At 40.1% G+C, this 67,584-nt stretch overlaps 1 protein-coding gene and 1 long non-coding RNA gene across 13 annotated transcripts; one reads left to right on the forward strand and one right to left on the reverse strand.

Annotated features, from left to right (window-relative positions):
• Positions 1-37,689: 37,689 nt before the first annotated feature.
• On the reverse strand, positions 37,690-41,059 carry LOC110921287 (U2 small nuclear ribonucleoprotein A'-like). 12 transcript variants are annotated; one of them, XR_002582346.2, is made up of 7 exons: positions 40,865-41,055; positions 40,698-40,738; positions 40,292-40,354; positions 38,936-40,211; positions 38,255-38,779; positions 37,943-37,989; positions 37,690-37,854 (listed from the first exon to the last, which is right to left on the reverse strand). XR_002582346.2 is itself a non-coding variant. In XM_022165580.2 (3 exons), exons 1-3 carry the CDS (start codon positions 40,944-40,946, stop codon positions 40,238-40,240), a joined length of 240 nt encoding a protein of 79 aa, XP_022021272.1. In that variant the 5' UTR covers positions 40,947-41,059; the 3' UTR covers positions 40,222-40,237. The 12 variants fall into 12 exon arrangements, 1 of the variants encoding a protein (XP_022021272.1); XR_002582352.2 differs by having other exon boundaries at positions 38,255-38,301; positions 40,865-41,054; XR_002582349.2 differs by having other exon boundaries at positions 38,255-38,428; positions 40,865-41,054.
• On the forward strand, positions 40,342-44,628 carry LOC118487115. Its single transcript, XR_004880281.1, has 3 exons — positions 40,342-40,434; positions 40,825-40,932; positions 44,587-44,628. It is a non-coding gene; the product is annotated as an uncharacterized LOC118487115 (long non-coding RNA).
• The last annotated feature ends 22,956 nt before the right edge of the window (positions 44,629-67,584 follow it).

The following is a 67,584-nucleotide window of genomic DNA, read 5'->3' on the forward strand; positions in this document are numbered from 1 at the left end:
ATGTCCCACAACGACTGCGCCTCCCTGTGCAAGCTCCATGAGTACCTAATGACCTGCAACGCATGTAACAACGAGTCAACAACAAAGTTGAGCGAGTTCACAATTGGTTTTTTAGTTATAGTATTCGTTTTGTAAATCAAATGTTCGTTTTGTAAACCATGTATCGTATTAATTCGTATCGCGGTCTCCCAGACATGTGTGCGAAGATTAGTGGGGGCTTCCCATGTGTTACTAGACCGAGTGTATCGACTGCTATGAAAAGTAAGAGGTGCCCTAAGTCAATGTCTATCTACATTGACCCTTTGCCCATAGTCCATTAGTACACGCCCGTTCGAACGACATGGTGTGAGGTTTGTTAAACCTAATAGCGCTGTTAACTAATGACCCGCTAGCCATAGGCCTCGGCAATTAAGTCGATATAATGAGGGACTTCATGATAGAGGTTTGGTCTAGTGTGTATCCTTGGCATCCTACCCACGGAGGATGGTTGTAATTACCGTTTAGTTCGTTTACCCATTCCCAACCCTTGGGAATCATATGCCTTGGGAAGAGTGTGAACTCACCTTGGTTTGCTCGGTATGTTAAAGTATGTGCTCACAAATAATCAGTCAAGTCCTCAAGTACGCACGTGTATATAATCAGTTTATATTCACGAAGTTCACGTATAAGTACAATCACAGTGGATACTGAATCAATAATCACCGAATAACACGAAGCACGTATTCAAACTCACACAAGTCATGCTTATCATTTAACAACAGTTAATTAATCCAGTTAACTCTTAACAGAAATAACTAAGTTTACTGTGCAGATTACCCATTCGGCGAAACACCCCTGTTTCACCGTGAATCCCCTTCGACGAAACACCCTTGTTTTGTCGTAATTCCCCTCAGCGAAACACATATTTTTCGCCGTGTTTGCCCATTTCGTCATACCCGTTTCGTCGTGACAGGTGATTCGTCTGATCAGTTACGTCGCTAACAGTTACACAGGAACCCTAATCATCGATCATCATCAACAATCAACAATCAGTCAGTAATTATCGATACCAGTCGTGACTGAGTCATGTGTTAACCTAAACAATCTAACATACAAATATCACATCACAAATTCATCATTCAACAACATACTCATACCGTTCATGAACAATGGCATAGACAATTGAAGTCATAAACATCAACTCTAATCTATTTACTGGATCATCAACAAACAATCCAATCCGACACACGAAACTGTAACCGACAATAGATCCTATTATAGTCAATTCATCAACCAAACATGAACATAACCATTATTTAGCATCGATCCCTAATGATTTCAAGCAAACAATTAACTGTGATATACATCAAACAATCACGCAAGGGTTAAACACTAACCACGATGAACGGAATAATAGCTTGATCGATTCGGGGGCTTCGGGGACACAAGATCGCCGTCAACAGAGAAAGGGAGCTCTAGGGTTTTCTGATTGCTAAAGTGTGATGAATGGAACAGTTGTTTCGATAAAATACCCGTCGTTACATAGTGGGCCTTTACTGGGCCTCGGCAAATCAATGGGCCGGCGAAACGCCCGTTTCGTCAAGTTAAGGATGACGAAACACTCTGTTTCGTCGAATTGATTTATGGCGAAACACAATCCGTTTCATCGAGTAGGTTGATGGCGAAACACTCTGTTTCGTCGGGTTGTTCAAATCTTAAACAGTTTACAAGTTCATGTTCATGCAACCAAACACCTTACTCATATTTAAACACATAATATATCAAACAACTATCTCAACTTATAATCCCGTGTATAGTTACAGGTCAAACAATCAAACAACTAAATAGTTAATGTGCAATTAATGCGGAGATAGAATCTTGGAAACTCGAGTTGTCACATATCCTCAGCAATGTCAGAATCAATCCACATATTAACAATTCTAGCATATCAATCGGATTATAGATATCTGATGAACAGTTTACACATTCATGTACAAACAATCACACATTCATTGAGCATAATCAGTTAATCAGAAATGATTTTTTGGATACCTAGGGTTTTTGCATGAATCAAAAGAAAAAGAACTACAACGTATAATAATAAACACTTACCTATGATTCGATGTAGAGATTGTTCTTGAAAGATTGAAAGATGAAAGATTGGGGGACTTGGTGTAGCCAAATGATTAGAGGAATGATTGGAGATGATGATTAGAGAGATGATAGAAAACTGTCGTATGATTGATTTGAGAGAAGGGTTTAGGGTTATTAAGGTTTCTAATTTATCCATAATGCACCTGTAACTATGCAACTTTCACATAAAGCACGTAATGACATGTAACTTGCAATTAAAGCATATAGTTCACGTATTTTTCATGTAGCACATAAGTTCCGTATAAACCATCCGCTTATAGTTTATTATTTGCGTTAGTCACCAACGTTCAAGAGTTATCAAGTGTGAGTTCCGGTAATTCCCCGAACTACCAAAGTAGACCTATTTCACTAACCCTAGTTAAATGCAGCGCTATGAATGTATGTCTAAATTAATTGTGGTTAAGTTAAAGTATTAACCTGAAATTGTGGGTTGTTACATGGTGGCTCATGAAGGACTGGTTCCTTGCCATTAGTGTGTTGTGGTTTCGAACTTAGAGTTAGAGATTCATTCTTACCTGAAGTATATCATGTTTACATATTTAGTTCGCACATAAGTCAAGGTGTTGTAAAGTATTCACATAATGCACGTGTAAATGTCAAGTATGAGTATAGTGTGTGCATCTAAGTATGACGAACCTTGCAATCTGGAGTGGGGTGTCGTTGTGGTTTTTCAACAAAGAACGGTTATAATCAGGTTTTTTTTAAATATTTTATATTTTAAAACTAGTTCAATATAATGAATGGCTCTGATACCAATATGTCACAACCTCAATTTCCACATGCGGGGTTTTACCGCGAGGCATGCGACTGACTAGGATCCAGCCATTAATCATGTTGAACCAATTATTAAAGTTGTAAAATCATCACAATCAACACGATTAGGGATCAATGTTCAAAAGTAAAAACACAGTTTATGTTGAAGTGGAAAAATAAAGTAAAACCCATCAAACCTTAAAACCATAAGTTTAATAAATATACCAAACATAAGGCTTTACGAACCACACACTCCAGCCGATTGCAACGCTCGTCCAAAGTTGTACATGCTGACTTGCAAAGCATGCAATAGTGTGTCAACATAAAGTTGGCAAGTTCACAGTTTTCAGTGTTGTAACAAAAATAAGTTTGTTTAAATACTTTAGTTTTATAAGACATGTCATGGGTAGCTAACCCATCGTTAAGCTACTAATATATATGGTACCGAAGCTTGACTGTTGTAGTTGTTTGTGCCTCATGTCAATGTCTATCATTATCGACCAGTTGCCAAGGCAAAGTTCACGGCCACCCTTCCTGGCACTGTGAGGTTTGTCAAACATAATAGCGATATCAACTAATACCCGGCTAGCCAAACCTGACGACTAATCGATATAATGTGTGGGGACTTTTAGATAGAGTTTGTTTAGTCTGCTAAAGACATGAAGTATAAATTACAGTATTTGTTTAGTAGAATTCCAAACCAGGAATACTAGGTGGTCCCAATCCAGGGATAGTGTGGTTCCCAATACCTGGGAATGCATGCTTTTAGTAAATGTGTGAACTCAGCTTAGATTAGCTTGGTAGATTAAATTATGCGAGCTTTGTATGGTCAACCATGTCCTATTATGGTTACCAAGAATATTAGGGGTCGTTTATGTAATACATGCAAACCCTACACGTATCTAGCAATTAACATGTGTACAAGTTGTCACAACGTATTACCAAGTAGTTTTCAAGCACAAGTTCATAATATAGCCTACGACGTGCAGCTATACCATTTATACAATTATTAAGCATATGGGGATATTAAACGTAGTAACTTCGACAATTATAACCTTAAAGTCAGGCATAACAAAATTCACTGAAAACAGGCTGTTTTAGGAAGCGCGTTTACCATACTTATAAAGCTACAAAAATTATGATATTTTTATGTGATGCGCCCCTCAGAGGGTTGGACGGGTTGGACTTATGTTAATTTTAAAGGTTTAACTTTTCACCAAAAATTTATAATAAATTATTTACTAAGCGGCAATGAGATTCCTCACTTTCTGACTGCAGCTCACGGAAAAATTCATTTAAAAATCCTTGGTTATCCGATTGACGTTATCTAGTTGGAGGTTTTCATGACCTCCTCGAATAGTACAAATTTGAGATCATAACTCAATTCCTACATTGAGTTATGACATTCGTAATAGGCTACAAATTCTACTATAAAACGCAGTCCGAACCTTCAATACATAAAAATTCATAAAACATTCATTTTTTTGTTGAAAAATGCAATTCCTATGGGGTTTGAAAGGTTTTTCCTGGAAGTTCATCTTAGACTTAAGAAACACACGTTTTGGTTCAGTTTTGCCCACATTATAGCCAATACAAATCGGCTGTAAATTCTGATCAGGTTTTGTTTGGCTTCAGCTTTCAATTATAACATGTTTATGACACTATAAACCTTTTTTTTTTAATTATGTTTCATTCCACACGAAAAAGGGCAATTACAAAGCAATGGCAGGTAGTCGGGCAACAAGTTGCGCCGCCACCCCCTTTTGAATAGAAAAACCAATTCTACTAAATATGAAGTTTGAAACCTTTAGCGACGAAGAATTACTATTAACGACTTTTTGAACCCGATTCAAGAGTCGCACAGCGTCAGGAGTGAGATCACCAAAGGTATCAAACGCAAACGGGACAAACACATGTTGATTCTCCCGGCAGGCTTTCTCATGTTTTGCCACTTTGCTCGCCTTTGCCTTGAGCACCGCTTGCCCTACGACAAAGCCCTTGTCCTTGAGCCCGACAAGGGGGGAGACTCCAGTTAGATCTACACAAGCGTGTTTCCCCTTCCCATCCAAACACAAGGATGTCCGCCGGGCATAAAGTGGACCTCCCCTCTAAGGGGTCAGTCAGGAAATTTACTTGAGCCTCCTTTTTGGCAGAGATCCCGGCCCGCTTCAAGTTTCATCATCAATATCAAAAATAATTAAAACCCTAGCATGCATACATGATCATCAAGTTACTATACTATCAAATGGGGACGATCTAGGGTTGGGTTTGGTTTTATTATATATATATATTTTTTAAAACAAAACTTTAGCAAATGCACAAAAGGTAGATAGAGATGAAGATTAAGAACCCGAAAAGAATGAGTTTTCTTTGCTTCTCCTTGAGTGTTCTAGAGAAAGAGTAGTGAGAGAGGGAGAGAGGATGACATATGAGGAATGGTTTGGTTTTATTATATATATATTTTTTTAAACAAAAATTTAGCAAATGCACAAAAGCTCCTCCAAGTTTTCCGATTCTCAAACTTGGACAAGAAGTTATCAACATAACTTTATAAAATGACACACAGGTCCTTCATTTTGCAAAGTTAATCAAATTAACTCCATATGTTTGTTCGTGTGTTACTAACTTGTGCGATTATAAATTGTAATTAACCGAAAAGGGTTAATGGTGTTAACCTAGAAGTACGAGATGTCACATTATCCCCATGTTGAAAGAATTTTCGTCCCGAAAATTGAGTAAGCATGAATTGTGTCGCTAAGTTTAGTTCATATTTTTCTGATGCTGTCACATATACTATATGATACTACACCTATAGGCCTATACAGGTATTATACGCGACCTACACTGCACTGTACATACTAGAAAACTGCTACTATTCCCACGTCAATTTCCGTGGGAAATCCGTGGGTAACTGCGTTTACCCACGGATTTCCCACGAAAATGGGCCGTGGGAATTCTGCTCGTGGGTAATTTTTTCCTGACGCATTTCCTACCGATTTTCCTACTCCTTTCCCACACAAATGTTTCGTTAGATTTCTCCTACTTATTTCCCACGGAATAAATTTTCTTAACTTTCCGACGCATTTCCCACGGAATATTTATTTTTTAAAATTTTGTGCTTAAAACAATTATATTTATATTTATTATATAATATTTATTAAATTTTATTTTTCTTACACAATTCCTACGAATTTGTTTTTTCTTCCTACACAATTCCAACGGAATCTATTCGTTTTCCCTACACAGTTGCTATGGAAATATTTTTTTTTCCTACACAGTTCCTACGGAAATATTTTTTTTTCCTACACAGTTCCTACGGAAATTTTTTTTTTTCTACACAATTCCAACTGCATGTATTCATTTTTCCTACGCATTTCATACAAAACTAGTTTTGTTTTCTACACAATTCTAACGGAATGTATTCCGTTTTTCTACGTAATTCCGACAAAATTGTTTTTTTTCCTACACACTTCTAACATAATGTATTCTTTTTTCTTACGCACTTCCTACGAAACTATCTTTTTTTCCTACAGAATTCCAACGGAATTTGATAAAACATGTTGAGTCTTTTTCCTACACATTTCTTACGGATACATTTAAAAAATAACAGGAAAAACAAAAAAAAAAATACCTGCTTTTTTCCTGCTAAAAGATGCATACTGATAAATATGATTCGGAATATAAATTTAACAAAAACAAATAACATAAATTTCGGAGCACGTTTAAATTACAAAACCATCCATTGTTAAACATAAAGATTCGGAATAAGTAACAAAAATTCCGAGCCCGTTTCAATCACAAAATCACCGTTTTTAAACATAAAGATCCGGGATAATTAAAAAACTACTGCTACTGACTAACGGGAGGCTGGAATTTTTTCATAAACTCTTCAAATTGTTTTTGCCTCTTTTCTTCATTTTCTTTCATTTCTTTTTCCATCTGTTGCACTTTTGATATGATATCACACTTATAGGTTTATATGAGGCTAGTACAAGACCTATACTATACACGGGTAAGGATCATTTCAGAACTCTAAATTATTACAAAACTTACAGAACTTCTAAAAAACAATCATTCTACTAATATATTTTTATATTTAACAATATTTAAGGGTATTTTTTATTATTTATTATGATTTCATTTGTGTTAAGAGTAATTTTATATTTTTATAAACAAAATTAGAATTAGATATACGTAAATAGACATGTAAACTATTTCTTTTACATATATGTAAATTAGTTATTATGTATCAATAATTTGGTTTTTCATATATGTAATAAAAAATTACATATAATATATCCTTAAATCATGTTAAATATAAAAATATATAAATAAAATATTTGTTTATTAGCGGTCTTGAAAGTTTTGTAATATTTAGAGTTTTGAAATGAACCCAACCATACAATACATATACTACTCGATAGGTGTGCTATCATATAAAAATGATTAATATTTTTTAAAATGTTTGTAAAAGATACTTATTTAAAAAAAGTACTTATATTTTTATTAAACTTTGTTAAAACGACTAATATTGTATATAAAAAACCTTTTATATACACCTCATAAAGGCTTATACGAGGCACATTATATAATGGTCATGGGTGCTATACGACGGTATAGTCCTATACACGACGTATAGGGGCAACCAGATAAGAACCGACACCAGTTAAGTATTGAGTTTGATGTAACCCTATCCACTCATATAGGCCTATACAAGGTAGGAGTCCGGAAAGAGAGTGGTGAGGTGTGTACATAGTTTTACCCTTTTTACAATGTCTTTCCCACTATAGACCCACTCTTTCCTAGTCGCCCTATTTAATTGTTTATTGAATAGCTCTTTTGAACAACACATGTAGTGATCTTTATGGAAGGAAGACACCTTTCTTGCAATTATCTTTGTCCATTGCCACCTATTAATTGTTTTTGTACATTGCCACCCATTAATTGTTTAATGAAAAGCTCTTTTGAGCAACACATGTACTGATGCTTATGGAAGAAAACCTATTAATTGTTTTTGTACATCGCCACCCTTTAATTGTTTATTGAAAAGCTCTTTCGAGCAACACATGTATGGATGCTTATCAAAGAAAGACACCTTTGTTGAAATTATCTTTGTACATTGCCAGCCAATTAATTGTCAGCCAATTACTTTGGTAAACTACTGGCAGGTGGGATGTTGTTTTTATAACGAACTTTCTCCATACATATCATCACATAATTATCTACCATATGAATAAGTATAAATGTCCAAATAAAGCTGTATGGAAAAAAATTACAATCTTGGGTTAGAGGCTGACCAATGAAACATAGGTTTTTTTTTAAATTATCATTTCTTCTTTTATTATTGAATGTTAATATGTATACACCCTTCACCTCTTTCTTTCTATCTATATACATAGATAATAAAGAGATAGAGTGAAAATGGTGTAAGAATAAGATTTTAGGGATGTGGTGACCCACTACTACAAAAAGAGGCATTTGCTATGAAATTTTGCTACCGGGAAAATTGGTGGCAAATTTTGCTATGAGTTAGCTACGAATGCATTTTGCTACAACTTTGCTACGCATATTCCGTGGCAAATGAAATCCATAGCAAAATCCGTAGCAAAACTGAGGAAACAAATATAAAAAAATATAACGTAGTAAATTCGGTAGCAAAATCCGTAGCGAAACCATGAAGAAAAGTGTTTAGAAATTAACTAAAAAAATAACATAAAATATGTAGCAAAATCGGTAGCAACATTGTGAAAATAAATATAAAAATAAAAATTTAGTAAAATCGGTAGCAAAATCCATAGCTAAATCATGAAAATAAATATTCAAAAACTAACTAACTCAAATTAGAAAACAAAAACTGTGACACTCTGGGTTTCCCGAGCAACCATCTTGTATTGAATCGGCCTGTATATATAATATTAAATGAAAGTTGTGATTCCTCTTGACGTGCTATCTGTCGATAATGTGTACGTATAATATATGTAGTATATATGTGTGTGTATATGTAAGAAGTTAGCTGAGACCGCGAACCCGACTCGAGACCACCCGGTCTCGAGTGATCAGTGAAACAGATGGGCCGGTTGGGCCATACCACCGAGAAGCCCATTCGGAAACCCCTAACTCGCTCGAGACGGGTATAAAACCCTTGAGGGTGACCAACCTTTGCAACTTTTTACCATTTCAAACACTCTCCTTCCTCTCACTCATTCCCTCTCACTAAAACCCTAAACCCTAACAAAATCATCCTCCTCCCCTTTCTCTCTTGGACTCAACCGGAAACACCAAGGCTCTCGGATCAAGCTCGAAATTGTCACTCGGAAGCTGATTCTTTGATCCTTCATACCCTCAACATCAACCGGTTAGTATATTTAGGTGTTTGCTATGATTCTTGGATATTGATGATAAGTGTTTACCATGTTTTTAGCTAGAAATGTCACTAATGATGATGAACATGTTTTAGCTAGTTAGAAATCGAACCATGTGTTGTTGCTATTGATGATGTTTTGACCGAATGTTAGCATGAATTCTTAGAATGGATGAATGTTGATGTTTAACACTATGCAAGCATGTTGTGAAATTGATGGTGTATGCGAAATTAGGAGCCGAAGATGATTTCTGCCATGAGTTCATATAAGCTTGATTGTTATGAAAGTTTATGCATGATGAACAATTTGAATGTACCATGATGAACTAGATGAATGTGTGATGAATGTAATATGAATATTTCAAATTACCATGTTTGATCTGTTTTTGTTATGAATTAGACAAGGAAACATGTTTGTAAATTTTTATTGGTTAGTACACAATATCATGAAACTGCAATTCTATTGGATAGTACATTTGGAACAGGTTCTAGAAGGATTCTTGTGCACGTATCCGGGGTTACGAGTCGAGACCCTCGGTTGCGACTCGAGATCACCTCATGACAACGCGAGACGGACTTCAGGGACTCGAGGCCGGCAAGGTCTCGACTTGAGACTTCATGATCTCGACTCGAGACTGGACTCGAGGCCTCTGAGTTCGCGACTCCTGACCAGCACCACTCGAGACCAAAACGTGATCACTCGAGATCTCTTGGTTGCGACTCGAGACCGCGTGTTCTCGAGTCGAGACCACCTTGTCTCGATTGGGCTGCTTGTCTCCGTTATTGGGCCAAATGTGTGTTGTGGTGCATACTGTTTGTTTGGGCTCGGAAATGCCGATTAACTGTTTAACTGTTTAGGCGATTGGATCAGGCCCAAAAACTTAAATGATAATTGTATATCATGCATGCTATGTGTTAGTTATGTGTAGAATATACGTGATTACTTGTACCCCCAAACCTGACCTATACTGGTAACCATGTTAGGACGTGGTGACCAGCAAGCTTGACCAAGTAAGCTAATCTGCCGAGCAACCCATGGTGAGTTCACAACTTAAAGCATGCGTCCCCGGTGGTTTGGGAAACGGAACTAAAAACAACACTATCCCCTTGTGGGGGATACAACTTACTTTTCTTCCCTTGTTATTGGGAACCTTTAGTTAATTACTATTTATACGGAATGCAACAAGCAGCACTAAACGAAACTCTATCACTTAATTCCCTACTACCTAATACCGATTAGTCGCCAGGGCCAGGCGAACGGGTTATTAGTTGATAGCGCTATTTAGGTCTTACCAACCTCACACCGTGCGCGTGTATGGGATCGGGAGTGAACTAATGGACTCTGGCATCCGTCAATGATGATAGAACATTGACATCGGGGCATTCTGCGGAAATGTACGGTTACCTAGTATTCGGTATTGGAAAAAAAAAACAGTTTAGTCGCTTACTTTTGGGGTAGCTCCCCTTGGCATGTATAAACGGATAAATTAACCGGTGAAACAAGTTTTTGGTAATTAAAAACTGTACAACTCGTGAACTCGCTCAACATTATTGTTGACACCTTACTGCATGCTTTGCAAGTAACCAGTGACTCAAGAGCTCACAGCTTGGGGACGTGTAGTGGTCGTCAAAACCCGTGTGTTGGGTTTTAAATCATCTTGAACTATGAACTTGTTTTAAACCTATTTGAATTATGCTTCCGCTGTTTACTTAAACTATGATTCGAACTTGAACTTTTGAAACTTTAAACTATTATGGTTGCTAACTATTTTGGTGGGTGAACACTTTTACTATTAAATCAACACTCAGCATAATTGGTGGCTGGATCCTGGTGAGTCACGCTCTCAAGCGGATGATACTCTGCAGGTGGAATTTGGGGGTGTGACAGATTGGTATCAGAGCCATTGGTTATAGTGAACTTGGTTTTAAAAAGGGGAAAATCTTTTTGAGAAAAACCAGACTATAACCCGTGACTCGTGACGACACTACACTCCAAGTGCAAGACTCGACTTATCTGACCTCATAGCTCGGACCCGTGTTTACTTGCTTGTTTGTTTTATGCTTTTTACTCTGCTATACGTACTAGTTTGCCTAATTAGATAGATACGCCTCCCTTCTTCTATCTCATTCTCGCTATATTACGACATCACACTCATACTATGTTTTCTGGTTATGAAGACAATGAGTGGACGCGGACGAGGAAACGTCAACATGACTCAGGCTCAGTTCACTAACCTGATCAACACGGTGGCTGCAGCTTTCGCAGCTCACCCTGGAGGTAAAACTCGTTATTTTAGGGTGTTTAGATCCTACCACCGTATCGTCTTTTCACCCCTAAACCTATTTCGCTTCACTTCTCACAACAGGTCAGCATGCGCCTGTGCAACCACGTGTTTGTACTTTCAAGACCTTCATGGATTGCAAGCCCCTCCCTTTCAATGGCACTGAGGGTGCCATAGGTCTACTACATTGGATCGAGAAGGTCGAAGCTGTCTTTGCTGTCTGCGAATGTCCCCCTGCTAATTGGGTGAAGTTTGCTACTGGTACCCTTGAGGGAAGCGTGCTTTCATGGTGGAAGGCGCAAATTCAAATGCTTGGTTTGAAGACTGCTAATGCTACTGCATGGGAAGATTTCAAGGATATGATCAAGGAAGAGTATTGCGACAGGGATGACATCCACAAACTCAAGGACGAGTACTATGGTCTCAAGATGGTTGGGTCAGAGATTGAGACCTACACCAAGCTGTCCAACGACTATGCTGCACTTTGCCCAAACATGTCCCGACCTATGTATCGAAGGATCGAATTGTACATCAAAGGCTTGGTCCCAGAAATCCGGAGCCATGTGACCTCGGCCAACCTCAATACCATACAGCCCGTGGTTCGTCTTGCCCACAAACTCACCAACCAGGCTGTGGAGGAGGGCAAGTTGCCCAAGAGGATCAGTGCTACGGAAGGAACTTCTAGTGACGGCAAACGGAAGTGGGATGGAAATCAGGGCAAGGATGCTAGCTCTACTCAGGCTCCAGCCCAGCAAAGGAGAACTGAAAACAACAAAGGCCCTCAGCAACAGGGTGGCTATCGGGGAAGCTACCCTAAGTGCAACAAGTGTAACAGACACCACAATGGCGTGTGTAACAAAGGTCAGTGTCAGCGATGCAACAAAATGGGGCATGAAGCCAAGGATTGTAGAAGTCAGTTCCCGGCAAGGCAGAATCAACAACAACCCCACACAGCAACAGCAACAAGGAAACAACCGTGGATGTTACAAATGTGGGGCAGTGGGACACTTGCGAAAGGACTGCCCATAGCTAAACCAGAATCGCAACAACAACCAGGGAGCTGGGAACCACGATCAAAACAACAATGCTGGGAATGGTGCAAGGGGAAGAGCTTTCGTGATTGGAGCTGGGGAAGCAAGGAATGACCCCAACGTTGTGGCGGGTAAGTTCCTACTTGTTGATCGCTATGTTTCTGTGTTATTTGATTCTGGAGCCGATGCTAGTTATGTATCCCTACGTATTAGTAAGAAGCTTAAGCACCCACCTGCATTATTAAGTTCTAAGCACATCGTCGAGTTAGCCAATGGCAAAAACATCGAGGCCTCGCACGTGATCCACGACTACAAGCTAGAATTGTTTGGTCAGACGTTTAGTATCGATCTTTTCCCTATCAAACTTGGAAGCTTCGACGTCGTCATCGGTATGGATTAGTTATCCAAACATCGCGCTGAGATCCCCTGTCAAGAGAAAGCGGTTCATATTCCTCGCCGTTCTGGCAAACCCCTCATCGTTCAAGGTAACAAAGGCGGAAAAGTCACAGGCATTATCTCGTTTCTAAAAGCCCAGAAGTGTTTACAAAAAGGGCACACCGCTATCTTAGTACTCGTCACTGACACACCAGAAAAGGGAAAGAGGATTGAAGATTTTCCAGTAGTACGTGACTACCTCGAGGTATTTCCTGAGGAACTACCTGGACTCCCTCCCCACCGTCAGGTCGAATTCCAAATCGAGCTAGCTCCCGGAGCGGCGCCCATAGCTCGTGTGCCTTATCGACTAGCCCCTGCAGAACTGAAGGAACTCTCTACGCAATTATAGGAACTATTGGATAAAGGATTTATCCGTCCTAGTTCGTCACCCTGGGGAGCGCCGGTGCTCTTTGTTAAGAAGAAGGATGGCACCTTCCGAATGTGTATCGACTATCGTGAGTTGAACAAGGTTACCATCAAGAACCGCTACCCTCTCCCGCGAATCGACGATCTGTTCGATCAGTTGCAAGGGTCGAGCTACTACTCCAAGATTGACCTGCGATCAGGTTATCATCAGCTGAGAGTCCGTGATGAAGACATCTCCAAAACTGCCTTCAGGACTCGTTATGGTCATTACGAGTTCCTCGTCATGCCTTTCGGAATGACTAACGCGCCTGCGGTTTTTATGGATCTCATGAAACGGGTGTGCAAGCCTTACCTCGACAAATTCGTGATTGTGTTTATCGACGACATCCTGATCTACTCGAAAAGTCAAGAAGAGCATGAACAGCACCTACGCCTTATCCTCGAACTCCTTCGCAATGAGCAATTGTACGCCAAGTTCTCGAAATGCGACTTTTGGCTTTGAGAAGTCCATTTCCTTGGGCACGTGGTCAATAAGGACGGGATTCACGTCGACCCGACTAAGATCGACTCTATAAAGAACTGGCCTACGCCCAAAACTCCAACCGAAGTCCGCCAGTTCTTGGGATTAGCCGGATACTACCGCAGATTCATCCAGGGATTCTCGAAGATTGCTCAACCCCTCACAACTCTCACTCAGAAAGGTATTACCTACAAGTGGAATGAAGCTCAGGAGTCCGCTTTTCAAAAGCTAAAGGATAACCTCTGTAGTGCTCCTATTCTCTCGTTGCCTGAGGGTACTGACGACTTCATGGTTTACTGCGATGCGTCTATTCATGGGCTTGGTTGCGTGTTAATGCAACGCGAGAAAGTTATTTCCTACGCTTCTCGACAACTCAAGACGCACGAAAGAAACTACACTACGCACGACTTGGAACTGGGAGCAGTGATTTTTGCTCTTAAGATATGGAGACATTACCTGTACGGTACCAAGTGCACTATTTACACCGATCACAGGAGTCTCGAGCATATCTTCAAGCAAAAGGAGCTAAATATGCGACAACGTCGATGGGTCGAACTCTTGAATGATTACGAATGCGCCATCAAGTACCATCCGGGCAAGGCAAATGTCGTGGCAGACGCCCTCAGTCGAAAGGACACTACGCCCAAGCGCGTGCGAGCATTACAACTTACCATCCAGTCTAACCTCCCTACTCAGATTCGAAATGCTCAAGTTGAAGCATTGAAACCGGAAAACATCAGGGCTGAGTCCCTGCGAGGATCGAGACAACGGCTAGAACAAAAAGAAGATGGCGCATACTATGTGACAGGGTGCATTTAGGTCCCACTCTACGGAGATCTACGTGAGCTTGTGATGGACGAAGCCCATAAGTCCCGTTACTCAGTACATCCTGGCTCGGATAAGATGTACCATGATTTAAGGACTACATATTGGTGGCCTAGCATGAAAGCCCACATAGCAACATATGTCAGCAAGTGTTTGACTTGCGCAAGAGTCAAGATAGAGTACCAGAAGCCAGCAGGCCTACTCCAACAACAAGAAATCCCGAAATGGAAATGGGAGCAAATTTCCATGGATTTCGTTACTGGTTTACCTAGGTCCCAACGCGGGAATGACACTATTTGGGTGATAGTAGACCGATTGACCAAGTCTGCACACTTTTTGGCTATTAAGGAAACAGATAAGTTTTCTACCTTGGCAGACGTGTACTTAAAGGAGGTGGTTTCAAGGCACGGAGTGCCAACTTCCATTATCTCCGACCGAGACGCTCGATTTACTTCGGAATTGTGGCAAGCTATGCACAAATCCTTTGGCTCACGTTTGGACATGAGCACCGCTTATCACCCGCAAACGGATGGGCAGTCCGAACGCACCATCCAAACCTTAGAAGACATGCTCAGGGCATGTGTGATCGACTTTGGCAAGAATTGGGAGAAGCATCTACCGCTAGTAGAATTCTCGTATAATAACAGCTATCACACTAGCATTCAGGCAGCACCTATTGAGGCACTGTACGATCGTAAATGCCGATCACCTCTCTGCTGGGCGGAAGTTGGCGACAGCCAAATCACAGGCCCAGAACTGGTGGTAGACACAACGGAAAAGATTGCCCAGATCAGACAACGCATGGCGGCAGCTCGTGACCGTCAGAAAAGTTACGCTGATAAGCGTAGGAAACCACTAGAATTCCAGGTCGGTGACCGGGTTCTACTTAAAGTCTCACCCTGGAAGGGTGTGGTTCGTTTTGGTAAATGGGGCAAGCTTAATCTGCGATATGTCGGGCCACTTGAAGTTACCGAGAAAATCGGTAAGGTTGCTTATAGATTGAATCTGCCTGAAGAGCTGAGTGCGGTGCACAATGTTTTCCACGTATCTAATCTGAAGAAGTGTCTGTCAGATGAAACACTCGTAATTCCTTTCAAGGAACTCACTACTGATGAACAGCTACACTTTACTGAGGAACCGATTGAGATCACGGATCGAGAGATCAAAACCCTCAAACGTAGCCAGATACCTCTCGTACGAGTTCGTTGGAACTCGCGACATGGCCCAGAGTTTACCTGGGAGTGGGAAGACCAAATGAAGCACAAATATCCCCAGTTGTTCCCTAACGAAACTTCCAGCATTGAAGCTACAACCGAATTTCGGGACGAAATTCCAAACTAACGGGGGAATGATGTGACACCCCGTTGAAACGCTCTCGCTCACACTAGCTTGTCAGTGCCTGCCTCAACTTTCGGGACGAAAGTTCTTAAAACTTGGGGATAATGTGACACTCTGGGTTTCCCGAGCAACCATCTTGTATTGAATCGGCCTGTATATATAATATTAAATGAAAGTTGTGATTCCTCTTGACGTGCTATCTGTCGATAATGTGTACGTATAATATATGTAGTATATATGTGTGTGTATATGTAAGAAGTGAGCCGAGACCGCGAACCCGACTCGAGACCACCCGGTCTCGAGTGATCAGTGAAACAGATGGGCCAGTTGGGCCATACCACCAAGAAGCCCATTCGGAAACCCCTAACTCACTCGAGACGGGTATAAAACCCTTGAGGGTGACCAACCTTTGCAACTTTTTACCATTTCAAACACTCTCCTTCCTCTCACTCATTCCCTCTCACTAAAACCCTAAACCCTAACAAAATCATCCTCCTCCCCTTTCTCTCTTGGACTCAACCGGAAACACCAAGGCTCTCGGATCAAGCTCGAAATTGTCACTCAGAAGTTGATTCTTTGATCCTTCATACCCTCAATATCAACCGGTTAGTATATTTAGGTGTTTGCTATGATTCTTGGATATTGATGATAAGTGTTTACCATGTTTTTAGCTAGAAATGTCACTAATGATGATGAACATGTTTTAGCTAGTTAGAAATCAAACCATGTGTTGTTGCTATTGATGATGTTTTGACCGAATGTTAGCATGAATTCTTAGAATGGATGAATGTTTATGTTTAACACTATGCAAGCATGTTGTGAAATTGATGGTGTATGCGAAATTAGGAGCCGAAGATGATTTCTGCCATGAGTTCATATAAGCTTGATTGTTATGAAAGTTTATGCATGATGAACAATTTGAATGTACCATGATGAACTAGATGAATGCGTGATGAATGTAATATGAATATTTCAAATTACCATGTTTGATCTGTTTTTGTTATGAATTAGACAAGGAAACATGTTTGTAAATTCTTATTGGTTAGTACACAATATCATGAAACTACAATTCTATTGGATAGTACATTTGGAACAGGTTCTAGAAGGATTCTTATCACACCCCCAAAATCCACCTGCGGAGTATCACCGCTTGGGAGCGTGACTGACCAGGATCAAGCCACCAATCATATTGAACAATATAAATAATTAAAGAAATTCATAAACCCAATTCAATACAATTGATGTTCCAACAAAACATAGTTTAAGTAGCGGAAGCATGTAAGTAACCCAACATAGTTAATAGTTTTAAATGTCAAAACAGTTCAACATTGTAATCACGATCCTTGTCCACAACGACCGCGCCTCCAGTGCAAGCTCCATAAGTACCTAAGGTCCTGCAAGGCATGCAGCAACGAGTCAACAACTAGTTGAGCGAGTTCACAGTTAACAGTTCAGTAATAGTATAGTATGAGTAGTAGTATGTTCGTTCGTTATGTCACGTATCGTATTAGTTTCCATCGCGGCCTCCCAGGCAGGTATGCGAAGATATTAGGGGATGTTCATCCCGAGTATTCTAGACTAGGTTTATCTGTATCGCGGCCTACCAGGCAGGTGTGCGAAGATTAGTAAATTTCAGTTCGCGGCCTTCCAAAGGCAGGTGTGCGAAGTCAGTCATAATATCGCGGCCAACCCTTGGCGGGTGTGCGAAGATCAGTTCAATAAGTGTTACTAGTCTAGTCGTAGTTCTATCAGCGGAGTATGTACAATAGTTCATCAAATCCCATTCCCACCCGAGAACCCCATGCCTTGGCTGTGTGAACTCACCTTGGTTTGCTCGGTATGCTATGCTCTAGGGTTTATCAAATGTCTAAGTCCGTTACACACGACCTAGGATATGTTGCACATGATACGATGTAAGTGTTTGCATCAAATTAGGGCTTGCAAGTCATTGATATTCAAGCAACTGTTTTTGTGTGCTTATTGTGTACAGGATGATATCACATAGACCGATTCATACATGCAAGATCATACAGTTGCATTCAGTATCATACGATTATATACAGAATCATACATCACGTAAACAGTTATTCGTATTCACATAATTCATGCGTCGCGTCTTTGATCACACAGTTTAATCTAACGCGAATATTAACCTAATTGCCACTGTTAACGTACTTAACATATAACCACATATTATCATACAGGATTCTGATCTGGGCATCCTAATTCATTCTGTCTCTTCAAGTATTATTTGAATTCAGGACATGTATCATCACTATACTTCAGATCATATACTCAATCAACTCTCCGACAGTTCAATATTGAAAGTCGAATCTTGCATACATTCATCAAACTCAGACATCATGTAAAAGCATATAACTTCTGACCAAAGGCACCAAGCATAACTCAGACAAGCAATCCCTAGTGAAACCCAGACTATGTGTGTTTGCATTATAAAGTTTGGACATGGCGCATGCATTAAGAAGTCGGACTTGCGTGAGTTAAGAAGACGGAATGCGCATATGTTGAAAGGTCGGACACCCCTTTGTGTTAAACAAAGTTCGGACCTTTGGTGATAACAAAGTTCGGACCAACCTTGTATGCTTTAAAACTCGGACACAATGCACACTTATGTTAAAGGTCGGACAACATTACAAGTATAAAATTCGGACATATATATGTACAAAGTCGGACCAAGTCTACTTAAATCAAAACTTGGACCAACCCTTCTTCATTCAAAACTCGGACCATTATACTTCATCCAAAACTCGGACCCTTTGTTACATTATAAAGAATTCGGACCAATGTAACACTTAAGAAACTCGGACCATTATACTTCATCCAAACTCGGACCCTTTGTTACATTATAAAGAATTCGGACCAATGTAACACTTAAGAAACTCGGACCATTATACTTCATCCAAACTCGGACCCTTTGTTACATTATAAAGAATTCGGACCAATGTAACACTTAAGAAACTCGGACCCTCACTAGAGTTTAAAGGTCAGATCCAATGGTGAGGGTATAAAACTCGGACCCCCTTCCTTCAAGGGTTAAACATCGGACACATTACATCCTGAAACTCGGACTATGTTATCAATTAAAACTCGGATACACACTAGTCTAAAAGGTCGGACATAATACTTCAATCATACGTTCTTTGAGATCACAACAGTTACACTTTATACATATTAACAGTTACGTTCTATAGTTCATGTAATCTGGAAACCCTAATTCATGTATACAGAGTGCAGATTTCGTAAGCAACCAATCAACGATTATAACAATCATTCGGTGAACAATCTTATCGCCATACAACTAATCATTCATCATATCACAATAATCAACATCAATTGAAAACACAGAACCATCATATGATAAACTAGGGTTTTCAAGAATTACAAGAATCATGCATTGTTAACAATCCAACAATCAATAAACAATGATTACACAATTACCTTGAATGGTTCTAGAGAAAGAGGAATCAAGAGTGATGATTATCTTGTGCCAATGATGATGGTGATGATGATTGTGACAACACGCAACTCGAACCTATTTTGTGTAACGATACGTGCTTATGTGAACTAGATTATGTGATTTAATGAATGATGTGTTACGTGTGTTGTGTATATAATATGTATGTATGTTAATGGCCCGATCGCATAACACCCACTTGATCGCACAAGTCCATTCGGGCTTTACACTTGCACGCGGATGGATTGGCGGCCCAAGTGATGGGTTCGGCCCATCCTCTCTTAACCGGTTAACACATGGGAGAATTGTAACCATTCCCCACTTGAATCAAATCACAACACACCAAAACCCTAGCTCATCTCTCTCTCTTTCACGAACTCGAAGGCAGCCGCACACATCATCGAAGTTCTTAGTGTTTCGGATCATTCTCTAATCCAGTTAGTATTTTATGTGGTTGTTGTTATTTGTTGTTATGCTTGATCGATGAGGGTGTGTGTATATGTTTGATTCAATCCGTTCATGTTGAGAAATCATTATCATAGGGTTGCATGATGTTGTGTTGTAGCTATTAATGTTAAGATGAATCGGCTCATATGTGTGTGGTAATAATAATCAGATTGAACTATCATCGAGTGTAGTGTGGTGTGAATTAATTATGTGAATTAAGATTTGAATGAATCGTAATCGGATCTGTATGAATGATAATCGACTAGAACGTCATATTCCCGGTTTGTTACACAAGAATTCGGATGATATGTCTAGGTTATAGGGTTGATCCGAGTGAATGATTTTAATGCTTGATCATGATTAAACCGGTTAGGGTTCATATGAAGTAGAAACCCTAGTTTGATCGATGATATGCTTGTTGGATGATGAGAAACATGTTAATTGGTTTGATTTGGAAACCGATGTAACTGTGAATTGATTGTGTTAAGTGATTGATGAAAACTTGGAAACAAATAATATGTATAACCGATTGCCATAAGTCCCGGATAATCTAATGGATCGCACAAGGTCAGGTCAATTGGGACCTGATCTGATCGCACATGCTTATACGCACGAGTTGTCCGGCCGCACAAGGTCCAACTATACGCGATCTGATCTGATCGCACAAGCCGGCCACACAAGTGCCCATCGCACAAGGACCCAACACGCACAAGATGTTAGGTTATACTGTTGGGCCGGGCAGCCCAAATCTTCTAGTCGCACAACCTGTAACGGATCGCACAAGACCCTTTTAGTCGCACAAGCTGAACTGTCCGCTAATATGTTGGGCCGAACAAGCCCAAGTCACATCGCACAACCCACCCAGCCGCACAAGATTGTTATTCGTTCATTTGTTATTTGGGCCGAAGTATAGGGATCGCACAACATGCTGTGGATCGCACAAGGTTGTGCTGATCGCACAACATGTTGGGCCGATTGCCAATGGGCTTATCTAATCGCACATGTTTGACTGTTAAGTGTTGCCATGATCTATGCGTGTTTGTAATGTGTTAACTCTGTGTAATCACACGTGCTTGACTTGAACCAAAACTGACTTGTATGGTAACCCTGTTAGGACGTGATTGACTACCTTTAATTCAAGTAACTTTGGTATAATCTGCCGAGCAAACCAAGGTGAGTTCATTGCATTTTCTCAAGCATGCGTCCCGGTGGTTTGGGACAACTGGTAAACATTTGGAAGGGAAACATTGGGTAAACAACTTAATCGGTTTTGGTTATTGCCTGGAGGGCAATGGGGGTAATTAGTTGATAGCGCTATTAGGTGGGAAACCTCACACCGGGCCGTAAGGACGGGCGTGAACTAATTATCTGGGTATGGCTATGGTTGTTAGAGGCACACTCCTCGGATACATATGGGTACACTCCCTAGGGTATCTAACGAAGGCAACATAGCAATCGGTCGTTAAGGGGTACCCACTCCCCGGATACACATGGGCACACTCCCTAGGGTATCTAACATGAGCAACATCGTATCACAACATTGAATCGCATTAACATATATCTGGTAACACAACACGTTAACGAAACCTTGAACTCACCAGCGTAGTCTGGCACACTTGTTTGCATGCTTGTAGGTCGTTAACCTTGGAACATGGACTTGCTATCTGGGAGTGCTGGAGTGGTCATGGATCGAAGCTATTGGATTATTTATAATTGATACATTGGTTTTGAGTTTATTTTGAAACGATTGCTAAACGACTTATCATATGCTTCCGCTACATAACTTTTGTGAATTAATATTGTGTTTGACATTTAATCTTGGCCATTAATGACATGTCTTATTTAAGTATTTACTATTGGTTCAATGTGATTGGTGGCTCAGACTCTGATGTGTAACACGCCTCGCGGGGTTTCCGCAGGTGGTATTTTGGGGGTGTTACAGTTTGGTATCAGAGCCATTGGTTATAGTGAACTACTAGGTTTTAAAACGTTTTGTAAAACCAGACTATAACCAAACACCTTCGAAAATCGATCATGACACTCAGCTCCAGATTGCAAGGTTCGTCTCTCTCACTTTATACACTATTTGCTTAGCAGTCACACACTCACAATATATATGAACCGAAACATTTAACACCATAGTGACTTGATAGTGTGACACTACTCTTCGACTCATGTGAACCATAGACCTGTGATACCATCTGTTGTGTTGTTTGAACGGGGGAAACTTTGAGCGCAAGCTAAGAGGCACTGAGATAAGCATGCAAATTGCCTTATTATTATGGGTGCACACTTAATAATAACGCGGGGTGCATGCAAGTCCCAGTGAGGCTTATCGAGCGTGAGAAGGGTTCTGCCTTACTATGTGCGAACTTGGTAGTACGTAAATATCAGTATGATACTTAACTTCCATCTCGTTTCGGATTTCTGAATCGATTCATTTCCAACTATAGAATCATGAGTGGATGAGGACACGGACGTGGCAACATCAACATGACTCAGGCTGAGTTGACTGACTTAATCAATACCCGTGTGGCTGAGGCCTTAGCAGCCTATCAAGCTGGTACGAAATGTACCAAGTACTCTTTACTCTTATGCCACGTACATGTCTTTTCACTTCTATAACGTGTTTCCTTCCATCATTTAGGTCAGCAAGCGCAACCCCAACCTAACCAACCTGCGTGTACGTTCAAAATGTTTATGGACTGTAAGCCACAGACCTTCACCGGGACTGAAGGGGCTGTGGGACTTCTGAGATGGTTCGAGAAAGCAGAGTCCGTGTTTGCTATCTGTAACTGTCCCGCTGGGGACAGGGTGAAATATGCTGCGGGTACCTTGGCGGATGGTGCCCTAACGTGGTGGAACGCCCAGGTGCAGTTGCTGGGCATTGAGGCAGCGAATGCCACAACTTGGGATGACTTTAAAGAACTAATCAGAGAGGAGTATTGTCCACGGGATGAGGTCCAAAAGTTGGAAAACGAGTACTACGACCTGAAGATGGTTGGATCTGAGGTCGAAGCGTATGTGAAGCGATCGTATGAATTGGCCGACATGTGCCCGAACTTGTCCCGGCCTATGTCTCGGAGGATCGAGTTGTTCATCAAGGGGCTGCCTCCTCGTGTGAAGAGTCTGGTTACTGCAGCACATCTCAATGATTTGACACAGATTGTCCGTTTGACCCACAAGATTGTGGATCAAGAATTAGAGAGTAACTCGTTACCACCGCGCATTTCGGCCACTGCTGCTGTGGCACCCACTACTACTAAATCTACTAATGATAACAAACGGAAGTGGAGCGACTACGACAAAGCACCAGTGTTGGTCAGACTCAGAAAAGGCCAGACAACAACAACAACCGCAGCGTCAGCCAGTCGTCTTCTGTCAATCAAGGCCAGGGAAGTGGCCATAGCCAGGGTTCGTATGCAGGGAAGAAGCCACGATGTAACAAGTGTGGCTATCATCATTTCGGGGCGTGTAGTCGGATGTGTAACAGGTGTGGTAAGGCGGGCCATGAGGCCAGGGATTGTAGGGCCCCACAGCCCAAACACCAGCAGCAACAAAACCAGCAGAATCAGAGACAACAGGGACAACCACCCCAGCAGAACCAGGGTTTCAGGAAGGGGTGCTATCAGTGTGGTGACGAGGGTCACTTTAAGCGGGATTGCCCTCAGTTAAACCAGAACGCTAACGACAACAACCGCCCGAATAACAACAATGCTGGAAACAACAACAACAACGACAACTATGGGGGAAATGGTGCTCGAGGCAGAGTGTTCCAGCTTGGAGCAGGGGATGCCAGGAATGACGGCAACGTTGTAACTGGTACGTTTCCTGTTAACAATCGTATTGCTTCTGTATTATTTGATTCGGGTGCCGATTGGAGTTATGTGTCCCTAGAGTTTAGTCAACGATTAGGGATAACCCCAACACCTTTAGAAGTTAAACAAATAGTAGAACTAGCAGATGGTAAGACGATAGAAGCCTCAAATGTCCTTTTCGGGTGCAAACTAGATCTCGTGGGTCAGGTGTTTGATATTGACCTCCTTCCCGTTACGCTTGGTAGTTTCGATATAGTGGTAGGCATGGATTGCTTGTCTAAGCACCAAGCAGAAATTTTGTGTAAAGAGAAGATCGTGCGTATTCCTCTCCCTGATGGGGAGGCACTGTTAGTTCAAGGGCATCGTAGTGGGACGATGGTTGGGATTATCACGGCCATGCGCGCACAGTAGTATCTACAAAAGGGGTATCCTGCACTGTTAGCGTTAGTTACCAACGCTCAGTCTGAAGAGAGTAAGATCGAGGATCTACCAGTGGTGCGAGAATTCGCTGATGTATTCCCAGAGGAGCTACCAGGGTTACCTCCTCACCGTCAAGTAGAATTTCAGATTGATCTTGCGCCGGGAGCAGCTCCAATTGCTCGAGCCCCTTACCGGCTAGCACCTGGAGAATTACGGGAACTGTCTAATCAGCTACAGGAATTGTTGGATAGGGGTTTCATTCGACCCAGTTCTTCGCCTTGGGGAGCCCCAGTTCTGTTCGTAAAGAAGAAAGACGGGTCGTTCCGTATGTGTATCGATTATCGAGAGCTCAACAAGGTAACCATCAAGAATCGATATCCATTACCACGCATCGACGACTTGTTTGACCAGTTGCAAGGGTCAAGTTTCTATTCCAAGATCGACTTAAGATCGGGTTATCACCAGGTAAGGGTTAGAGAAGAAGATGTTCCTAAGATGGCTTTTCGAACGCGCTACGGACACTATGAGTTTTTGGTCATGCCGTTTGGATTGACGAATGCACCAGCGGTTTTCATGGATCTCATGAACCGCGTATGTAAGCCATATCTTGACGAGATTGTTATAGTGTTTATTGACGACATCTTAGTCTATTCCAAGAGCAAAGAAGATCACGAGCGTCACCTACGTCTCATCTTGGAACTTTTGAGAAGGGAACAGTTGTATGCGAAATTTTCTAAGTGCGATTTTTGGATTCGAGAAGTGCACTTCCTTGGGCACGTTGTTAACGAGAAAGGGATACATGTGGATCCTGCGAAGGTGGATGCAGCTAAGAATTGGGCCGCACCAAAGACTCCGTCTGAGGTGCGACAATTTCTTGGTCTCGCAGGGTATTATCGAAGGTTCATTAAAGATTTCTCGAAAATCGCGCAACCTCTCACCTCGCTGACACAGAAGAACACGACGTACTCTTGGGGAACGAAGCAGGAAGAGGCTTTCCAAGTTCTGAAACAGAGACTTTGCAGTGCACCAATCTTGTCTTTACCAGAGGGCACCGAAGATTTTGTGGTATATTGTGACGCGTCAATTCAGGGTCTCGGTTGCGTGTTAATGCAACGCGAGAAGGTAATAGCTTATGCTTCTCATCAACTGAAGGTGCACGAGAAGAACTACACGACACACGACTTGGAGTTAGGAGCGGTGGTATTTGCGTTGAAGATCTGGAGGCACTATCTGTACGGTACCAAATGCACTATCTACACCGACCATAGGAGTCTCCAACACATCTTCGACCAGAAAGAATTGAATATGCGACAACGACGATGGGTGGAATTATTGAACGATTATGAGTGTGCCATCAAGTACCATCCGGGCAAGGCGAACGTTGTAGCTGACGCCCTCAGCAGAAAGGATAATGCACCTAGGCGTGTGCGAGCATTGCAACTCACGATCCAGTCCAATCTTCCTTCTCAGATACGGGACGCTCAGTTAGAAGTGTTGAAACCAGAGAACGTTCGAGCTGAAGCTTTACGTGGCTCGAGACAACGACTAGAACAAAAGGGAGACGGTGCTTACTACGTAACTGGACGCATTTGGGTCCCATTCTTTGGCAACTTACGAGAACTTGTAATGGAAGAGGCACATAAATCACGCTACTCTGTACATCCTGGATCAGATAAGATGTACCACGACTTGAAAACTACCTACTGGTGGCCCAGCATGAAAGCTCATATAGTAACCTACGTCAGCAAATGTTTGACTTGTGCTAAAGTCAAAGCAGAACATCAAAAGCCCTCAGGTCTACTGCAGCAACCAGAGATACCCACCTGGAAGTGGGAACAGATCGCCATGGATTTCGTGACAGGACTACCAAGAACTCAGGCTAGGAATGATACCATTTGGGTGATTATTGATCGCCTCACGAAATCAGCACACTTCCTAGCAATCAAGGAATCAGACAAATTTTCTCAGCTGGCAGCAGTGTATCTTAAGGAGGTGGTTTCTAGGCATGGGGTGCCAACTTCTATCATTTCAGACCGAGATCCGCGTTTCACTTCAGAGTTATGGCAGTCAATGCATAAATCGTTCGGTTCCCAACTCGACATGAGCACCGCTTATCACCCGCAGACGGATGGTCAAAGCGAACGCACCATCCAAACACTTGAAGATATGCTTCGGGCATGCGTACTCGATTTTGGAAAAGGGTGGGAGAAACACTTGCCGTTGATAGAATTCTCCTACAACAACAGCTACCATACAAGCATTAAGGCAGCTCCGTTCGAAGCACTGTACGGACGGAAATGTCGTTCACCACTCTACTGGCATGAGGTGGGTGATAGTCAGATCACAGGCCCTGAGTTTGTTCTTGAGGCATCAGAAAGCATTGTGCAGATCCGAAACCGTATGGCCGCAGCTCGCGACCGTCAGAAAAGCTACGCTGACAAGCGTAGTAAACCGCTGGAATTTGAAGTTAATGACTGCGTTATGTTAAAGGTTTCACCCTGGAAGGGTGTGGTGCGTTTTGGGAAACGCGACAAACTAAACCCTCGTTATGTGGGACCATTCAAAATTCTGGAACGAATTGGAAAGGTGGCCTACAGGTTGGAATTACCTGCTGAGTTGGGTAATGTCCATGATGTGTTTCACGTATCGCAGCTAAAGAAGTGTTTGGTTGATAAAACACTAGTAGTACCATTTCAAGAGCTGAAGATAGACGACAAATTGCAGTTTGTCGAAGAACCAATTGAAATTATGGATCGGGAAGTTAAAGTTCGTAAGCACAGCCGCATACCGATTGTGAGAGTTCGTTGGAACTCAAGACGTGGTCCAGAGTTCACGTGGGAACGCGAGGACCAGATGAAACTTAAGTATCCACATTTGTTCCCCACAGATCAGGCAGAACCTAGCAAACTTAATGTTGATGCAACTAGTGAATTTCGGGACGAAATTCCCATTCAAGGGGGGGATGATGTGACACCCCAGGAAAACTAGTGAACAATATAGCTGACGTTAGTGAGTGCATACCAAATTTCGGGACGAAATTTCTTTTTCGTTGGGGATACTGTGACAACACGCAACTCGAACCTATTTTGTGTAACGATACGTGCTTATGTGAACTAGATTATGTGATTTAATGAATGATGTGTTACGTGTGTTGTGTATATAATATGTATGTATGTTAATGGCCCGATCGCATAACACCCACTTGATCGCACAAGTCCATTCGGGCTTTACACTTGCACGCGGATGGATTGGCGGCCCAAGTGATGGGTTCGGCCCATCCTCTCTTAACCGGTTAACACATGGGAGAATTGTAACCATTCCCCACTTGAATCAAATCACAACACACCAAAACCCTAGCACATCTCTCTCTCTCTCACGAACTCGAAGGCAGCCGCACACATCATCGAAGTTCTTAGTGTTTCGGATCATTCTCTAATCCGGTTAGTATTTTATGTGGTTGTTGTTATTTGTTGTTATGCTTGATCGATGAGGGTGTGTGTATATGTTTGATTCAATCCGTTCATGTTGAGAAATCATTATCATAGGGTTGCATGATGTTGTGTTGTAGCTATTAATGTTAAGATGAATCGGCTCATATGTGTGTGGTAATAATAATCGGATTGAACTATCATCGAGTGTAGTGTGGTGTGAATTAATTATGTGAATTAAGATTTGAATGAATCGTAATCGGATCTGTATGAATGATAATCGACTAGAACGTCATATTCCCGGTTTGTTACACAAGAATTCAGATGATATGTCTAGGTTATAGGGTTGATCCGAGTGAATGATTTTAATGCTTGATCATGATTAAACCGGTTAGGGTTCATATGAAGTTCGTAATAGAAACCCTAGTTTGATCGATGATATGCTTGTTGGATGATGAGAAACATGTTAATTGGTTTGATTTGGAAACCGATGTAACTGTGAATTGATTGTGTTAAGTGATTGATGAAAACTTGGAAACAAATAATATGTATAACCGATTGCCATAAGTCCCGGATAATCTAATGGATCGCACAAGGTCAGGTCAATTGGGACCTGATCTGATCGCACATGCTTATACGCACGAGTTGTCCGGTCGCACAAGGTCCAACTATACGCGATCTGATCTGATCGCACAAGCCGGCCACACAAGTGCCCATCGCACAAGGACCCAACACGCACAAGATGTTAGGTTATACTGTTGGGCCGGGCAGCCCAAATCTTCTAGTCGCACAACCTGTAACGGATCGCACAAGACCCTTTTAGTCGCACAAGCTGAACTGTCCGCTAATATGTTGGGCCGAACAAGCCCAAGTCACATCGCACAACCCACCCAGCCGCACAAGATTGTTATTCGTTCATTTGTTATTTGGGCCGAAGTATAGGGATCGCACAACATGCTGTGGATCGCACAAGGTTGTGCTGATCGCACAACATGTTGGGCCGATTGCCAATGGGCTTATCTAATCGCACATGTTTGACTGTTAAGTGTTGCCATGATCTATGCGTGTTTGTAATGTGTTAACTCTGTGTAATCACACGTGCTTGACTTGAACCAAACCTGACTTGTACGGTAACCCTGTTAGGACGTGATTGACTACCTTTAATTCAAGTAACTTTGGTATAATCTGCCGAGCAAACCAAGGTGAGTTCATTGCATTTTCTCAAGCATGTGTCCCGGTGGTTTGGGACAACTGGTAAACATTTGGAAGGGAAACATTGGGTAAACAACTTAATCGGTTTTGGTTATTGCCTGGAGGGCAATGGGGGTAATTAGTTGATAGCGCTATTAGGTGGGAAACCTCACACCGGGCCGTAAGGACGGGCGTGAACTAATTATCTGGGTATGGCTATGGTTGTTAGAGGCACACTCCTCGGATACATATGGGCACACTCCCTAGAGTATCTAACGAAGGCAACATAGCAATCGGTCGTTAAGGGGTACCCACTCCCCGGATACACATGGGCACACTCCCTAGGGTATCTAACATGAGCAACATCGTATCACAACATTGAATCGCATTAACATATATCTGGTAACACAACACGTTAACGAAACCTTGAACTCACCAGCGTAGTCTGACACACTTGTTTGCATGCTTGTAGGTCGTTAACCTTGGAACATGGACTTGCTATCTGGGAGTGCTGGAGTGGTCATGGATCGAAGCTATTGGATTATTTATAATTGATACATTGGTTTTGAGTTTATTTTGAAACGATTGCTAAACGACTTATCATATGCTTCCGCTACATAACTTTTGTGAATTAATATTGTGTTTGACATTTAATCTTGGCCATTAATGACATGTCTTATTTAAGTATTTACTATTGGTTCAATGTGATTGGTGGCTCAGACTCTGATGTGTAACACGCCTCGCGGGGTTTCCGCAGGTGGTATTTTGGGGGTGTTACAATGATTGCTAGAGAAAGTGAATGTACGTGCTTTGGTTTTTGTGAAAATGATTACTGAAATGGGATTAGGGTTAAGTATGATTTAGGTTTCACTAATAACTCTTCACACCCTCAATTATTCTATTTTACAAAAGTGCACCATCTCAATCAATTTCACAGTTTCACCACCAAGTTCACATATTTGACAAGTCTATCACAATTAACAAACAACCATGCACAATCACACAATATGATTCATTGTATCAAAACGTATAAAATTCCATAGCAATCAATTATGCAAATAATTAACTACACAAACAATGAACGTGCAATAAATGCGAAATAGAAATCTTGGAAATTCGAGTTGTCACATTATCCCCAACTTAAAAGAAATTTCGTCCCGAAATTTGGTACGCACTCACTGAGGAAGCTAGGTAAGTTGTATTGTTTACTGGTTTTCCTGGGGTGTCACATCATCCCCCCGTTGATTTGGAATTTCGTCCCGAAATTTGGTACGCACTCACTGAGGAAGCTAGGTAAGTTGTATTGTTTACTGGTTTTCCTGGGGTGTCACAATTCTTGTGCACGTATCCGGGGTTGCGAGTCGAGACCCTCGGTTGCGACTCGAGATCACCTCATGACAACGCGAGACGGACTTCAGGGACTCGAGGCCGGCAAGGTCTCGACTTGAGACTTCATGATCTCGACTCGAGACTGGACTCGAGGCCTTTGAGGTCGCGACTCCTGACCAGCACCACTCGAGACCAAAACGTGGTCACTCGAGATCTCTTGGTTGCGACTCGAGACCGCGTGTTCTCGAGTCGAGACCACCTTGTCTCGATTGGGCTACTTGTCTCCGTTATTGGGCCAAATGTGTGTTGTGGTGCATACTATTTGTTTGGGCTCGGAAATGCCGATTAACTGTTTAACTGTTTAGGCGATTGGATCAGGCCCAAAAACTTAAAGGATAATTGTATATCATGCATGCTATGTGTTAGTTATGTGTAGAATATACGTGATTACTTGTACCCCCAAACCTGACCTATATTGGTAACCATGTTAGGACGTGGTGACCAGCAAGCTTGACCAAGTAAGCTAATCTGCCGAGCAACCCAAGGTGAGTTCACAACTTAAAGCATGCGTCCCCGGTGGTTTGGGAAACGGAACTAAAAACAACTAAAAACAACCCAAGGTGAGTTTTCTTCCCTTGTTATTGGGAACCTTTAGTTAATTACTGTTTATACGGAATGCAACAAGCAGCACTAAACGAAACTCTATCACTTAAGTCCCTACTACTTAATACCGATTAGTCGCCGGGGCCGCTATTTAGGTCTTACCAACCTCAAACCGTGCCCGTGTATGGGATCGGGAGTGAACTAATGGACTCTGGCATCCGTTAATGATGATAGAACATTGACATCGGAGCATTCTGCGGAAACGTACGGTTACCTAGTATTCGGTATTGGAAAAAAAAACAGTTTAGTCGCTTACTTTTGGGGTAGCTCCCCTTGGCATGTATAAACGGATAAATTAACTGGTGAAACAAGTTTTTGGTAATTAAAAATTGGACAACTCGTGAACTCGCTCAACATTATTGTTGACACCTTACTGCATGCTTTGCAGGTAAACAGTGACTCAGGAGCTCGCAGCTTGGGGACGTGTAGTGGTGGTCGAAACCCGTGTGTTGGGTTTTAAATCATCTTGAACTATGAACTTGTTTTAAACCTATTTGAATTATGCTTCCGCTGTTTACTTAAACTATGATTCGAACTTGAACTTTTGAAACTTTAAACTATTATGGTTGCTAACTATTTTGGTGGGTGAACACTTTTACTATTAAATCAACGCTCAGCATAATTGGTGGCTGGATCCTGGTCAGTCACGCTCTCAAGCGGATGATACTCCACAGGTGGAATTTGGGGGTGTGACACAAACCGTAGCAAAATTAGTAAGTAAATAAAGTTTGTAGCGAAATTGGTAGCAAAATCTAGAAAAAAATATTTAAAACTAAGGTAGCAAAATCTATAGCAACATCCATAGTAAAATCAATTGCAAAAAAAACAAGAAAAAAGTTATTCAAAAAATAATTTACTAATATCGACAACAACATCCGTAGCAAAATACGTTGTAAAAACAATATTTTTTAAATTAATCAATAATATTGGTAGCAAAATCCATAGCAAAACTAACAAAATAAATAGTAAAAAATACATTATAACGTATAAGAAAATCCATAAGCAAAAATTGACAAAAGAAGTATTAAAAATAATTAATGATATAAACATTAGAAAAATCAAGAGCCAAAATATTAAATACATAAAAATAGTTTAACAAAGTCAATTTTTGTCTTTAAAAAACGCTTTTGATGATTCAATGTCAAACTTGTAGGATATGATTAATCATGTACGTCGGTTGTCAATTCAGGTGACGAAAATTACTAAATTGATCAAAATTACTAATGGCGACACAGAGAGATAAAAGAAGGGAATTTGCAGATGGAGACAACAATTCTATAGCAAATTCCGTAGTAAACATTTTCATAGCAAAATTCATAGCTGAAATAGCGACGTCCCTCTTTATAGCTAAAACCGTAGCAGAATATAATTCCGTAGATAAATTCGTAACAAATAAATTAGTGACGAGACTTGTAGCTACGGACCGAATTCGCAGTAAATCCGTAGCAAAATGGGTGTTTGCTACAAATTTGCTACAGATTCGACCATAGAAAATGCCTAGTTTTCAGTGGTGACCCTTTTTTATTTCTCTTAATTAACTAGACTTGGAATCAACGTGTTACGACAAGATTATTAAACATAAAAAAGGACGTAAAATTGTTCAACCACACACGTACGTTATAGCGTGTTAAATCTCAAAATATATACCTAAATGTAAAACATTTTTGTAAAAACTAAATCAAAATAAGAAAAAAAAAACACATAAAAATCTTTAACTCAAATAATAAAAAAGCACGTAAAAAGCTCTACTTTGAATAAATTAAAATAAAAGCTATCAATACATTAAAAAAATAAAATAAAAGCACCTTCTTATTATTAATGCTTCAGTTTGTATCAAAGTTTTTTATTGGAAAGATCATACGGTCTAAGCGTAGTTTTGTGGTGTTTAGGTCTTTTCATACCGGACACTATATTAGGAACCATGTGAAAGGCAACGTTGTCGTTGGGGAGGCATGTGACACCTGTGTCACTTCAACCAACATACGAATACCAAACCAATGAAATACTGTATTTCATACTTGGAATTTGCATAAATATGTGTATCGTTTGCACGTATCAATTCTTGTTCGATTTCGAGCTTTAAATCGCTTTTGGAAGATTATACGCGATCTGATGCATAAATATAATCAGTTTAATGCAACAAACACTCCGAAACAGTGACATAGGCTTAACATACCTTAAATAACCTTTACATAACTTAGAAATAAGTTTTGGATGGTTTGGTGTGTCGAAATCAAGTTTATTCGCTTACAGGGACTAATTTCGACAAACTGCGAAAGTATGCCGAATCATACTGTAACGAATATTCCAGAACTTGATCATAAATTAAATATGCCCTAAATATCCTTTACATGGCTTAGAAATAGGCTTTGAGGTGTTTGGAGCGCAAAAAAAACGTTCTTGATCAATAGGGACTAAAAGCGTCAAAAAGTGCATAAGTTTGCATTTCCGCGCATATCTTACGTTCTGAATACATCCGGACATCCAAAAATTTATGTAAACATTAAAATATAATGTTTTAGTGATTGGCATGATAAAATTCCATTATTCGGTTAATTACGACCAAATACGAACGGACGCGAAAAACGATCCAAATCACGCGATCGTACAACCAAACGAACCGACATCCGACATATTTTTGAGCATGTTTCATGTCCCCTATACTTAGGCATCATTGTAGACCCTTGAAAATGGCTTAACGGGCCTTAAATGGGTCAAAATGAGGCTTATATGCATGCAGGGACCAAAACTGCAATTAATGAAACTGTTTTGCTGATCTGGGATCTTAGGCGGCCCGCCCTTGACTCTTACGCGGCCCGCGTAAAAGTGTCAGACATGCAAAAACCATTTCCCAGCTGGTTACAGCCTGTTACAGCTGTTTGTGAGTGTTGCAAATGGTTTTCTAAGCAATCCATGGGCCATTTTAAGTGCCCATGGTATTCCAAAACCATGGGTGCACATGTACGGTTGAGATTGAATCACCTTTTATGAGGAACAATCTTAATGGTTGTGCTAAAACTATAAATACCCTTACCCCTCATTCGAGTTCTGCACATTTGATCTGATTTGGCTCTCTAAGTTTAAGTATTCACTTCATACCTGAGAGTAATCGGATCAAAAATTTCGTTCTTGGACCCGTTGTAAGTATTCTTTCATTCTTTTACGTTTTTAGCGTAAAAGTCAAACTTTGTTTGACTTTCTACATTGACCAGTCAATGGTCAACACGAAGTTCCTTTGAACTTCATAACGTGAGCGTAATCACGATAGTTATAGTCCCTTGTGACTATGCCTACTGATTACCACGTTATTTAGGCGTAGTGACGAGTCGTAGTTTCGGCCAAAATGCGTATTGTTGCGTATTTTGTAACCAAACTACTTTTAGGTATCAAAACCATTTGTTTTGATACCAAACCTGTTTTCTAACTTCGTTAAACATGTTTTAACATGTTTAGCTCGTCACTTTAGGTTTAGTGCTTATGTAGAGTCGTCCACAACAAAAAAAATGCCATTTAGTGGCACTTAACTTTTGTGTCACTAAATCGAGTTTTTAATGGCACTTTAGGTATGTAATACTTAGTTAACACACACTTTTAGTGGCATTTAACTATTAAGCCACTATATTTAGTTTTTAATGGCACTTTATACATGAGAGTAAAATTTCCCGCCTTAAAAGTTAAAACCTTTTAAAAAAAATTAGTTTCCCTCCAACATCCCTAAATATTTTCACCCCTAAATTTCTTTTCCCACCATATCTTCATTTTAGGCCATGGGGTATGGGGCTTGGGTTGGGGCATGGGTTGGGGGAAAACGCCCAAGGCACCACCCCGGGTGGGCTAGGGTTTGGGGCGTGGCCCTTGGGGCTTGGGTTTCAAGCCGGGCGTGGGGCGGGGGAGCAAGGTGACATGGCGGTTGCTGAGTGGCCCATTCAAAGTAGCTGTTGGCTAGCCGTTGGGGGCTAGTTTTTTTTTAAAAAAAGTCTTTTTTCCTTTATATATACTTACCACATTTAACATTTTTCTCACACAATATCAAACACATAAAACACAATATTACCATGAGTTCTTCAAGTTATAGTTAATCGTCATCATCATCTGACGATGGTGCGGAAATATTTCTACAAACGATCGCAGCAGTGGTGAAAGCTATCGTGGAAGACGAAGACGATGAGGAAGAGACTCAACAACCTAAACGGAGGAGAAGGTTCATCGCTCGTGAACGGCACACCACTAACGATTTGTTGGTAAGCGATTACTTCTCAGCGGAACCTAAGGATGATGAAAAAGTGTTTAGGCGTCGTTTTCGTATGAGTAGAAACTTATTTTTAAGAATATCTAGAGATCTTGAGGAGAAATATGATTATTTCCAACAAAAAACCCGATGTAACCGGGCAATTAGGATTTAGTACGTGGCAAAAGGTTACGGCCGCACTTAGGCAGTTAGCGTACGACAATAGTTCAGACATTATGGATGACTATTTAAAAATGTCTGCATGTGTAGCTAGAGAAACTCTTCACAACTTTTGTTTGTGTATTCTAGAACTTTATAGGAAAAGATATTTGAGAAAGCCCTCCTTCAGTGACATGTAACAAATATTGGAACATCACGCTGATTATCATGGGCTACCCGGGATGCTAGGTAGTTTAGTTTGTATGAAATGGCCTTGGGAACTTTGTCTTACCCAATGGCAAGGCGCTCACACTAGTGGATTTCACGGGGTGCCAGCCATCATGCTTGAAGCGGTTGCGTCCCAAGATCTTTGGATATGGCATGCGTTCTTCGGTATGCCAGGTTCACATAATTGTTGGTGCAGTCATCTATCGTCTTCGTCTTATGTCAAGTCTCGGATTTGTTGAAGATCCAATCAAGCATGACTTCACAGATGACATCAGGAATCAAGAATTTGAAGGTTGGCCGTTTGAATGAAGGTTGGCCGTTTGAAGTCAGAGGGTTCCGTTTGAAATGATGTTGCTCGTTTGAGATTGGGTTCCGTTTGAGAGTCACTCGTTTGAATGATTTAGTGACCGTTTGAGCATGTTCAAACGGTCAGGGTTAGTCTATAAATAGATCTTAAACGATGACATTTGTAACGAACGTGTAATTTGATACCGAGGTGCTGCCGGTATTTCCTCTCATTGTAAACATTGTTTATTGAATGAAAAAGAGGATTAAAGTGATTTTCTAGCTGCTTTCAAGTTCGTTTCTTAGTTTCCGCCTCTGAAACGGATTAGAGCTCTTCCGAATGACTCATTCAGGTCGTGAAACCGATCCTACAATTGGTATCAGAGCTCAGGACGAGGAGTTCTTGCCATATTCAGCTTGAAAATCTGATTTTCTACACCTTCTTTCTTAAAATTGATATTTTTCACGGTTAAAATCGGCTCAAATTTTTACACAGTGTTCAGATTTGACATTTGACAAACCCTTGAAAGTTTCAGCTTAAATCTCAACGTATAAATGGTGAAAATTGACTGAAAACTGGTGTCCGTTTGAACGAGAATAGTGCCTGTCCGTTTGAAACTGCCCAGTCGTTTGAGCTGATCGTTTGAAAATTACATGACCGTTTGAAGTTTGGTTCCCTTCGTTTGAAAACTGCTGTCCAATCGTTTGAAATTAGAACCTATCGTTTGAAACCAGATCTGTCCGTTTGAAAGACATTCTGTCGTTTGAAAAGTAATTCTGTCGTTTGAAATCACATCAGACCGTTTGAAAACTTCTTGACCGCTTGAGATAAGATCCTATCGTTTAAGTTTTGTCTGACCGTTTGAAGTTGTGTTCATTTGAGAAATTATTCTGTTTATCATGGATTCTGAGTTTTATAACGCTTTTGCAACACCGATGTCAGTGACTCAAAGTGCTATGATTGAAAATGAAACCGGAACATCTCAGAAACCACCCAAACTCATGGATATTGTTGACTATAACGTGTGGTCTGAACGTTTTGGAAATTGGGTCGAGGCTTATCATCTAGATGCGTGGGAACACACTAAAGAGCCGTATGTTAAGCCCACAAAGAACGATGTTGTGAATGGTACTCCGTTAACACTTAGAGAGATGAGTACTGCAGATAAAAAGAAATATCGAGATGAGAAATTGATGGTGATCTGCTTCAGCAAGCGATAAAAGAAGATATTTTGATACGGCTTCAACATGATGGAACTGCACATTCGATTTGGACAGAGTTGGAAGCAAAGTTTACTGGAAGTGACGATATGCTTAGGAATAAGATGTCTCTCATGAAAAAGGAATTTGATTTATTTAGAGGATTGAAAAATGAAAGTACCAAGCAAATAATTGATAGATATTGTAACTTGGTGAGAAATATGACGAAACTTGGTGTTAAGAAAGATACTGATGAATTGATTGAAAAACTTGTAGATGCGCTACCATATGAAACATGGCACTACAAAAAAAAAATGCCATCTAGTGGCATGCAAAAAGTGCCACAGAATAACAAGAAAGTGCCACTAAAGAACCTTATAAGAATGCGCGGCACACAAAAAAAGTGCCACAAGAAGTGCTAACGCTAAAGCCTTTTAGTGGCACTTTTTAAATGTGCCGCACAAAGTTTTTAGGCTTTTAGTGGCACCTTTTTTATCTGCCAGTACAAACTTTTGAGTTTTTAGTGGCACATATTTTTTGCCACAAAAATCACATAAAATTAAATGCCATTGACGTTTATTATATTAATTTTAATTAATTACAATTATCATTTATTTACATTAAAAAATAAATACAAAATTATAAAATGTAGAAATCATAAAATAATCACTTCAATTAAAAGTTCAATCAATCTTACAAAGATTCTAAATGTCTAATAAGTGTCAATCTAAATCTAATGACCAAACATATAACCCAAATAAACTAATAAGTGCATGAATAAAAACTCAAAACTTCATTGTGTTCATGAATCTCTTTCACAATCTTCATGCGAGTTAAATAATCATCTGTTAACATTTTCTTAGTAGGCATACTTCCACTTCATAGTTCCCAGCACTTACTACTTATTGTCGCTACATCAGCCAACTGACTATACTCAACCTGAAATTTCACAATTCATGTTAAATTAATTAGATCTGATAACATGGCTATCAAAGATGTAAGAGCAGTTAATAAAAGGCAAACTTACTTCTTTTGACATCACTTTAAGCTCTTCGTTGTCGGAGTTGCCATCACCTAACAAGAGAGTTCATGATGAGAATGTTTACCCTTTAGTTTATAATGAGTCGAATTGAGTTATCTTCTGTCTTATACAGGTCAATTGATGAACTAAAACATTGCTAAAAATATGGTATATGGGTTAATAGGGTCAAAAGATGCCCAAAGTATATTCTTTAAACATGCAATCTCTATTTTTTGTACTGATGTAGTTTTTTTAATCAATTAAAACCCGCTAACTAGAAGTTACACCTCTAGATGGAGTAATAGAACACACGCATACCTGTAAATATGGTAGGCTCTTAATATCTTGTTCGGTAAAAAAGCCACCTAGAGAAAATGCATAAGTGAATTAAAGTTAATACAACACACCTTCAAATTTGTAGCATATAAGATGAGTAATCTTGGTTGCAATCAACGGTTTCGAAACTTGTGCCCCCATCAATTCAACCATGGTCTGAAATATAGCACGTAACAAAAGTTTCATATGATGTAAATCCATTATCTTGTATGATAAGAAAGTTTGCAATAAAAATAGCAAATTGAAAATAGACTAACCATAATGTCCTCTCGAGCCTAATAGTGGACAAAGAGAACTTATTATATTCATATACACAGTAAAATGTGTACATAAAAATCATACATTTATTTTAAATTTTCATTGAAGTAGAGAACAATATGTGTACCTTCTCCAAACCCTGATCACGTATAGTAGGAAACTCTTCTCGATTGTCACTTTGAATAGCAACAATGCAAAGGGTCTAAATTAATGTAATATGCAGACTATCTCCATTGTACATACTGATAACTTGGAAAACATAAAAACTATTGGAAACATGTAGAATATAAATATGCAAAACTAAAGAAAACACACACCTGGATATGTTGTAAATCAACACTGGAATACGTATGCTTGAGAAATTGAATAACAAAAACTAAAATGCTAAAAAAATAGAACTCACACCTGAATATGTTGTAAATCAGTTGTTGAAGGGGCTTGTGTTGGGCTAATCGAGTTGTTCACGAGTCACGGATCAGCGGGTCAGGAGCTGGATCCATAATAGCCTTAAAATGCACATGGAAACAATTGCTTAAAGTCAATTGAGGTTTGCTGAAGAAATTGTTACCAACTTTATAAAAAATAATCACGCCTAACATGGTTTACATCTTTTAAATCATAGATGTCATTTTATAAATTTTATCCAGCAGCATGTATGCAATCCTCAACCTTTGTTCTTTTTACTAGTCCACCCTTTTATTTTTGTAGATTATCATCTTGAACTTGTAGTGATTTATCTAAAGACACTAAGATGAGGTGCTTTTATCAATGATGATTGTGTTTCAAGTGGTTGTTCTAATTGATGCTTTGTAGCCGAGGTTCAACCGAATTAAACGTTTGAATGTAACAACGAATGTATTGTTTATGTTTTTCCTAAGACTGCGGGGAGTGGAGGGGCTTGGGTTGGGGGCATTGCTCGACACGTGGTGAGGGTGGGATCCACAAGCTTATGGTGAAAAATGAGGGGTGTGGCGTGGCCAGCCATGTGAATTTTTTTAATTAAAGTAGCCAACCAAAGCCAGCCATATTGAACCAGCCAACCAAAGTCAGTCAAGTCACCCTAACCCCCCCCCCCCCACGGCAGGCTGAATACCCATGCTAAAGGGGCACCACCCCAACCAACGCCAACCCAAAGTTTAAGATTGGCTCAAAAGCGGAGCTCGAGTAGCTCATGAGTAGCTTAGCTCGTTTGCATCCCTAGCCTACACCTAGGGATGACAATCTTGACACGAACCGTAAAAAAACTAGTTTGAGTCAACTAGTCAAACATGACCCCTTTAAAAAAAGGGTTCGGGTTTGGGTTGACCCATACAAATACAAATTAACCCATTAACCCGTTTAAGAATTCGTAAAAAAAAACATTTATACTCTCATTGTAATGCTTCTTATACTTTAATTTTGGTAATACTTTTTGTAATTAATTGGAACATAGCCTTCATATAGAGAACAAGACTCCTTCAGCTGCTAAATCAAAACATGAGATGACATTAATATTCAATAGAAAACATATGACTTGACTTCCTAAAGGTACAAAAATACATGACAAACCTGCTTCACGATTAAAGGTACAAAAATATATGACAAACCTGCTTCACGACCTCATTTTGGAGATGTACGTTTGTGATATTTAGGTGACCTGCATAGCTATTCAAAAAGCAACAGAGAATCCAGAAGCCCAAACCTACATTCATTGTTCACAAATCCATTTCAAAATTTTATAAAGCAAAAACCACCAGCAACAAAACAAATGTCTTCGGATACCTTGAGTGCCTCCAAATCAGATCCGATTGTGGATACTTCACCTTGAAGCAAAGAAATCCGCCCCTGAAAACATCCAATCACTATAACTCAAAGTTGCTAGCTACATATAAACATCATCAACATCGATACACTTAATCAATGAGGTAATACCGTCTAGTGATTTATAATAACTTACATACACATAGCGATAGCATAGAAACTAAACTCATATAAAAATCATACGATTCATACGTGAAAAACAAACCTCTAGAGTTTGAATTGAGGATTCATTCATAGTCTAATCAACTATATATATTTGATTATCTACGTATCATCATGTATCATCATCTACATGATGTATAGCTAGATTTGTCAACTATATCGTATCGTCTAGTGACCTAGAAATTGGATAAAGAAGAAGATGAACCTCAGTAGCGCCCAAATTCTCTATCTCAGGAATCTTATTTCCTGCAAATTGAACAAAATTAAAAGAAGAAATTCAGATATACGAACATGAATATATGTATATTTGAATGCGAATCATAAACTATTAGGTTTACAGTGAAAAGTGAAAGAGGATTTAAGGATGAAAACCTCGAAGATCGAGTTCACGTTCGCAAAGAGCGTTGACGAAATGAGGGCTTTTCCATATCAAATCGGCTGTAAGTCTCACCATTTTCGTTTTGAGAGGGAATTTGGGAAAATTTGGGTTTGTGGAAATTTTGAGATAGTTAGGGCAAATTTTGAGAGGGAGTTCAAAATTTTGGGAGGGAATTAATAGCAGGGGAAAATTTGAGAGGGATTTGAATAGGGATGGCAATGGGTTGGGTTCGGGTCGGGTATTAGTAATCTCATATTTATACTTGCTTGTTAAATTGTGTCTCATACCCGACCCAATATCTGTCCGATATTTGTCGGGTATTTATTCTCGGGTATCGGGTATACCCATTAATTTGTTAAAAGATATATGTTGGGGTTTCCAGATACATTTCTTTTACTATTACAATTATTATGTGTTTTATTTATACAACAACAATTATAAATTAAAAAAGTACATTACATAATATAACTTTTATCATAAATTAATAATAACTTTATAGTACTTATACACTTATATGTATATACTTTACAACATACAGAATAAAAATAATATTATCAAATACATATACTAAAAGAAAATTTTATTTTTTCACATTATAAACATACAAAAATAAAAATACTAACAGACAACGGTTAATGGAAAATAAAAATATAAATTAAAAAATCCGGGTATATGATCGGGTAAACGGGTATGTGGTTTCGGGTAATCGAGTCGGGTATCACCTAATTCCATACCCACGAAAAATTATAAATCTAATCCCATACCCGGCCCAATACACGTCGGGTATCAGGTATACTCGTCCTATTTATGTCGGGTTTCGGGTATATCCGTGGGGCTCGAGTATTTTTGTCATCCCTAGATTTGAAACTGTTAGCTGGAAAATTTGGTAGTTTAGTGGAGAAAAAACAAAGGGTTCTGGGTGGGACACCTAATACGCCTAGAAAGATGTCTTTTTGGGCCCTCATCTAAACCGCCTAGAAATATACGCTTTTTTGGGCGTTATTCTTATAAAATTGGGCGGTTCTTGATTTCTTATAATTACACAAATATATTTTTGGCGCTTTGGGGTCCTAGATGCCCAAAATAAGTTTTCTAAGCGCCCAGAAAAATAGATATTCTAGTAGTGACTGTTCACAAGAAGCTACACAAATTGTTTATATAGAGTAATATAAATATAAATTTTTGTGAAACGTGATTGAAAAATTAATATTGGAGGGAGACATAAAGAGGAAAAACTAATATTAGGAGGGAAAATATTTCAAGACACATTTTATTAAAGTGTTTTAAGAAGGGTTAAGAGAAGATTTCAGAATTTAGAAGCACTTAGGAAATAGTGGCACATGTAAAGTACCATTAAAAGTTATCAAATACTTTTGTGACAACCCGTAACTTCGAAGTAAAAACGGTTTCTTTTATAGTGTGCAAACGTGTAGTCGAAACCAAACTGAACCAACCCGAACCGTTTGAACCTTGACATGACCTGCATAACTCGAAACTTTTGAGGCCCGAATCCTTAGCGTGAATATTATACTTCTATGTTAGTTGGTTAATTATAAATCTTTATTATTATTTATTCATATGTAAAAATAATAATAATAATAATAAATAAATAAATAAATTACATAACTAATCTAAACCCAAACCAAATTCCCCTCCCACCCCATGTACGTATACACATTACAACAAATATAAATGTTGCTGCTCTTCTCATGTGTATTCTAATTTAATCTGGGCCGGTTGTGTTAACAAGATAGATTAGGCCCAGTATGTATATCTTGATTAAAAAGGAATTCGCCCTACTTACTTAAGGAATTGACCCTATTTTTTTACTTGTACGTAACATCCTCATATTATACACAATCAAGTTATCAAACCCTACTTCCCCACCCTTGACTTGCGATGGCAGGAGAATCCCCTCCCCCTCTCGTTTTGACCCACACATGCTCCTAGCCCAATATGCTGTCCAAAGCCCAAACTTTGTTGGCTTGAAGCCCACTTCGGCCTAATGTGATTAACTGACCCCAAAGACTATTAATGTTAATATCATGTTACGTAACTTCCTTGCCTCACACAAATTCACAATACAACAAACCCTAAGCTTCTCCTGATCGCACGGAATTAGAAGCAGACCCCCCCCCCCCACCTTCGAGACTTCAGCCTACTGATCAAACCTTTCCGGGTTAGTAAATTCATGTCACGTTAGTTTTAATTGCTGGATACTGATCTTGCTCGTTCTTATCGGTCGATCTTGTTATGTGTGATTAAGTGGATGTATATATATATATGTAGCCTATTGAAACGTAACAGGATGCTATGCTTAAGATAGTTAATTGATTTCTTGATGATTAATTCTGAGTTATAAACTATATGGGTATCATAAGATATGATTTCAGTTTTTATGTCAATCGTTTATAATCTGGTGGGTTGGATGAATTGTTAAGAAAGTCGCTATGGCTTAAATTGATAAACATATTTTTGAAAAGAATTATGTGGTGGGTTATGATATTAAACCATGTGCGAATGTTGTTACTGTTGATCATTGCTTGCATCGATTTATTTGTTTGGGCCACAACTGGAACTGGGCTCGGTTACAAGCAGCCGGAATCAGTCGGTTCGGCTGGGCTGTACATGTGTTAGGAAAGTGGGCCGGGGGTAATCAATGGACTGTTGACTGGTGGTTGGTAATCATCAACTGGGAACCTTGAGCTTGGGTATTAGTTAACAGTTATTACACAACAAATAAATCACATATATATATATATACACATTCAGTGGGCCGAGATGTATGTTAAATGGATTACGTGAATTAGTATGATCAGAATGATTATTGGTGTTGTTTGGAGTGGCATTGATTGTTTTGCATGATCATAGTTGTTTGCTTATTATGTGATAGTCGAACAGGAATTCATAAACTCAAGACTATATGATATAATTAGGTGTTTATATTAACAGGTCATGGACTAGATTATTTGTGATAAAAAAGATTGGGTCAATGATAAAACAATCACTATGGGTTAATGAAGTGGGCTGATAATTTAATATTAGGTTGGGCTACTCGATACTATGTACTATTGGATCAACTGTTTGAATAATCATTGTTCTTGCTTGAATTGTTGCTTAACTGTTATACGTGCCATACGTGACAACCACTGATGTGATCTATGTGTAAACAAACTGTAAAACTGATCATTACCAAACACTCTCCTAGGTCGCGAGTATTGAATAAATTAACAAGTGAAATATTCTGCCGAGCAAATCAAGGTGAGTTCATTGCATTTTCTCAAGCATGCGTCCCGGTGGTTTGGGACAACTGGTAAACATTTGGAAGGGAAACATTGGGTAAATAACTTAATCGGTTTTGGTTATTGGGCAATGGGGGTGATTAGTTGATAGCGCTATTAGGTGGGAAACCTCACACCGGGCCGTAAGGACGGGCGTGAACTAATTATCTGGGTATGGCTATGGTTGTTAGAGGCACACTCCTCGGATACATATGGGCACTCTCCCTAGGGTATCTAACGAAGGCAACATAGCAAACGGTCGTTAAGGGGTACCCACTCCCCGGATACATATGGGCACATTCCCTAGGGTATCTAGCATGAGCAACATTGTATCGCAGTGTTAAATCGTATTAACATACATATGGTAACATAACTTGTTAACAAAAACCTTGAACTCACCAGCGTAGTCTGACACACTTGTTGCATGCTTGTAGGTAATTATTGAAGGAACTTGGGAGCTTGCCGTCTGATGCTGCTGGAGTGGTTGTGGTCATGATAAACAATTACATTGATTTGGTTTCGATACATTTACACACTTATACATTTATGCTTCCGCTCAATACTTTGGTTTTGGTTTAACTTTTCAAACGATACATTTCTTTCAATTGGGTATTTCAATACATTATAACTTGTGTTTGATATGGTTGGTGGCTCTTTGTTGGATCGTTGCACCTCCAATAGGGATATGCCCTAGGTGGTTATTTGGGGATGAGCCATTATATTACCAACCCCTGTTATTTGAATTGTTAGTGTGACACTACCCTTCGACTATTGTGATTCTTGATCATATAAAACCTTTCGCTTGCTATTTGAATGTGGGGAACCTTTTAGCGCAAGTTAAGAGGCACTGAGATGAGCATGCAAATTACCTTATTATTATGGGTGCACACATAATAATAACGCGAGGTGCATGCAAGTCCCAGTGAGGCTTAACGGGCGTGGGAAGGGTTCTGCCCTATTGTGTGTAAACTTGGTAGTTTGTAGATTTCAATGTGATACTCGACTTTTACCTCATTTCGACCCTTAAGATAGTTCCCTTCTCTTATTTAGAACCATGAGTGGACGTGGTCACATTGCTATGACCCAGGCCGAATTAACCGACTTGATCAACACTCGTGTAGCTGAAGCCCTAGCGGCTTACCAGGCTGGTCATCTACTACAACCAACTGCGACCAAAATATCACGATCAATATCAACTGAAAATCTCTTTTCCCTCTGAACGAACGAGTCAAGATGATACCAGTCTGAAATAGGGATTAATGCCTAACTTGAGTTTTCATCCAATCGATTGATTGAATTGCTTGAATCACCTGTTCCAAGAAATTATATTTTCTTTCTCGAATTCTTACATACGATGGCATCACCTTTGATCTTCGATAGGGGTGACTGCACCAGTTCTGATCGCCGGTAGCGATACCATATATAAACATATATCTCTTACACTCACTTTATCACATTCACATACTTTGCTTCGAGTAAATCTTGGTGGTGCACCCAACACACGTGATTTTAGGGTTGAGCATTTTAGCCTGTAACAAACTACCTTAACACATTTCCAGTTCGGTTTATTTCGTCGACCCTTCGTTTATGATGTACGACATTCGCCTCAATTCTGGTAAGCTCTAGATATACATTAGATACACTTGCTTCGTGAAGTGTTGGCTACTTAATATACAACATCCATGATAACTAAATACTGCCTTTTTGCAAGTCCCCAAATTCGAAGGCGTATAGCTCACCTAAGTTGTATTTAGTGCAACAACCCCCCCCCCCCCGGTCGCACATGTTAAATGCATCAGGCAATGCCATACAGATGTATGACACACTCGTATTTCAACTTTTGTGAGCATCTCTTGAGCTTAGCATAACCTGTCACAACATTCTTCATTATCAAGCTCCTATTAACTCAACTTGTGTTTCTACTTAAGAGCAAGCACAAAATTGACATGTGTTAGTGTTTTTCCTTTGTTTGCCTAACTCGATCTCTAATTAAAACCCCAGTATACGAATTCACTCCAATGAATCATATTCTCTTCAAGCCATAGTAGCTTCACCTACTAAATCATTAACATTAATATCACTTCGGTAACGGCAACTATACCTGGAAACTAGGTACAATATGAACATCATCTTACTCGCGAAAGGAAACTAAATCACCAGAATTTAATACCATAATTCATTTTGAAATTGCGTCATTTCTTTACTTCTATGTATACTTACATTGTAAGCGACTTCCAATAACTTTTGATAGTCACACTTATGTGCACCAACTCTTGCCGAAATCGATTTGTTGCTTCGACAATTGGCTACTCCATACCTATATATATAATCTCCTATAACTTGTACGAATGAACAATTGAATCTCATTGTCATCAGCTGTTATCTCAATCATGTAGTTTGATTTTATCTCATTTCATTTTACCGTCATATGCCTTCACGCTCTCTTTAGCAATGAACTTGCAACTATCATTTTAAAATATCATGATTCAAATTTTCGGGACGAAAATTCTTTCAAGTTGGGGATGATGTGACACCCCGCGAAAACGCTTAACAAAACTAGCTTCCTCAGTGACCGTTTGCTAAATTTCGGGACGAAATTTCTTTCAAGTTGGGGATGATGTGACAACCCGTAACTTCGAAGTAAAAACGGTTTCTTTTATAGTGTGCAAACGTGTAGTCGAAACCAAACTGAACCAACCCGAACCGTTTGAACCTTGACATGACCTGCATAACTCGAAACTTTTGAGGCCCGAACCCTTAGCGTGAATATTATACTTCTATGTTAGTTGGTTAATTATAAATCTTTATTATTATTTATTCATATGTAAAAATAATAATAATAATAATAAATAAATAAATTACATAACTAATCTAAACCCAAACCAAATTCCCCTCCCACCCCATGTACGTATACACATTACAACAAATATAAATGTTGCTGCTCTTCTCATGTGTATTCTAATTTAATCTGGGCCGGTTGTGTTAACAAGATAGATTAGGCCCAGTATGTATATCTTGATTAAAAAGGAATTCGCCCTACTTACTTAAGGAATTGACCCTATTTTTTACTTGTACGTAACATCCTCATATTATACACAATCAAGTTATCAAACCCTACTTCCCCACCCTTGACTTGCGATGGCAGGAGAATCCCCTCCCCCTCTCGTTTTAACCCACACATGCTCCTAGCCCAATATGCTGTCCAAAGCCCAAACTTTGTTGGCTTGAAGCCCACTTCGGCCTAATGTGATTAACCGACCCCAAAGACTATTAATGTTAATATCATGTTACGTAACTTCCTTGCCTCACACAAATTCACAATACAACAAACCCTAAGCTTCTCCTGATCGCACGGAATTAGAAGCAGACCCCCCCCCCACCTTCGAGACTTCAGCCTACTGATCAAACCTTTCCGGGTTAGTAAATTCATGTCACGTTAGTTTTAATTGCTGGATACTGATCTTGCTCGTTCTTATCGGTCGATCTTGTTATGTGTGATTAAGTGGATGTATATATATATATGTAGCCTATTGAAACGTAACAGGATGCTATGCTTAAGATAGTTAATTGATTTCTTGATGATTAATTCTGAGTTATAAACTATATGGGTATCATAAGATATGATTTCAGTTTTTATGTCAATCGTTTATAATCTGGTGGGTTGGATGAATTGTTAAGAAAGTCGCTATGGCTTAAATTGATAAACATATTTTTGAAAAGAATTATGTGGTGGGTTATGATATTAAACCATGTGCGAATGTTGTTACTGTTGATCATTGCTTGCATCGATTTATTTGTTTGGGCCACAACTGGAACTGGGCTCGGTTACAAGCAGCCGGAATCAGTCGGTTCGGCTGGGCTGTACATGTGTTAGGAAAGTGGGCCGGGGGTAATCAATGGACTGTTGACTGATGGCTGGTAATCATCAACTGGGAACCTTGAGCTTGGGTATTAGTTAATAGTTATTACACAACAAATAAATCACACATATATATATATATATACACATTCAGTGGGCCGAGATGTATGTTAAATGGATTACGTGAATTAGTATGATCAGAATGATTATTGGTGTTGTTTGGAGTGGCATTGATTGTTTTGCATGATCATAGTTGTTTGCTTATTATGTGATAGTCGAACAGGAATTCATAAACTCAAGACTATATGATATAATTAGGTGTTTATATTAACAGGTCATGGACTAGATTATTTGTGATAAAAAAGATTGGGTCAATGATAAAACAATCACTATGGGTTAATGAAGTGGGCTGATAATTTAATATTAGGTTGGGCTACTCGATACTATGTACTATTGGATCAACTGTTTGAATAATCATTGTTCTTGCTTGAATTGTTGCTTAACTGTTATACGTGCCATACGTGACAACCACTGATGTGATCTATGTGTAAACAAACTGTAAAACTGATCATTACCAAACACTCTCCTAGGTCGCGAGTATTGAATTAATTAACAAGTGAAATATTCTGCCGAGCAAATCAAGGTGAGTTCATTGCATTTTCTCAAGCATGCGTCCCGGTGGTTTGGGACAACTGGTAAACATTTGGAAGGGAAACATTGGGTAAATAACTTAATCGGTTTTGGTTATTGCCTGGAGGGCAATGGGGGTGATTAGTTGATAGCGCTATTAGGTGGGAAACCTCACACCGGGCCGTAAGGACGGGCGTGAACTAATTATCTGGGTATGGCTATGGTTGTTAGAGGCACACTCCTCGGATACATATGGGCACTCTCCCTAGGGTATCTAACGAAGGCAACATAGCAAACGATCGTTAAGGGGTACCCATTCCCCGGATACATATGGGCACATTCCCTAGGGTATCTAGCATGAGCAACATTGTATCGCAGTGTTAAATCGTATTAACATACATATGGTAACATAACTTGTTAACAAAAACCTTGAACTCACCAGCGTAGTCTGACACACTTGTTGCATGCTTGTAGGTAATTATTGAAGGAACTTGGGAGCTTGCCGTCTGATGCTGCTGGAGTGGTTGTGGTCATGATAAACAATTACATTGATTTGGTTTCGATACATTTACACACTTATACATTTATGCTTCCGCTCAATACTTTGGTTTTGGTTTAACTTTTCAAACGATACATTTCTTTCAATTGGGTATTTCAATACATTATAACTTGTGTTTGATATGGTTGGTGGCTCTTTGTTGGATCGTTGCACCTCCAATAGGGATATGCCCTAGGTGGTTATTTGGGGGTGTGACAACTTTAGTGGCATATGGAAAGTATCATTAAAAATATAAATTAGTGGCATAAGGACTAAATGCTACTAAAAACGTGTGCTAAGCAAATGTGGCACACATAAAGTGCCACTAAAACCTAAATAAGTGGCACAAAAGCTAAATGCCACTAGAAGTGTGTGCCACTAAATGGACTTTTTTTTGTAGTGTGGGGAACATTTCTGATGATGCTGCGGTCAAACAAAAGAGATTATAAGAAAATGACACTGGGAGATTTTATCAAGCATCTGGAAGCTCAGGAGAGGGAGCAGAGGAAGATCGCTAGAATGAAAAACTATGATGGAGAACAGGATATCAGTTTGTACTATAAGAGTGGTGCTACTGATTCTACAAAGTATTCTCTAAAGATCGAAACTGCTTACAGTGTTAAAGATTCTCCTGAGAAGAAGGCATCTCAAGGATCAAACAGCACAAGAGTTTCATCATACGATCCTAATATCTCTGTAACAAAGAATGGAAGAAAACTTCAGTGTAACATTTGTGTTAAGTCTTGAAAATGATCAAGACTACACTGAAGAAATTGCAAAAAATCAAATGTCTTTGTTAGGGATGATTTTAGAGTCTTATAGTTGCTTTGTTGCAGGAAAGATCGGAAATCCAATGCTCACGAAAGAGGATTACGATCAAATCGATGCTGAGGAAATGGAATTGATGGATATCAAATGGTGTATGGCGAGTGTGATGAGACGTACTGTAAAGTTTAAACAAATTACAGGCCGTGATGATTTTCGTGATGCAAACGTTTCAGCTTTGGGTTTTGATAAATCTAAAGTTACGTGTTTTCGTTGCAGGGAAAAGGGGCATTTCAAGAGGGAGTGCAAAAACCGTGAAGCTACCGGAGCCCAGAATCCTTTTGGAAAAAACGACTATCACAAGAAGGCCATCTATCATCAAATCACACCACCAGCACAGCAACAGGCACAAACAGCTAATGGGAGAGATGTGATTGATAGAAAGGCATGTGTTGTTAGTCAGGGAAAATATGATAATTTTACCTGGGAAAAGAATCTTCCGAAAGACAGCAAAGTGTGTTTGGTTGAACAAGATGATGAGAAGTTGGCTGAAGGTTTTACTTGGGATGATTTTTGTCCGGATCAAGATCTCATGGCCAAAGAGATGTCCAAAAACACTTCCCATGCTTTCTTTGCTAATGCTTATGATTTGAAATGTGCAGAAAGGTGCAGAAAAGTCATGGAAGCTGCTGAAGAAAGACGAAGGAAGAACAAAGAAGAGGAAGAAGAGGAAGAGAGATTGAAGACCGAAGCGAAAGCTGAAAAAAGAAAAAGAGCTGAGTTTTTACAATCAAGCAGAAGTGTCAAAGAAGTTCCAGAATATGAAGTGAAGATTGATGCAGAACGAGTTGAAGTTTCTGAAAAGTGCATGAACTGTGATTCGTTAATCAAACAAAACAATGAGTTGTTGCACAATATTCACAAGTTGAAAGAATCGTATGACACAATGAACAGAGAAATCAACAAATATACTGATTCGAGTGGTGAACAAGCAATGGCGATGAATACTTTGAAAGTAGCATATCTTAGACAGCTGGATGATGCTAACTTTTATATCAAAAAATGTGCTGATTTAGAATTAGAGCTGGCAACACAGAAGATAGAGACTGAGAAAGTTAAAAAGTTGTTAAACAGTTACTCATGTTCTTCTTTTGTTGTTGACAGGATTTATCCCGTAGTGGAGAATTTGAAGACGTTTGAAGAAATGAAAATGTCTGAAGAAGAGAAAGCTGTGACTGAAGATGAAGGAAAAGTGAAATCTTCTGGTAAGAAATCAAGTGTGGTCTATAATAGATGTCCGCCCCCGGTCGAAAATGGATTTATGCCTCGAAATCCAAATTCTGAAAGAGTCAATAAAGCTATCAATTTGCAATGGGAGTCTGGACCATCGGATAACTTGCCAGAAAATATCGATGTCACGTATACGTCATCTGACACTGATCATGAGTCAAAGTTGATAAAAAGTGTGATCGATCAGGTGTTAGAAAAAGATGACAGTGAGGTGTCAAAACAGGAGTCCAAAACCGAGTCAAAGTCTGGGTCGAATGCGTCAAAGCCGACATTCAATAAGGACAAACGGGTTTATGATAAAGAATTTTTACTTTCGAAATCTAATTTGAATGATGAATCGGTCAAAGTGGCATATACTTTGAAAGGTTCTGACAAATTATATTCTGACAAGAGTTTTCCAATAAGAAGTGTCAGATTTAAAATGATTCAAAAGGTTTTCAAAATAACATAAATTAATATTTCTGAAATAAAAGATTTAAATCTTTCCGGAAAACCTAAACAATACACTTCAAGAGTTCAACAAAGAATTAACAAGAAAATGGGTTACAATTGTGGTTATAATTTCCAAAAGAAATCAAACCATAATCGTAATTTCAAAAAGAAAGATCTTGGTTTTGTTCCACCGAAAAACTATAAAAATGAAAAAGTTTATAATACAAAAAACTGTATTTGTTTCAGGAAAAACGACAGAAGCTGAAAAAGAAAAATCATTCAAAAAGCAGTCAAATCGGGAATTCCTTGCCAAGAAGCAAGAAGAACTGAAGAAAAATGAAATTCCAAAGAAAATCGAGAAGAGAACGTGTTTTCAGTGTAAGATTGTTGGTCATGTGGCGAAGGATTGTCCAAAGACCTTCAAGCCAAAACTGGAAGTTTCTGGCAAAATGAAAAAGAAAGTGGTTGAAAAGACTGAACTGTCAACCTGGAAGTTCACTGGCTTTGAAAATTCAATCTTTGAGAAGGGAGAATGTTCACAGAGTGCTTAAAAAAGAATAGACAATGCCACAAGTCAGTAATGGGTTGTAAAAGGTTCAGGTAACAAGTCTGGTGATGAATCTGATTCCATAAAATCAGAGGAGCCAAGTGTTGTAAAAAAGGTTGAGAGAAAAGTTCCAACTATGAATGATGAAAATTTTCCACCGTTGCGTGTTGAAAATTTTATGAAGAAAGTTGGAAAAGTCGAAATTTCAAATCAATTTTATTCTGACAAGAAGAAATTTGATGTTGAAAAGACTTTCAACGGAAATGTGAAACGTATTTTTGGCAACATGGTCAATGGTAAGGCCAAAGGTGTTGAAGAATTTTACGCTGCCAAAAGAGGTGTTCACAGGTCCGTTAAAAGTAAAGAAGAAGAAGATGTTGTTACACCCAAGGAAGGTCAGGCTTGGGTGGATATATTTTTCAAAGAATAAAATCCTGACATGCCGGAGATCCCAAGTTGGTAATCGTGGATCATGAATCGGCATTTTTCTGAATCTATATTTGAGTAGTTGCAGGAATTGCCGGAACTCCCAGGTTTGTAAGCGAGGAGTAGGAATCGGCACCTTGAGAATTCAACCAACAGATGGTAATTGGTTGAAAAACAGGCTTGAGTTGTATGTTGGTGATTGTTATAAGTGATTCAGAATTTGTACTTGGTTGATCTTACAAGTGGTTGAATCAAGGTCATTAAATTGAACTTGATTTAACTATCATTCACAAGATTGGTAAGACAATATGATGAATCACAACCCCGAACTTGTTATTGATAAATCTACAAGTGATAAAATCAATCAAACTTATTTTCCAGAAAAACCATTTTGATTAAAACAAACTTAAGTGTTTTGAAATCTAAATGAGAAAATAGTTTGTTGTGAGGGCGAGTTCTAATTGTTTATGCCAAGCGAATGGCGAATTGAGGTGATTCGATATCAGTTGTCATGTTCTGTATAGTTTGTTTTCAATTTTCATTAGATGTATTTGAATTTTATGGGGAGTAAGAATTTTTAGAAAATCCAAAAACATCAGAAAATTTGAAAAAGCCAAAAACATGATAAAACTGAAAAACGAGTTTTCGTTGCATAAAAGAGGAAATGATAGTACATCAGTGGACTATCACAACACGCTAAAGATATGAAATGTTTAAATGTGATAAACAATCTTACTGTGGATGTGTAAGTAGATTTTCGCACACTTAGTAAATTGAAACGAGATATAAAGCTAAAACAAACTTGCTTGATTTGTGGGTAACTATTCTTGAATATATAGGTAACCCCTAAAATCTCGTTTGAAAGGTTTTTTTTCTGATATACTAGGTTTTTATACTCTGTGATATGTGGGGTATTATCCCGGGACTTCTGCTGAATGGAAGTTCTGACCTAGTCCCCGGATAATATTTGCTACAAAATGCTTGAAACATGGCATAAAGCCCTCAACTGTTTAGACAATAAAATTGATAATCAGTTGTTGTAGCTAAAAGATCTCCTAAAGGGGACACACCAAAAAATCGAAGCTGATATCTCTCTGCGCATACGGAAGTATCGACCTGAGATTCCTCAGCCCTCGCATATCCCCTAATTTATATACAGATATCAGTTGTAGTATATTTACCTGTAAATCTAAACATTGAGATCTGGATACGGGAGGATATTCAAGTGGAGTGATACACAATTAAGTTCAAGTTTCAAAAACATTAATATCGTATCTCGAATCAATTGAAATTTGTGTGAAAATTTAAGTGGACAAACATACTAACAATCTAGGTAAATTATTTAGAACTGAGAATGTTTAAAGCTTAATGGTGTTGATGATATGTCTCAAAAACTGATATGATCCTCTTGCACGAACTCACAAAAATAATGTTTGTAAATATTTTGTTTCTGTTTTACTTTCTTTCTGAAAATCGGAAAAAAAAATTTTGGTGTGTTTTAGCATAAATCTTGAAAAAAAAATTTCAAAAAGATTTTCGACAACTGATATTGAAAAGCAGATTTTCAAAATTACAAGTGCTAAACATGATGAGAAATATTTGAGGGGGAGTGTTTGTTTGGAATTTAATGTTTTCATAATCTAACCCTAAAATTGTTCATTAGGCTGGAAGATCTGTAATTGTTTTGATAGAGAGTCTGAATAGTGCGAGTGTTTACATTTGAAATATGTATGTGAGAGAAATTTACTTTGAGGTAGAGTTTTTTGCAGGATAGGATGAAAAGTTGCTAGTAGGAAAGCCAGACAACGATCCTAAAGCTGATGATGCTGATGATCTAAAGAAATGCCAGCATATCGCAAGGGGGAGTCTGAAGACCTGCAAGAAATGTCTGAGAGTGAAGCCTAGAGACAGATTACGACTAAAGATTGTGAAGACTCGACACTTAAGACTCGTCAACATCTGAGGGGGAGTCTGTTGGTGCAGTCATCAGTCGTCTTCGTCTTATGTCGAGTCTCGGATTTGTTGAAGATCCAATCAAGCATGACTTCACAGATGACATCAGGAATCAAGAATTTGAAGGTTGGCCGTTTGAATGAAGGTTGGCCGTTTGAAGTCAGAGGGTTCCGTTTGAAATGATGTTGCTCGTTTGAGATTGGGTTCCGTTTGAGAGTCACTCGTTTGAATGATTTAGTGACCGTTTGAGCATGTTCAAACGGTCAGGGTTAGTCTATAAATAGATCTCAAACGATGACATTTGTAACGAACGTGTAATTTGATACCGAGGTGCTGCCGGTATTTCCTCTCATTGTAAACGTTGTTTATTGAATGAAAAAGAGGATTAAAGTGATTTTCTAGCTGCTTTCAAGTTCGTTTCTTAGTTTCCGCCTCTGAAACGGATTAGAGCTCTTCCGAACGACTCATTCAGGTCGTGAAACCGATCCTACAATAATGATATTACCATCATAAACCACTCGCCTCTTTTCAATGATCGGGTAAATGGTATAGGACCTAAAGGAACTTTCTTTGTAAATGGGGTTGAGTACATGTACGGGTACTACCTAGTTGATAGGATTTACCCAGAGTGGGGGGTTTTCGTAAAATTGTTCACAAGACACGGTACCTCAGATCCAAAGAGATTAAAGTTTAACAGGGTCCAAATGGATGCACGTAAAGACGTCGAGCGAGCATTCGGTGTTTTGAAGAAAAGGTGGCGAATATTGGCAATGCCTTGTCGACTATGGGACAGGGATCAAATTGGAAACGTGATGTACACATGTATCATTCTTCACAACATGATTTTGGAGGATGAAGGTAGAGCGGTCGTAACCTACTATGATGATGATGTGTAACACCCCAACCTGGAAGGGCTGACGTGTCACAATAACGGTAACATAACCAAAAGTCATAATTCCATTTATTTATTTGATAAGGATACAACCACACGACCCTTTAAAATTAAGATTAATATACAAGCGGATACATTCATCTTAATTAACTAACATCTTCAGATTTATTCCTAGGCTTTATTCTTCTCTCTTTTCCCCTCCCAAAGTAACCTGTGGACCTGTATATAAAAAAAATTTACGGAATGAGCCGAATGCTCTGTACGGAATTTTAGGCTCAAATAACCAATAATGCTTTATATGAAATCTTAACCGGATGGAACTTTATGCGAAAATGATACGATGCAAGAACATAATTTCATAATCATATCTTACGGATGTACCCATGAGCAAACTTAAAATGTGACAATACACAGGTAGCTACTCCTGCATAATTATCACATGAGATGGCGAATTGGCATACCCGTTATCCACCTCCTTATACTTAAATTCTAGGATCGATCCATACGCCTCCTAATAGCCTTATGTACCACACCTGTACTTAAGAGACGCCGTGAACTGATCTCTCCGTCACGGATGGAGCACATGATGTCGATGCCGCAACAACATGCTCGTGGGACACTCCACGAGAAGCGATACTCAGGGTATCAGAGTACAAATGGTCTTATTCATATAACTTATAAAACTTATTTTCATAACAAAACGGAACATATTTTGGAACATGCGATAATGAGTATAACATAATACTATCGCATGACATGAAAGCTAAATTAAATTATTAGGATAGGAATCGAACGGACTGTCAAATGAATCGATAATCAAAGACGTGAGGAGTTTTTAACAGATATAGTAATTTAGTGGTTTATAACAACTTGAATATGAAACAATAAAGAGTGGGGTAAGGATCCGTACCTTAATAACTCCAAAGTGAAGCTACCTTGTGCTAATCTTTTAGATTTATATGGGCAGAGTTTAGACTACTGATTAGTCTTTTAACCTAATTTAAATAACATGCACACAAACTAGGTTAGTAACTTAATACAGCATTTACGATAACTCACGAGATCAAATTCTCACAACGAACGACAAAGTGCGATACTTAAACATCCATCGAATTAACGACGAACGACAAAGTACGATACTTAAACTCATCCATCGAATTAACGACGAACGACAAAGTATAACCCTAATGTGGGCGGCACTTAAACATCCATTGGATATATTGATCAGTCGGAAAATGAATCGTAATAGCGATCGAGTTATTACCCTGATTGTGGCAGCACTTCGTGAATTAGTGTGTGTTGTGGACTGATATAACTATAACTCGACGTACACAGAACTTATGAGCGTCGTTTCAACTTCCCAGATCAAGTCCCAATGTCCTCTATTTATACTAATTTTTGGGACATGCCTACCTACCTGCTTGACATGCCTACCTACCTGCTTGACATGCCTACCTACCTGCTTGATTGATATGCCTACCTACCTGCTTGACATGCCTACCTACCTGCTTGACATGCCTACCTACCTGCTTGATTGACATGCCTACCTACCTGCTTGATTGACATGCCTACCTACCTGCTTGACATGCCTACCTACCTGCTTGATTGACATGCCTACCTACCTGCTTGACATGCCTACCTACCTGCTTGACATGCCTACCTACTTGCTTGATTGACATGCCTACCTACCTGCTTGATTGACATGCCTACCTACTTGCTTGATTGACATGCCTACCTACTTGCTTGATTGACATGCTTGGGTGTCTTAATTAGGGTTTTCTAGTGGTTTATAATTACTATTATTCTTTTTATTTCTAGAATAATGATTTTAAATTTATGGGCATTACATGTTGACTCCAACCAGGTAACGTGACAGACGAAGATAAAGCGGCAAATGAATTTTTAATAAAGTCAAGGGATATACATCAGAACCTTCGAGCTGATTTGGTGGAACATGTTTCAACGGTTCCTGGGTTCGAAACCAACGAAGACGATGAAGAATGACTGTTTTTTTTTTGATAATTATTATGTATGTTTATGTATTTAAAAAAAATATGTATGTTTATTTTTTATGTAGTTATAAATATAAATATATATTAAAAAAAATTGTTGATGTGACTATGCAACCCGCCCAGCCACGCCCAACCCAAGCCCCAACCATACCCCTTGAAAACTTGGCTTTGGGTTTGTAATATTCAAGATCCACGTGTCACCAAATGCCCAACCCAAGTCCCACCATACCCCATGGTCTTAAACCCTAACCTGTCCCCTCCTCTCTGTTGTAAATCAGAGAGGATTACTGAAAACTTGTATTTCATAATTTTTGTGTACATCTCAGAAACACAGCACGACCACTTATATAAAATGAAAAAATAAAAGGAAATAGTGCATAGGATCCGGCTGTTGATTTGCTATCAATATGCAGCTGTCACCTCCTTATTTTTGTTAAGGATGTGATGGTCTCTAATTTTTCTCCGAAGTTTGACTTCCCTTTCTAACACTCCCCCTCAAGTTGAGTAGTGGGGTTTCCAATACACAACTTGTCTAAGCATTCGCCGAAGACTCTCCCATTAACAGCCTTTGTTAGTATGTCTGCTAAATGGTCTTTTGATTGGACATATGGTAGTTCTATTATCCTTGCTTCTAGCTTTTCTTTGATGAAGTGTCTATCAACTTCAACGTGTTTTGTTCGATCATGTTGGACTGGATTTTCTGAGATTTGTATAGCAGCTTTGTTGTCGCATATGATTTTAGTTGCTGTAGTGGGGGGAAAGCCAATCTCAGTTAGGAGCTTGTATATCCATAGAATTTCTGCTAAGCAACGTGCAATCCCTCGGAACTCGGCTTCTGCACTAGAGAGAGCGACTACCTTTTGTTTTTTGCTTCTCCAGGTGACTAGATTTCCTCCGACCATGGTAAAGTATCCTGAGGTTGACCTTCTTGTTCCTTTAGCTCATGCCCAGTCGGTGTCTGTATATCCTTGGATTTCTAAGTGCCCATTTGATTTGAAAAGTATACCATGACCCGTCGTTCCTTTGAGATACCTGATGATTCTTAAAACTGCTTCCATGTGACTTGTTTGGGGCTGGTGCATAAACTGACTCACCACTCCTACTGCATAAGCTATATCTGGACGAGTGTGGGAGAGGTATATTAGTTTTACCACCATTCGTTGATATCTCTCTTTATCTGCCAATTCTGCTCCGTCTTCCATGTGTAGGCCGTGGTTAACCATCATTGGGGTTTCTGCAGGTTTGCACTCTATCATTTCGATTTCTGCTAAGAAATCAAGAATATATTTTTTCTGACAGATAAAATCCCTTGTTTAGATCTTAGAACTTCAATACCAAGGAAATATTTTAATCTTCCCAGGTCTTTCATCTCGAACTCTGCAAATACCTTATCTTTTAATGTTGTCGTTTCTTCTTCATCGTTCCCTGTAAGTATCATGTCATCAACGTAGATAATTATGCATGTCACAAGATTGCCCCTTCGTTTCAAAAATAAAGTATGGTCAGAGTTGCTTTGTTTGAAGCCATATTTCTTCATAGCTAGGGTAAACCTCCCAAACCAAGATCTAGGAGACTGCTTGAGCCCATAAAGAGATTTCTTTAACCGACTTTTTTCTCCAGGCTTGAAATTCTCATTGAATCCCGGTGGGGCCTCCATATAGACCTCCTCATTCAGTTCTCCGTGTAGGAAGGCATTTTTTACATCAAATTGATGAAGATGCCAACCTTTATTGGCGGAAATTGAGAAAAGAACTCTGATTATGTCGATTTTGGCTACTGGGGAGAAGGTTTCAGAGTAGTCAATTCCATAAGTTTGAGTATACCCCTTGGCAACCAGTCGTGCTTTGTATCTTTCAATCGTGCCATTAGGCCTATGTTTAATTGAAAACACCCAACGGCATCCCACTGTTTTTTTTCCTGGTGGAAGAGTACATTTATCCCATGTGTTATTTTTCTTGAGTGCTTCCATTTCTGTCTCCATGGCCTTTTTCCATTCTTTCGATTCCAAGGCTTCTTGTGTTGTAGATGGTGTTTGTTCAGAGCACAAGGCAGTGGCAAATGCTTTAGCTTCCTTGGACAAATTCCTAGTAGCAATGTTTGCCACAGGGTATCTAGACCTTGGAGCCACCTTTTCTGGTGAGTATCTCTTGGGAGGAACTCCTCTATTTTCCCTTGGAGGGAGAAAGTATCTTCCTGTTGTATCTGCTGCAACTGGTTCAACATGTTCAACAACTGGTTCAACATGTTCAACTTCTTGTTCGACCAGTTTTGTATGCTCTGTTGTTGTCGGTTCTATGTGTTCCCCTGTTATCTCATAGTTATAAGATATAGGAAGTTCAGGGTTCTCAGTATTCGAGGTTCAAGTGTAAGAGGATGGGGGATATTGGCAAACTTGGATAAGCAATCTAGAGGAGTCTTAAACTTAAGAGCTTTGGTGGGAAGCCGATTTAGGAGATACACAGAGGTTGCAACTGCCTCCGGCCAGAATGATGTAGGTACATGGGATTCTATTAGAAGAGCTCGAGTCATTTCAAGAAGAATACGGTTTTTTCGTTCGGAAACACCGTTTTGTTCGGGGGTATGAGAACAAGTGGTTTGATGAACTAAACCTTTAGTTTTAAAGAATTGTTTCATGGATGTATTGACGAATTCCCCTCCCCCCGTTATCAGATCGAAGGATTTGAATTCCCCTTTTGAATTGAGTGTGAATCATGGCATAAAACGTGGCAAATTTCTCATAAACTTCGGATTTGTTTTTTAAAAAATATACCCATGTCATGCGAGTGCAATCATCCACGAATATTAGAAAAAACCGAAAACCCTGCCCCCTATAATGGGAGCAGGACCCCATACGTCAGAATGGATTAATGAAAAAGGTAAATCGACTTTAGTATTGCTAGGTTTAAAAGATTGTCGATGGCTTTTGGCAAGAAAACAAGTTTCACAATCTATTTTACCATTTGAAGGAAAGAGTTTTGGAAACAAGAGATGTGAATAACCATTGGATGGATGCCCTAAACGTCTATGCCATAGTCAGGCTTCTCGGTTTTCAGTTCCATGTGCCAACATCACAGTACCATGTTGAGCCACTTCAACCACGTAGTATAATCCTTGGCGCTGAGTACCACTTCCAATAATCGCACCCGTCCTGATATCCTGTAAGAGGCAAAAAGTAGGATGCATTAGTACCGTGCAATTTAATTCTTTGGTAATATGACTAATGGAGAGAAATTTGGGTGACAATGATGGAACATAAAGGCAATTTGACAATTTCATAGTTGGTGAAATTTCAATCGTTCCCCCGCCTTTCACTTGCATTATTCCTTTGTTCGCGGTATTGTAGGATCGTGTAGTGACCCAGACGAGTCTATCAGAAGAGTCTTATCCAAAACAAGAGGCGGAAACTAATGTTTTGGTGCGATTACAGCTATATTCACTTTCAAATGTTGTTTGTATTGTGACAACTCGAACCTCAGACTTACTTTGTGTAACGATACGTGTTTACGAGAACGTTATTAATTGAATGAATACTTGGTAGTTTATGTTTATATGCATTATGTGTGTATGTAAGTTGTGTGTACACGAACCCAAACCACACACTAAAACCCGATCGCACAAGGCTAACCGGATACACAAGCCCAATTGGGCCACACTTTGAAATCGGATACCATAGGGCAGCCGAGTGGGCTCGGCCCACTCCCCCACTCGCAACACAAAACCGGGTTTAGGGGTTTGTTTTATTGTTTTTGCAAAACACAAACACACACACCAAACTCTCTCCCTCTCTCTCTCGGAAATCGTCTCTCTCGGAACCGGAGATCACACCCTTGAAGTTCTCGGCTCCGTCTTTTGCTTACATCTCGGTTAGCATCAACCTCTTGTTTACGTGTTTATATATGTTTTGTTAGTAACCGGATTTACATGATTATTGTTTATAATCGGATATATGAATGTTATGTTTTTATGTTTGCCATGCTAGATGACCCTATCATGTATGAATTAGGGATTTATGCTAGTTATATTGAATGCATAGTAATCGGAATCAAAGGCCACTGTCATCGTTATTGTTTTGATTTGAATACATGTTGATTAACCGGCTGTAATGTTGATAGGGATTCAGATTTAAGTTGCATGATAAAGGGGTAATTTTATCACATGAATCTGATAGTATAGATGTTCTTGACATGTTATGAACGTACATGAACCTGTTGATTTCTGAATTGATTTCGGTGTTTGATCTGTTTTCCGAAACTGCCTAATTGTTTGCTGATATTACGGAATGTTAGTTGAATTGAAATTGGAAACTGATAATTGATTTAATAAATGCGTATTGCATGAATTAAGGAAACTGTTACATCCTTGGTTGCGACTCAGATTGCGAGTCGGAACCCACAGTCTCGACTCGAGACCACACAGCAACATCAGCCGAAACCATGGTTGCGAGTCTTGTTGCGACTCGTAACCAGGGCATGACAAGTCGAGACCAAAGGTTGCAAGTCCCGTTGCGACTCGTAACCGGACCATGATGAGCCGAAATCACCATTGCGACTCGCAACCAGCTGTTGCGACTCGTAACCCAGTTGCGACTCGAGAACATTAGTTGCGACTCGAGACCACCTTTGCACGTACACTGTTTTGGGCCTTCGTTGTCACGGGCCCAATCAGTTGGGCCAAATGTTTGGGTTTGTGGACTGTTTGTTATTGGACCAGTATGCGTTACTAATTTGGGCCGAGTGAGAATCTGGACTATTTAGATTGGGCTGTTATATGTATTGGTTGAATGTTAATGCCATGCTCTTACCTGTTTACATGCATACGTGATAGTAACGTGTTAACATATGTGATGCACCCATGTATTACTTTAGTCAAGACCTGACTTGTATAAAAACCGTGATAGGACGTGGTTGACCATTTACTTGCTACCTGTACTCTTTGTGTATCTGCCGAGCAAACCAAGGTGAGTTCACACAGCCAAGGCATGGGATTCCCGGGTTGGGAATCGGGTTGGATATGTTGAATATGGAATGATTACTCGTACTTACGCATTCTCTAGACTATAGACCATCGTCCTCAGGATAGTCAGGACACGTTACGTAAAGCCTACGTAACCCAGTATTTGCCATTTGTCTCCCGGGTCGGGAGGACACGTTACGTAAAGCCTACGTAACCCAATACCATCTACTGGCTTCCAGGTCGGAAGGCCACGCTGCGTAAAGCCTACGTAGCCCCCACGCGTACCATGTCCTCGGGGAAGGGCACGTCACGTAAAGCCTACGTGACCCTGTACGTTTTCCTGTTCTCGGTAAAGAAGAACACATGGTCGGAAGTTAGTCTAGTAAGTACCGTTAATGAGAAGCCCTCAATAGCCAGGTTAAACATGGGAAGCCCCCACCAGTAATATGAACACAAGGTTTGGGAAGCCCCCACCTTTAGTACACACTAGTAGGGGAAGCCCCCACTAGCTAAACTTATGCACTAGATTATGAACTTACTTTCTGTGAACTCGCTCAACTAGTTTGTTGATTATTTGCTGCATGCCTTGCAGGACCTTAGGTACATTATGGAGCTTGCACAAGGAGGAGCAGGTCGTTGTGGGATACGGATCGTGAACTTTATCTGAACTTATAACTATTTTGAGATTACATACTATGCTTCCGCTATTTAAACGATGTTTGGTTTTGAAACCTCAATCATGTCATGATGATTTACATTAATTACTTTTATTATTAAATGCTATGTTTGATATGATTGATGGCTTGATCCTGGTCATGTCACGCCTCCAAGCGGTGGTACTCCGCGTGTGGATTTTGGGGGTGTGACAGATTGGTATCAGAGCCATTGGTTATAGAGAACTTGGTTTTAATATGGGAAAACGTTTTTATTAAAACCAGACTATAACCAGAACAGTGCTCTCAACGATCCACAACGACGCTTCGCTCCACGTGCAAGACTCGACATCCTAGGTAATAAGGTTTATGTTTACTGCCTGTTTACTAGAACTGTTTAGAACTTTGCTCGCATTACGTTTAGATACACATGATACCATAGCATGAGAATCCCTACGTGCTTACACTTTTCTGTCATCGCCCTACTCGCGAACCACTCTCATTTACGTTACTTGTTACAATGAAGATCAATGTCTGGACGAATCAACATGACACAAGCCCAGCTAGAGGCTCTCGTTCAAGCTCAAGTTGCTGCGGCAGTTGCAGCAGCTCAAGCAGGTAGTATATCCTGCAGTATAGGCACACACTAGGATCTTTAGATCCTACATTAACACTCGTATTTAACTTCGTCCTATTCGTACACAATAGGTCAACACGCGCAGCAGCCTGTCTGCACATTCAAGAACTTCATGGACTGTCGTCCAAATTCTTTCAGTGGCACCGAGGGGGCAGTGGGACTCCTCCATTGGTTTGAAAAGCTAGAATCAGTATTCGAAATGTGCGAGTGCCCTGAGGCTCGCAAGGTCAAGTTTGCTACCGGCACCTTGGAAGGAATCGCGCTAACTTGGTGGAACGCCCAAGTTCAGATCCTAGGGTTGGCAGCTGCTAACGCCACCCCATGGAACGATTTCAAGGAACTCATCAAGCGTGAGTATTGTACACGTGAAGATATTCACAAGCTGGAAGACGAGCTGTACAATCTGAAGATGGTTGGGTCAGAGATCGAAGCGTATACGAAACGGTCGAATGAGCTGGCCGTTCTGTGTCCAACTATGGTGGACCCTCCCTACAAGCGCATTGAGATGTATCTCAAGGGTTTGGCGCCAGAAATCCAGAGCCATGTTACCTCGGCTAATCTTGACAACATCCAGGAAATCCAGCGTCTCGCTCATCGCATCACCGACCAGGCGGTGGATCAGAACAAACTGCCTAAGCGTGTCAACGCTACTGCTACAGTCACTTCATCAGTTACTCCTGCTACTACTAGCGAAAGCAAAAGAAAATGGGATGGAGATTCTCGTAAAGGTTCAGCGTCTGTTCAGCCACAATCTCAGCAGCAGAAGATTGACCACTATCAGAGTCCCAGTCAGCAATCTTCTAGTGGCCACAGGCAGAGGAGATATCAGGGAAGTCAACCTAAGTGCTACAATTGCCACAGACATCACAATGGCCCATGTAGCAAGGGTCGTTGTCAAAGGTGTCTTAAGATGGGTCACGAGGCCAAAGACTGTAGGAGTCCACGGCCTGCGAATCAGAATCAGCAGCCTCAGCAACCCGCTCCACAGAACCAGCAGCAGCAGCAGCCACAGCGTGGAAACCGGGGATGTTTCCAGTGTGGGGCTGAAGGTCATTTCAAACGAGATTGCCCTCAGTTGAACCAGAACCAGAACCGCAACAACAACAATCAGGGCAACGGGAACAACAACGGTGGGAACAACAACAACAACGGCAATGAAGCTCGTGGTCGTGCATTCGTACTAGGTCGAGGTGACGCAGTGAACGATCCCAACGTAGTTATGGGTAAGTTTCTCCTCGACAATATTTACGTTACTGTTTTGTTTGATTCGGGTGCGGATACAAGCTATATGTCTGTGAATATGTGTCCACTGCTAAAACGTGCACCAACACTTTTACCCACCAAACATGTAGTAGAGTTAGATGACGGTAAAAGTCTAGAAGCCACGCACGTAGTTCAGGGTTGTAATCTTATCCTAGCTGGTCAAGCTTTCTCTATCGATCTCATTCCCATAGTTTTGGGTAGTTTCGACGTCGTGATTGGGATGGATTGGCTATCCCAACACCAAGCAGAGATCTTATGCAGCGAGAAGATTATTCGCATTCCTCGTTCTGGTCAGGAACCACTCGAAGTTCAAGGTGACAAGAGTGGTGCAGTGGTCGGCATCATCTCTTTCTTGAAGGCTCAGAAATGCCTACGTAAGGGTCACACAGCCATTCTGGCTCTCGTTACAGACGCATCAGCAAAGGAAAAGAAATTGGAGGATATTCCAATTGTACGTGATTACCCTCAGGTGTTTCCTGAAGACTTACCTGGCTTACCGCCTCATCGTCAGGTCGAATTACAAATCGAGCTCGCTCCAGGAGCAGCACCCATAGCTCGCGCACCATATCGTCTAGCTCCATCAGAATTGGAGGAACTGTCAAAACAGCTGCAAGAGCTCTTGGAAAAGGGTTTCATTCGTCCAAGCTCTTCGCCTTGGGGAGCTCCAGTACTTTTCGTGAAAAAGAAAGACGGTACGTTCAGGATGTGTATCGACTACCGTGAACTCAACAAGGTGACAGTGAAGAACCGTTATCCTCTTCCACGCATAGACGACTTATTCGACCAGTTGCAAGGGTCGTGTTACTATTCGAAGATAGATTTGAGGTCGGGGTACCATCAGCTGAGAGTCCGGGATGAGGACGTCTCCAAGACAGCCTTCAGAACTCGTTACGGTCACTACGAGTTTCTCGTCATGCCATTCGGGTTAACGAACGCGCCTGCTGTATTTATGGATCTTATGAACAGGGTGTGCAAACCCTATCTCGACAAGTTTGTCATAGTATTCATCGACGACATCCTGATTTACTCCAAGAGTCAGGAGGAACACGAGCAACATCTTCGCCTGATATTGGAACTCCTTCGGAAGGAACAGCTGTACGCCAAGCTTTCTAAATGCGACTTCTGGCTTCGTGAAGTCCACTTCTTAGGCCATGTAGTGAACAGGGATGGGATCCATGTCGATCCATCCAAGGTAGATTCGATCAGAAACTGGCCTGCACCGCGTACGCCGACAGAAATACGCCAATTCTTGGGTCTGGCAGGTTACTACAGACGGTTTATTAGAGACTTTTCGGAGATTGCTCAGCCGCTTACGCTACTGACACAGAAGGGTGTTACCTATCGCTGGGGAGAGCCCCAGGAGACTGCTTTTCAGCACCTAAAGGATAGACTTTGCAGCGCACCTATCCTCTCATTGCCAGAGGGCACAGATGACTTCGTGGTATATTGTGATGCATCCACTCGGGGACTTGGATGTGTGTTGATGCAGCGGGATAAAGTTATCGCCTACGCCTCTCGCCAACTTAAGGTTCATGAACGCAACTACACGACGCACGACTTAGAGCTGGGAGCTGTTGTTTTCGCGCTTAAGATATAGCGACACTACCTGTACGGTACCAAGTGCACGATTTACACCGATCACAGGAGTCTCGAGCATATCCTTAAGCCGAAGGATTTGAACATGCGTCAACGAAGATGGGTCGAACTACTGAACGATTACGAATGCGCCATCAAGTACCATCCAGGCAAAGCCAATGTTGTGGCTGATGCCCTCAGTCGGAAAGACACCTTACCGAAGCGCGTGCGAGCGCTCCAGCTTACGATTCAGTCTAGCCTTCCTGCTCAGATACGAGCTGCTCAGACAGAAGCACTGAAGCCAGAAAACATTAAGGCTGAAGCCTTACGCGGCTCACGACAGCAAATGGAACAGAAGGCAGACGGCGCCTACTATGTAACGGGGCGTATTTGGGTCCCACTTTATGGCGGTCTACGCGAACTTGTGATGGACGAAGCACACAAGTCTCGCTACTCGGTACATCCAGGGTCGGATAAAATGTACCACGACATCAGCACTACTTATTGGTGGCCTAGTATGAAGGCCCACATTGCTACGTACGTTGGAAAATGCTTGACCTGTGCGAGAGTCAAGGTTGAATATCAGAAACCAGCTGGCCTACTTCAGCAGCCTAAGATACCTCAATGGAAATGGGAAGAAATTTCCATGGATTTCGTTACAGGCCTACCTAGATCCCAGCGTGGGAATGATACCATATGGGTGATCGTGGATCGACTCACCAAGTCTGCACACTTCCAGGCTATAAAGGAAACGGACAAGTTCTCCACTCTCGCAGACGTATATCTTAAGGAAGTTGTTTCGAGGCACGGGGTGCCCACATCTATCATTTCGGATCGCGATGCACGATTCACGTCAGAACTTTGGCAAGCAATGCATAAATCTTTTGGCTCTCGATTAGACATGAGCACAGCTTATCACCCTCAGACGGATGGGCAGTCTGAGCGAACGATCCAAACTCTAGAAGACATGCTTCGGGCATGCGTTATCGATTTCGGCAACGGCTGGG

Source organism: Helianthus annuus, chromosome 2 (assembly GCF_002127325.2).
Source record: "Helianthus annuus cultivar XRQ/B chromosome 2, HanXRQr2.0-SUNRISE, whole genome shotgun sequence".
Classification (NCBI taxonomy): Eukaryota; Viridiplantae; Streptophyta; class Magnoliopsida; order Asterales; family Asteraceae; genus Helianthus; species Helianthus annuus.

Excerpts from the sequence above, each read along its gene's own strand:
- LOC110921287 (XM_022165580.2), bottom strand. The coding sequence starts at position 40,946 with ATGGTGAGACTTACAGCCGATTTGATATGGAAAAGCCCTCATTTCGTC. Across the intron at positions 40,739-40,864 it reads ACGTGAACTCGATCTTCGAG|GAAATAAGATTCCTGAGATA; the intron begins GTTTTCATCCTT and ends TTCAATTTGCAG. Across the intron at positions 40,355-40,697 it reads AGAATTTGGGCGCTACTGAG|GGGCGGATTTCTTTGCTTCA; the intron begins GTTCATCTTCTT and ends GGATGTTTTCAG.